Source organism: Dipodomys merriami, unplaced genomic scaffold (genome assembly GCF_024711535.1).
Source record: "Dipodomys merriami isolate MVZ:Mamm:240054 unplaced genomic scaffold, mDipMer1.0.p SCAF_27, whole genome shotgun sequence".
Taxonomy (NCBI): Eukaryota; Metazoa; Chordata; class Mammalia; order Rodentia; family Heteromyidae; genus Dipodomys; species Dipodomys merriami.
This window is the reverse complement of record NW_027204159.1, coordinates 15,215,722-15,287,810: the sequence shown is the minus strand read 5'-3', so window position 1 is coordinate 15,287,810 and position 72,089 is coordinate 15,215,722. Positions and strand designations below refer to the sequence as shown.

At 37.7% G+C, this 72,089-nt stretch overlaps 2 protein-coding genes across 2 annotated transcripts; both read right to left on the bottom strand.

Annotated features, from left to right (window-relative positions):
• Window positions 1–9,940: 9,940 nt before the first annotated feature.
• On the bottom strand, window positions 9,941–14,143 carry Marcol (MARCO like). The gene is made up of 3 exons (XM_070035983.1): window positions 14,083–14,143; window positions 13,091–13,935; window positions 9,941–9,973 (listed from the first exon to the last, which is right to left on the bottom strand). Exons 1-3 carry the CDS (start codon window positions 14,141–14,143, stop codon window positions 9,941–9,943), a joined length of 939 nt encoding a protein of 312 aa, XP_069892084.1.
• A 36,216-nt stretch (window positions 14,144–50,359) lies between these two features.
• On the bottom strand, window positions 50,360–64,358 carry LOC138837318 (serine protease inhibitor Kazal-type 6-like). The gene is made up of 5 exons (XM_070036003.1): window positions 64,301–64,358; window positions 61,305–61,327; window positions 54,709–54,783; window positions 52,330–52,445; window positions 50,360–50,405 (listed from the first exon to the last, which is right to left on the bottom strand). The coding sequence occupies exons 1-5, from the start codon at window positions 64,356–64,358 to the stop codon at window positions 50,360–50,362; spliced, it is 318 nt and encodes a 105-aa protein (XP_069892104.1).
• Between the last annotated feature and the right edge of the window lie 7,731 nt (window positions 64,359–72,089).

The following is a 72,089-nucleotide window of genomic DNA, read 5'->3' as shown; positions in this document are numbered from 1 at the left end:
GAAGAAGAAAGAAGGATGGCCAATAGACACATGAAGAAATGTTCAACATCCCTAGCCATAAAAGAAATGCAAATCAAAACAACATTGAGATACCACCTCACTCCAGTTAGAACAGCAAAAATCAAGAACTCTAACAACAACAGATGCTGGAGGGGATGTGGACAGAAAGGAACCTTACTTCATTGTTGGTGGGAATGTAAACTTGTTCAACCACTTTGGAAAGCAGTATGGAGGTTCCTCAAAAGACTTCACATAGATCTCCCCTATGATCCAGCAATCCCACTTTTGGGCATTTACCCAAATGTTTACAAACAAGACCACACTAAAGCTACCAGCACAGCTATGTTTATTGCAGCATTATTTACCATAGCTAAGATATGGTACCAACCCAGATGCACCTCAGTAGATGAATGGATCAAGAAAATGTGGTATATATACACAATGGAATTCTATGCCTCCATCAGAAAGAATGACATTCCCCCATTTGTTAGGAAATGGAAAGGTTTGGAAAAAATTATATTAAGTGAAGTAAGCCAGGCCCAAAGAAGCATAGGTCCCATGGTTTCCCTTATTTGCAATATCTAGTATAGGTATGAGTCAAGCGGAAAAGGTCAGATAATGTGATGTTAGGAAAATGAACCCTTAAATATGTATTTTAATGTTTTTGTTTCTTTCATGCATGTGTTTCTAACGCATTTATAAGATTATTTCTTTGTTGCTTTGTATGTCCCTCCCCCACAGTGTAACCCCCGCTTTCACTATATTTGATGTCAGTATAACATGTGGAGGAGATGGGGACAAACAAGTCGTTTAAGGATTCAGGTGGACCTGTTGCAACAATGAGAAGTACAAAATGTCATGTCAAAACCAACTTTACAATGTCGGTGTGGGGGGGGAGGGGGGTATAATTGGGTGGGGGGAGGCGGGGAGGCTGGGAAGGGAGGTGAAGAGTAAACAAAGGAGGAGGCTGCAATGCTTGGTAAGAAATGTATGCATTATCCTGCCCATGTAATTGTAGCCCCTCTGTACAGTATGTTCTCAAATAAAATAAAATAAAATTAAAAAAAAAAAAAAAGAATCCCCTTGCCCAATCTTTGTGGCAAGGTAAGTTTCCCCTCACCAGTTTTCCACCAGTCTTTGTTTCCTTCTCTGCCCGGGGGTTTATAGGCCATGGGAATTTTCTTTATTCACTCCAAGTCTTTGCTCTACTGACTCTATTAGACCCAGGGCCATGAGCTTTGCCTCCTGAGCCTCAGTACTCCCAAGAGATGAACTTTGTCCTGAAGAGTTTCAATGCCAGGCACTAGTGCCTCATGCCTCTAATCCTAGCTACTCAGAAGGCTGAGATCTGAGATCTAGCCTGGGCATGAAGGTCCATGAGACCATTACTTCCAATTAACTACACAAAAGTTTGAATTGGAGTTATCGTTCAAGTGGTCTAGTGCCCGGTTTGAATGGAAAAAAAAAAAAAAAAAAAGCTAAAGGCAGTGCCAAGACCCTGAGTTCAGGCCTCAGTACTGGCACATATACAAAATGTATTTTTAAAAACCAAGAAATCAGAAAGATCAAAAGACTGATATACAGAGAATAGGGAGCTTTGCAAAGTATATTAAAGATGGAGATTATGAACAATTTATGTATGTGATTTGATTGTAAACATTAACCAAAGATTTTAAAGGTGAAGATTGAATGCATTGATGTTATAAACTAAGTTTTGTCTTTATTTTGCTCTAGTATTTGCATACAGATGACTTAAAGGAGAGATTTTTGTTTTCAAGGTCACACTTGTATTCTGTCACTGTTATCAGGCCTCAGTCTTCTTAGAAAATGGAAGTTGAAGAGGATGAATAATTTTGTACTATATGACAAGTACACATCAGGGCAGCATAGAGAAACTCAATGACTATTTGTATCTTGATGGACTCCAGTCTAGAAAAACAAGCAGGTGGAGAATACAGGGGCCAAATCTCAGCAGAATTAATACACTAGCTAGGGTCCTAGGTTCTCAAGACAACCAGACCAGGTGTCCATGAAAAAGGAGCCTCATGTAAACTGACCTCTGGAATCTTACCATGGTCTGATGGGACAGGGCACAAAGCATGTCCTGTCTGCCTAAAAAAACCCTTCCTGGAGGATGCCAAACTGCCATGACCCCTGACTTTGCTCCCTCTCAGCGGGAAGTAGCTTGGAGTGGTCAGCACCAGGTCCCCCAGTCAATGGCAGTTTAGGTTTCCATGGGGGTGGGGGAGAAGGGATAAAGGGGACCATTGGGTCCAGCACTGTTTTTCATGCCAGTCCTGGGCCTCGAGCCCAGGGCCTGGGCGCTGCCCTGAACCTCTGTGTGCATGGGGCTAGTGCTCGACCACTTGGGCCACGGCGCCACTCCAGCTTTTTCCCAGCAGTTTGTTGGAGATGAGAGTCTCACAGACTTTGCACCGCTTTTTATCCCTATCTACCTAACGTGACACAACACCTAAGTCCCCTCAAGGAGCTTCCTGTTCCCATGATGCCTCGGGCTCTTGCTCAATTCTCCTTCCCATAATGCCTTGGGAGGAAGGCCTCTCATACAAGCCCAGCCCATGGAAAGAGCCAGGGAGCATGCGCAAGCCATCAAACGCTGCTCCTGGAGCCTTGGGGAGGAGATGAGGGAAGAGGACCAGACTATGAAATGGCCCTGGGAGAAGACACCATTGGGCTCTAGCTTGAGGCCCCTCTCAGGAGGGATGGAGCATCCTGCTACTTTCTTTCATGGCTTTTCTGTCACTTACAAATAAACTTAAAACCGTGGAAGCTGTTGATCAGGAGAAAGGAATGGACTCTGGGTGTGTGTGTGCAGGAGGGATCTGGGAGGCAGAGGACGAAGGAAGGTGGATTCTGGGAAGTAGCTTGCTGGCACGGGTGAAAATGTCACAGTAGGTTGCATGTTTCCCTCCTGTGGAAACTGGAGTTAGCTTGTCAACAGGTGAATGCGGTAGGTGAGATGCAGGGGTACACACAAGTAGATGCTGAAACATGGTCGGCTCCAAGCAGGACTCAATAATGAAGTTAATATTTCTACATTAGTTGCGGAATGGGATTGCTTGATTAGTTCTATATTGGGATTTCAAGTTGTACTTGGAATAAACGAAGCAGAAATCTTTTATAGTTGTCAGTTTTCCTTGGTTTGAACTGATCTTACCTTGTGAGTTTTTCCATACAGCCACATGAACCATTGTCTTTAGTTTTCCAGTTCAACTGTAGAGAATTTGTTTGGTGGTTTGCATCCTTTGGCCATGTCTGCTGCTAGTTGGGAAGACTATAATTAAATGTCAGAAGGTGATCACAACATTGCTTGACTTGCACATTTTATCTGCTAGAGGGAAAAGAATGGTAGTTTTTAAAAAAAGAAAATCTCTAATATATATGTCTCCCTAAACACAGTTGTCAACATGAATTAAAGTTGGCACAAGCTACAGTATCTTGGCATGCATACTGGAAATGCCCAGTGCAGGGGGTTTCTCTAGGCCTGGATAGCTGTACTTTGTGTTAATTTGGTGACAAAGAGCCTGCTGTTTTGTTTGGTTCTCTTATGGTTACAGTGAGTGCGGTGTAACATGTTTTAGCATGATTGTCCTTAGAATGGTTAAATACAATGTGGCCCAGGGAAACTGCAAAACCCAATTAATATACTTTGGTTATATTGAGCAATATGGCAGGAAATTAATTCACTGAATATTGTTGGGGCGGGAGTGAAAGCCTTTCTATGTAAATCAAGCCGTTCTGAACTCCCTTTACTAATAAGGCTATGCATAGTGTAGTAAGATTGACATCCCTATTCACTTGTTCAGTAGTGGCCTGTTAAAATTCCATTTGCATTTCTTGATTGTATCATCTGGTGCTTGAATAGGGTCAGGACTATAGATGAAGGGATTTTCTTTTTCTTGTACTGTGGGGTTTGGAAGTCAGGGCCTTTGGCTGGCTCTCATTTGGCTTTTTCACTCAAAATGGAGCCCGCAATCTACTACTTGTGCCACACCCCCATTTCTGGCCTTTTCCTGGTTCTTTAGAGATACAAGGCTCTTAGATTTGTCTGTGCAGGTTGGCTTCGAATTGAGATTCTCTCAGCTTCGTAAGTTTCTAGGATCTGACCTATTTGCTAACAATACTCAACTAGCAAGAATAACTGGTTTTCTGCAGTTGCAAGAATTTGACCAGCAGAGGGCGGTGCTAATGATGATAGAAAGGCTGGCAAAGCGTTCTAAGGCCCAGAGCAGAGCAAAAACAGCTGGGTTGGGGGCATGGCTCAGGTGGTAACTTGCTTATCTAGTAAGTGTGATTCCTGCAGTTCAAACCCCAGTATTCTCCAAAAAGAAGCAAAACTCCAACTTGTCATGAAACTCATGTCCACCCTGCTGCTCGCCCTGCTTCAGTTCTGTGCTCTTGCATTACACTATATGGAAATGCTTCATATTCCATTGCTCCATAGGAAATGTGGCTGCTACAATTGAATGACTGAATATTTTATTTTCCAGTTCTGGGGCTTGAACTCAGGGCCTTGGTGTTGTCTCTGAATTTTTTTTTTTTAAATCAAGGCTAGCCCTCTACCACTTGAGCCACAGCTCTACATCCAGCTTTTTGGTATTTAACTAGAGGTAGGAATCTCATGGATTTTCCTGCCTGGCCTGACTTTGAACCATGTTCCTCAGATCTCAGCCTCATGAGTAGCTAGGATTACAGGCAGAGCCACTGTGAGTCTTCATTAAAATAGCCATGTGTGACAGTTGGCTGCACTATTGGACAGTGACGGCATAGATTAGCTACCTAATAAAGTACCTGAAAGCATTTCCTCCTTTGGACCTTATTTTCATAATTAGCAGTGCAAGGGTGATGGTAAGAGATTGCTTTCAAAGCAGCCTGTGTGATCAGAAGGGCTGTCCAATGCTTCTCCTGTTTCTTGGAATATTTTTCTTCTTCCAGTGAACCACACCTCATCCTTCAGAGCTCTATTCAAGCACTGCTTCCTCTCACAAACCTCCCCTGATATTTCTCACAATACAAGACTGCTTCATACGAGCCCTGTGTTCAGAGAGAGGGAGAGGGAGGCAGGAGAGAGGAAGAATGGAAGAAGAGAGAGCTGGAGTAAGAACACAAGGATGAACAACTGATCATAGCTGCAACAAGGCAAAACCCCTGAGCAATGGCCAGGGCTTTGGGCAGGAAAGAGGCCATATGTGGGGGTCTGGCCTTAAGCAGCGAAGGTAGGTCTTGGCTGTGGTCTTATGCAGACACAGCCCTGGGAGGTGCAGACTCTGGGAATGTTTTGTTTTTTGAGGTGCTTAGATGTAGGAGTTGATAATTTGTTTTATGTTTTCTTGATGGGGGGGCGGGATCATCAAATAAAAGGAGGGCTGGTGATGGAAGGTTGAGGGCCTGATTGCTCTGAAATAGCAGAGTTGCACTTCAGGCTGGAAAGGCTGCGCTGGGACAATAGCCACTTCGTGTGTGGCAGGTGTGGCTTGATGAATGTTGTAGAGAAGGGGATGTTGGGATATTCACGGCTGTGTTTTTCCAAATAGGAAAATAAATGAAGATGGCTTGACCGTCATTAAGAAAGATCCCTCTCCTTCCATTTCTGCCCCATTGGGCACATCTGAGGCTTCTTGCTCCTGTGAAGATGGTGCATGTGAGTTGAATGTGGACTTGATGCTAGTGAGGTGAACTCCTCATCCTTCGATACCCGCCAGCAGCCCCTGTTGCCATTATTTAGGTGACTCTGTCCGTCTTTCTGTCCATCTGTTTCTCTGTCTGTCTGTCTGTCCTTCTGTCCGTCCGACTGTCTGTCTGTCTGTCCGTCTGTCCTTCTGTCTGTCTTTCTGTCCATCTGTCTGTCTGTCTGTCCATCCGTATGTCTGTCTGTGTTTGTCCATCTGTCCAACTGTCTGTCCGTCTGTCCATCTGTCCATCTGTCTGTCTGTCTGTCCTTCAGTCCGTCCGTCTGTCTATCCATCTGTCTGTCTGTCCATCCACTTAGGATCCTATTGCCTTAGGCTCCTGAATACTGACATTACGGGCAGGTGCTAACATTCTTGACTCTTCATTCTCCTATGCATTAATTAAGCAATTACAATCATTCTTGTGTGAGACTATCTTCCAAACAACAGCCATTTCATAAATTCTGAATTAAATTCCTTAGTTCAGTCAAACACAAGTTCTGTATTCTAAAGATACCTGATTATAAGGTTTATATAATGAACTGCTTCTTTCTGTTTTCTTTACTTTTCTATTTACATTGGCCAACTTTTATGAAGAAATTACAATAGAGCTGTTCTGATGGCTCATTTGTGTCCTTTCCTCACACTTTGAAATTTCTCCCAAAAAGTAAGATATTGATTTAGCAACGATAGAAACAATATGTTGTAAATGGTTTCTCCTTAAGTTCCAGAAGAGAAATTGAGTCAAATAATTTTCAACCAACTTTTTAAGATATGATCTAGATATATAATAATTCCTCAGATTATAACTTGGCTTTCTACCCAATAAATCATGTTTTCTTCTCACTTTCAATAGCAATGTGTGGCTGTCTTTTTAAGGACTAAAAAGGGTAACTTTGAAGTATTACCTCAGGAGAGAATAAGAGATAATGGACCTCCATTTGGATTCTTTCTTAAATGAGCTTTGTGATGAAGCTTGTCACAATGTGATCATAAATGATTTGTCACAATGACTCTAACAAAGCAAATTCCTCAACAGGCAGCAGCAGAGGAAAGAAAGAGAGAACAGAATCTCAGGAAGTCTGTTATGGTCAGGTCAGATGGGGAAGCTTTTCTAAGAGAACAGAGGACAAACAGAATTCTGAATTTGGAAAACTTTGGAAGAACTTTAAAGAAGCTTTAGGATGTTCAGTTTTGGGAGATTTCTATTCTCATACTCCCATTTCTTACCAACATAGCATTGAAGCTATCTATGTGTCTTTGAAGTTGAAGATACTAGGAAGGTGTGTAAAAACCCCAAACTACTACTGGTGCATATTTTGAATCAGTAAAAACATCTATTTTTTCACAGATGGCATGTTAATGTTGTCAGATGAGAAAAAAATAAGATCACCACAATATAATGGGTCATTTGCTGTTAATCTAGAGCATAACTCTCCCTAAGATAGTTCTGGGACAAGAATCATTAATGAGCTCAATACATTATGATTCTTTATCAGCCAAATAAAGTGATCATTCCATCATCTACAATTTCCTTAACAAAGGAGAGGGAAGATGACACTATATCAATATACTGAAATATGAATTCCTATCAGAAAACTTTTTTTTTTACAATGAGTCACTTTGCAGTGGGGAAAAATATCATGTTTGATTTGTAAATCAAAATTCCCACAACATGGTTCCATATATAATAGAAAGACTGCAATAAAGTCAATTATGTATTTTGTTTTCCATTTGAAATCTGTAAAGCAAATTGGAATCCATCATACTTCTACCCTGAGTTCTCAGTGTTGGGAAGAAAATATGTCTCATGTGATTATTTTTTCATTGCTAAACTGCACAATATGCTCTACTTGTTAAAATTGTTTTATAACTTGGAACTTCTGCAAATATATCTTGAAGAGTGATCAATTGCATGCACGTGTGTGTGTGTGTGTGTGTGTGTGTGTGTGTGTGTGTGTGTTTGTGTATGCACACACACACATCTGTTTTTGTTTCCTGGGTCTTAAAATCAGGGCCTGGAGCTCTAGCATGACTTTTTTGCTCAACGTTGGTGCTCCATTACTTGAACTGAAATTCAATTTAAGGCTTGTTGCTATTTATATGGAGATAAGAATCTCTTGGATTTGGCTGACTGGCCTGGCTTCAAATCTCACTCCTTCAGATTTCAGGCTCCAAAACAGCTAGGATTACAGGGTGTGCCACAAGTACCTGGCAAGTAATAAATTTTAAATTAGCAAATGACCATTTAAATATGCCAACTGAGCTTACTGTGCCTACTTTTTCCTTTACTAAATTCTTTAAACTTTCTTAGACAGGTGCAAGTCTAAGAAGAAAAATTTGGAAGTGATAGAGTGGCTAAAGTGGTAGAGTGCTACCCTTGATCAAATGATCTCAGGAACAGTGCCCAGGCCCTGAGTTCCAATCCCATGACTGACAAAAAAGGGGGAGGGAAGGGATAGTGGAAAAACAACAAGGGTAAGAGTAACAATGTTTGGCAAGAAATGTACTCATTGCCTTACTCATGTAACTATAACCTCTTTGTACAGCATCTTTATAATAAAATAAAATTTAAAAAAGAAAATAATTTTGCCTACTAATTTATTCTTTCTATAATACCATACATGCATAGTGAGATTTGAGACACAAACTAACATGTTTGACTGATGTGTGTTTATAAAATTGTGCAACCACCATCCACACAGACCACATCTTTATTCCTGGTGAGGATGTTAAAAGGGGTGACATGGATCAAGATGTACCATGTTTATAAACTGATTTGTTAAATGGCAACTCTTTTGTGCAACTTCTTAAAGAAAATACTAAAAAGAACAAAAAAGTAGAAAATTTTACCAGAGGAAAAATTATATGAAAAAGTTCTAAAACAGATAACATGTTATAGATCAAAATCTCATCAAGTTATAAATTTGTAAGTATATATATCTAGATTATATATATTTGAATATATATTCACTCTTAATAGTTAATCTCTCTGATCACAACTACAAAGTCAAGAAGACAAACTTCTAGCTGCATTTAACACACAGCAAACAATAATGCAAGATCACGGGATATAAACCCTGATCTTACAAAGTAAAAGGAAAGAAATATCAAGGTCAAACGAATTATTATTATCCATATATTAACATTATTCATCATATACCTTGCCATAACATTTAGAGAAACCAATGTCCTTTCAAATAATATATCCAACACATCATTCAAATATCATCAAGGTAAAGGAAATCTTATCTAGTCACAGGATTATGTTTTCTATTTGTTCCATCTTATTGGTAATTATTCTTTTCTGAACTTAAGTGCTGGTCTCTACTGGCTTTGGAAACAGAAAATTAGAGTGTGACACCTGAATTAGAGTGTGAGCCTGAAATCACTTGGAAACTCTGGTTAAGTCTTAACTAGAATAGACTATAAGTCTTTATAAGTATTTATAAGGGACATTGGTCTATAGTTTTCTTTTCCTTTAGTTTGGTTGTCTCATTTGCAAAAGAACAATTCAGATTTCAGAAAATGAATTGACAAGCATTTTCTCTCTTCCTCAATATTTTTTAGGATGAGTCTGAGAAAGATTATTTTCCCTTTAATTTTTGGTGTAATATTCCAATGAAGCCCATCAGTCCAACACATTTTTTTGTTTAAAGTCTTTGGTTAGTGATTCAATCCTACTACACAAAATCTGCCTATATATTGTTATTTCTTCATGATTTAGCATTAAGTAGCAAACAGTTAAGAATTCAGTTTTTAATTCAAATTGTACATTTTGGCATACATTCAGTCACAATTTTCTCTTTCAAAATACGTTGATACTATATTATAAAACTCTGTAATGAACTTTAACACTGTAGTTACTTTGGCTCTCCCATCTATCCTCAAAGTAGGAGATTTAATCTATTAGCATTTATAAATTGCTGTTATAGCCCTTAAAACATTAGCACTGAGGGAGAGGCCAGAATTTATAACTCTCTGGACACTTTGGGAAAGGAAAGATCCTAAACAGAGATCCTAAACACTCATAAGAAAATATGGACAAAAAATACCAGAAATCAGAAATTACTCTGGAACTGTTTTTATTTGTGTCAGATAAACAGGAGGATATGTAGAATATGTGGTATCTATAAGATTGTGGTGACTTTGCTGTTGAACTCCAAAGGAAATCCATTATGAAAGCAGAGTTTCAGGAGTAGTTTAAGGTTCCAGGTATTTTGGTTCACATCAATGCCTAGCAATTCCCCTCATGCTTCAAGCTCAGTTTTCCATTGCTCAACCTGAAGAACACAGAAAGAAATCAAGGGTTAGCTGATTTGGTATCATCACACAGAGAAAATATGATTACTGAAAACTGCCTGAGAAAAGCAAGACTAGACACTGGCTCGCTTGGTTCTTGCTGAGTGCCTGGAGCATCTTTTCTGTTTTCTTCAATCCCTGCTCAAATCTTTTCCACAATATGAGGTAATTGTTGTCTGTTGTCTTTTCTACTTCAAACTGAATAGAGGAGAACTTTAACCTTAATACATATTTTAGAATAGGATTTATAAAGAAATTAGTAAATTCTGGAACTCTGAAACCAAAAGAGATATATTATTCTGACCTCTCCCCCTCATTTCACACAAAAATTCTAAATGCTTAAGTGTCTAACTCTTTAACAACATTTTACCTATTGAAATGCCCTTAACTCATTTTAGTTTTTTTGAGATAGTAATTTTTGAAGGGTTAGATTGTTTACCAAGTAGTATCTTTCATATAATTAGCATTAGAATAGAATTTAGCAGCCAACAATTAGTAATCCAGGACTCATAGTGGTTTTTTTTTGTCTTATGGTATCATTTGTTTCTTCTTTGCTGTAAAATTAAAACTGAGGCAAATAGTTATTTTTGTATGTTTTGTCTACTATTTACTTCTAATTTTAAGGTAGATGTTCAATAAATATTTGGTAAATAACTCAAAGGTAAATTTAATATATTAATAAATTCCTACTTTAACATATGAATAAATGCCATTCATTCCCTCAGGAAGTAGCTGAATTTACAACTCAAGAATTAGGTATGTTTTTTGGAAGCCAAGTCACACAATGATAAAGTCACACGACACAATTCTTTCTTCCCTATGAGTCAGAATAGTGATCTTGCTAAAAAAAGGAAAACAAAGCTCTCTTACCTCTTTGCTTCCTTAAATAGACAATTATTTCCATAGGTTTTGCCATTAGAACCACAGACTGGTTTGTAGATAGATTCACACATTGTATTTATAGTTGGGTTCTTTGTGGGGATGCTTCTAATCTATTGTAATATGAAAGACCATGAGGTAAAGATTGATCAGTTTAACTCAGACACTATTATGAAAAACATTAGATTCTCATTTATTAGTAAGGAATATTAAACATTTTAAAATAATCTTCCTGATTCCTTGTACTTAATCCATCTAAGCCTCCAAAATCCCTTGCTCTTATGACATCAGACACCCTTCTCTTAAATTCTTTGGAGAGATGTCTTCCCTTATACAGATAAAACAATAGTCAGGAAAGTCCTACTGAAAAAGATCAAGCACATATAGTCAAAATTTATTGATTCTCGGGGGGAGGCTGGGAAGGGATGTGAAGGGTAAACAAAAGAGGAGGTTACAATGCTTGATAGGAAATGTACTAATTTTCTTGCCCATGTAATTGTAACCCCTCTGTACAATATGTTCACAAAAAAATTATTTCCCCCCACTTTTTTGTATCAGTGAAAGAAAAGTACTCAGGAAGCAAAAAAATCATCTATGGAATTAGAAAAACCCATGATGATGAAGCTTTGGCAAGTCAATGGGAATAAGATAGTAGTAACAATGATGAGATGTTGTAAATAAGAGTGTTTTTAGTACCCTCAAAATATTTCAATATTTTCCATTGATGTAAACTTTCAATCTCTTCATGACAATTTATTTTGTTATCTATGAAGTGTACAGTGATATTTTCCCCATTTTAGAATTGTTATAAACTTACGGAAGTTATATGATATCCCAAAGAGCCACTGATGGTGGCATTAAAATACAGTAGATAGAAGTTTGGGGAGAGTAATATTTCATGCCACCCAAGAGACAATCACCAAGAAGAAGAAATAATATAAGGATGGACAATTCATAAGATGAAAAAAAGCTTTTCCTTTAACATGATGAGATGGAGAGAGAATTCTAGAAAACTGTTTCAGGTATGAGTATAAAATAGAATATTCAGCCATTGTCAATTGAAACTAGGAGTTTGATTGTCCGAGAGGAAGAATGGGATGGGAATCAGGTACTCCTGGCTCATATATGTAATCCTAGCTATTTAGAAGCTTGAAATCTAAGAATTGAATCATGCTTTGAGCTAGCTCAGGAAGAAGTTTGTGAGACTCTTATCTTCACCTAACCAGTAAAATGCTGAGGTACGCCTCAAGTGGTAGAGCCTTGAGTGAAAAAGCCAAGAAAGAGCATTAGCCTTCTGAGTTCAAGCCCTGGTAATATCACAAATATAAAGCAAAACAAAACAAAAAAACAGGGATTGGAAGTGGAGACCTGAGGATCAGACGGATTCCTCTCTTTGTGGAAAGATGGTTCCAAAGGAAGAATCAAATGTAACATGAAAATGAGGAGAACCTCTTATGTGAATTTCAGTTATCACGAGCTCAGGTGATATGTGTTTAAAAAGAAATGGTTCTTTCTCCTTAGGTGTTCATAGTTTGCCCAACACAACCAAGTATACAATACAATGTAATACAATCAAGTATACAATATAATCCAATCCAATCAAGTATACAAGAAAACAAATTCTATGGTGGAAAAAATCATTAGTATCACTAGTATATTAGTGGAAAAAGCCAAAGGTCTCTGTATGAAATAGATGTCATGTGAGCAACAGTGACGTGAGATGAAGTTGTATGACTTACATAGGACTAATCATTAAAAAAAACCTTAAATGCTATGATTAAGAGTTTAAGTTTTATCTTATAGGTAACTACACCACTGAAGAAATTTGAGATGGTGAAAACAATAAATCAGAATTTTCTATTTCAAAATGCCAAAACATGGATACATTATGGATGGCACAGGATTGGGCATGAAAGTTCATCCTGATATGGGCAAGGGAATGGATGATGGAAAGCCAAGTTTATTCAGTTTAGGAAGAATGGTTTGAATGGAGAACACTAAAGGAGGGAAATGAAGGATGGGATAAAGATGAAGGACTCTCAACAATCATCAGGACTGTGTGTGAAGATCATCAGCTCCAATGTTCCTCTCATCTCATTTAATCCATTTCATGACACATTGCCATTGATACAAAAAGGCTCAGTTAACCTTTTCTAGTCTTTGAAAATAAGAGTGACTGAAGCAAATTGACTTAGAAAAGAAAAGCTAGTACCACTAACCTGAGTATCCATTTTATTACTGTTCAAAGGGTTGGCTGCATGTTTTCTTTCTCCTTGCTTGTAAAGAGATCTTGATTTTCGTGGTTGGCTAGATGACCCAGGCTTTCCCTGTTGGCTAGATGACCCTGGTTTGCCCCATTGGCTAGATGACCCTGGTTTGCCCTTTTGGCTAGATGACCCTGGTTTGCCCTGTTGGCTAGATGACCCTGGTTTGCCCTGTTGGCTAGATGACCCTGGTTTGCCCTGTTGGCTAGATGACCCTGGATTTCCCTGTTGGCTAGGTGACCCTGGATTTCCCTGTTGGCTAGGTGACCCTGGCTTACCCTGTTGGCTAGATGACCCTGGCTTACCCTGTTGGCTAGATGACCCTGGCTTTCCCTGTTGGCTAGAAGACCCTGTCATCCCTTGCTGGCTAAATGACCCTGAAATTCCTTGCTGGCTAGGTGACCCTGACATCCCTTGTTGGCTACCAGACCCCGGTTTACCCTGTTGGCTAGACGACCCTGCGATCCCTTGCTGGCTAGGCAACCCTGCCAACCCTTGTTGGCTAGAAGATCCTGGCTTCCCTTGTAAATCCCAAGCTCCAGATACCGCAGGCTGGTTCGAAATATCTGGCTTTCCTTGTGGATTGAATTTCCCTGGTATCATTGGCTGGTTAGGATATTCTGGCCTTCCTTGCAGAGTAACCATGGCTGGTTCTCCTAAGATGTGAATACTTCCTTGTCCATTAGATCCTTGTGGTCCTCCTGGATGACTAGCTTCATAGTTTCTCTTGAGAATAAGTGCAGGGTCTTGATTATCTTCTACACTGAAAACGCTTGGTTTTGAAATTTGGGTTGAAGACACTGGAACAACATCATAAACACAAAAATAAGAGTGGAGTAATTTGACTTAAAGAATATAAAATGAACAGCATTCACTCTAACATCTAGACTGTCTCCTTGATTCTTATTAACACGCTATAAATTAGTCCTTCTATTTTTCTCTCATACCTTGAGTAATTTGGTTTCTCCATTGTTTTCTTGACTGTAATACGTGGTTTTCAAAAATCATAGTATCTAAAAAGTTCACTACATTTTTAAACCATAAGGACTGAATTGTTATTGTGAGCTTTCAATCTTCCTCCAATTTCTTTTTAATGGTTTCTTTCTTTCTTTCTTTCTTTCTTTCTTTCTTTCTTTCTTTCTTTCTTTCTTTCTTTCTTTCTTTCTTTCTTTCTTTTTTTATTGTGAAAATACTGTACAGAGGAGTTACAATTACATGGGCAAGATAATGAGTACATTTCTTATCAAGCATTATAGCCTCCTCCTTTGTTTCCCCTTCCCATCCCTTCCCATCCTCCCCCTGCCTCCCATCCTACCTACATCCCCCCCCCCCCCGCCCCCGGCACTAAAGTTGTAAAGTTTGTTTTCGACATAATGACTTGTACATCTCATTGTTGCAATGGGTCCACCTGTATCCCTATTTAAATGATTTGTTTTTCACCTTCCCCTCCACAAATTATACCAACATCAAATACAGTGAAAGCAGGGGTTATACTGTGGGGGAGGGACATACAAAGCAACAAAGAAATGATCTTATAAATGCGTTAGAAACAAATGCACGAAATAAAAAAAAACATTTAAATACATATCTTAGGGTTTTAATGGTTTCTTGATCAAACAGATTTTGTTTAATGCTATTCAAACGTTTTCCATGTCATGAATCCATTTCTAATTTATCAATCTAATTTTGCAGATTTGCCCCTCTCCAGTGTTACAAACATAAAGGCTGGAGACATGAGCTCTGCTTCTGCTTTCTCTTCATCTCCACCTATCCTTTCTGTAGCCATGAGCCTTCTTTTCCCTAATATAGACAAAAGCATCCCTTTTCTTTCATGACATTCTTTCTTCTTCAACCATACTTATTTATATAATTTCCAATAAAAAGCTCTGTCATCATGTGCTCTCTTTGGTGATTATGTTTCTTTTTAATATTTTTTGTAAAAATTAAAGAGGATAATGAATATCATGTGATTATGTTTTGCAACCTATGTTTCATCATTTGTGTAATCTATCTGGTATTCCAATTTGTTTTAGAATACTACACATAGTTCAATGTGTGTGTGTGTGTGTGTGTGTGTGTGTGTGCAATTCTTTTTAGATTTTATTCCAAATTAACTGGGATCTGAAAAATAATGAATGATAATGGCTTTCATCTCTAAGAAAAATGCTTGCCTTTGGATCTTGTGCTTCTAGCTCTCTCTTAATACAATTGTTGTTTTCTTTGCCTTCTTTCTATATTTACTTGATATAGTTTCTTTCTCTCTTTCTTTTCCTTTGTCTTCTTTTTTTCTTTCCCTAGCAGTTGGGTGCTTGAACTGAGGGCCTCATGCTCTTCCTTTTTTGTTTTTCTTTTTTTTTTCCCTCATGTTCTTTCTTGACTTGTTTGCTCAGCTATCCACTTACAGCTTTTGCAAGTTACTTAGAAATAAGAGTCATGAACTTTTCTATTAGATCTGGTTCTGAACCCTGATCTCAGATCTAAACTTCTTGCTTAGCTAGGATAGAGGTATGAGCTGTTGATACATGACTTCTCTCTTGAGCGTAATGTGGTATTTTCTCAAAGACTTTTTCAGGCTTACTAGATTTTTGCTTGGCATAAACCTCCTTGATATTTTTTCACTTTATACAACTTTAAATCATTTTAATGTTGAGATTGCAAATTATACTTAAGCTCCCCTTTGAACAGTCAGTTGTTCTGCTTTGTATCCTAGGAGTTATTTAACTCTTTACCTTCAAGTCAATTTAAATAAAATGCAACAAACCATTGCTTGTTATCTGCTAGTGGTTAACCACTGCTCTGCTAGTGGTTAAGGCCATTGTCAGGGGTGGGAGGTAGCAACTTGCTTACCCAACTCTTAAATAGTCTGTGAGTATAATCTAGTCATTCATCTTACTTAACAATAATAAATATTTAAAGAGTCCATTACTATGCTAGAACTATAGTAAGAACCAGAATGAATATGAAGAAGACATGCAAAGTCCCTCATGATGCTAGGAAGTTTTGTGCTGAGTACAAACAGGTAAATAGTAAGGTACAGTGGTAGAGATCAGTTGTACAGTGGTAGAGATCAGTTGTACAATGTGAGAAATGAACTAGACAGTCCATTCTTAGTCAAGGTAGGAGAAGAGTTGGCAAACTTTGCTTTTCCCAGACGTGGTGATAGAAAAAAATTACACATGTTACAGGCAGAAAGACAAACAAGGAAGGATTATTTCAGTAAATATGCCACTGTTTGTACAAGTTGTTTGAGTTTCAGAAATTAAACATTGTTCATTAACAGTCACTTTCATGAAGCAAAAATGAATTAGACATGATATGAAATGGAAAAAATGGCTTGCTGGATTTTGTTAATTATTTTTGTTTTCTGGATTGATGACCTAGAAGACAGAACCTATTGCTAAAGATGCAAAAACTGTAAACACTTGAAATTAAGTTTCCCTTCTTCCTCTTTCTTGCTGCTTTACCCAAAATATTTCTCCCCAGGACACAATGTCATTTACTAAATCTTTAAAAAAATTATCCAATTATTCCAAAGGTAGCCTATTTATTTCTAGCATGTAAGAATGTATTTCCCACACAACTAACATATATTGTTCTGCTCTTGGTTTTCTCCCTAGAAAATGGAGGAAAGTTTCCACCACACCAATTCTTACAAAACACCTGTATTATTTTCCCTTAATGGATGCATATGACCCCATTTGTATGGACTCATCAGAATTTATTTAATCAGTTTTCTAGCAATATGTAGCTTTTTTCCTTCTGCACTTATAAATGATTACTTAGTAAAAATCTAATAATATTTCATTGCTTACATTAAAAATTTATAAGGTGGGAGCTACAGGTATAATAATTTTAATGGTTATAAAAGGTAACTAGTAGATTATGATTTCATTATTTTAAGTTAAAAATTGGAAAATAATGATCATCAGCTTTGATTTTTTTTGTGGGTCATGGGTCTTGAACTCTGGGCCTAGACATGGTCCCTCAGCTCTATCAGCTCAAGGCGAGCACTCTACCACTTGAGCCACAGCACCACTTCTGGTTTCCTGGTGTTTTAATGGAGATCAGAGTCTCACTGCCATTCCTCCCCCAGGCTGGCTTTGAACCGCCATCCTCAGATCCCAGCCTCCTGAATAGCTAGGATTACAGCATGAGAAACCAGCACCTGGCCTCAACTTTGATTTCATTTTTGTTTTGCATTTCTTCTTTGTCAATTGTTTATAAACTGCAAGAAGTCCTTGGTATTGCTTTCCTTGAATCTATCTTCCTCACCTTTCAAATCTCTATAACCAGTACATTTGGTTTCCAAACTTTATTCTAACAAACACCTGCTAAGTGCATCCTGTGCACTAGCAAGGTATTCAAAGTGCACAATACAGTACTTGCCCTTGTATACTACTTGGTCTAGGGAAGAATTTTAACTGCCCAGCTTTCTTTCCCCACTCTCAAACTGGTATACTCTTGTTTCTGTCTTCTCCCCCCCCCGTTATTATTTAACTCTGTCTTCTTTGTCCTTTCCCCACAGTGACTTCACATAACTATCCTCACACCTTGTCTATTTTCAACGTAACTGTAACATCAAGATTTCTCAACAGAGTGCCTATGATGACTTCTACAATTAGTGATATGAAACAAACTCCTCACATCACCCATAAGAAGAAATTTGCTACCACTTCTTTATAAGTGTGAGACGTTCAGGTATTGTGCATGTAATTTTTCACTAGATGCATGGTCAAATCAGAAGCCATAATTTCAAGATAACTTGAAGGCTTGCTTTTGGTGCTGGGGATTGAACTCAAGGGTGATTCATGTTAAGGATATACTGTACAATTGAGTCCCTGAAAACATGTCATTTATTATTGTGAGAGATTTGTTTCTGGGGGAGAATTTAATTCTTTGAAACCTACTATACTGATTTATAGAATGGAGAAAAGCAGATTGAGTTTCAAAAATCTGAGAACCCCAGTAATGGTGTCAAGTGTTATCCCCTATGTAATCCTATAGAAAATGTAGTTATTTCTATTTTTTAGGTCATATAGGAAAAGAGATTCAGCTGGGCATCAGTGGTTCATGTCTGTAATTCTAGCTACTCAGGAAGCTGAGATCTGAAAATTGCAGTTCCTGGGAAAGAAACTGAAACACTTATGTCCAATAAACTACTAAAATAAAAGCCAAAAGTGGAGTTGTGGTTCAAGTAGAAGAGTGCCAGTCTTGAGCAAAAAAAGCTCAAGGATAAGGACCAGGTCCTAATTCAAGCCCTGGGACTGGCACAAAAACAAGAGGGAGGAAGAGGAGGAGGAGGAGGAGGAGGAGGAGGAGGAGGAGGGGGAGGAGGAGGAGGAGGAGGAGGAGGAGGAGAAGGAGGAGGAGGAGGAACAAGAAAGTCAGGTTTTAAATATGTTTTTAATTTGTCCTCACAGTCTAGCACCACAGCATACAAATATTCTCTTCTGAAACAAAAGCCCGAATATGCCCATGTGCTCTTAATGATTTTTAGCCTGAACACATCTTTGTAGTCAAATGCCTCGCCTTTCTCCTCCATTTTCATTTCCTTCTCTTTGACAGCATCAAGTCATATACTCTTGTTGCATCAGGTCCCCATTTATTTTCCTATAATTACTATCTCTGTCTGGTGGAGAGTTCTTATTTTTAGCTCTTAGTGCTTCAACCACTCAACCTTTTTCATTCTTTACTTAGAAATATGAAAACAAAGTCATCATCTGTGATGCTCTTACCTGAAAATATGGCCAGACACAAGAAGGGAAGGAAAAGGAGCAGGTCCATGGTTCGTCCAGTCGGTTTGTACTTCACCGGGGGTGAATTTCGGTGTAACTCTTCAGTCACTTCCTTCTGAATAAACTGACTGGAGCACTCTCATGTTATATATTTCAAATTTTCTCCACCCCGATTGCTAAAGATTGTCACTGTCTTAAAAAATTACAGAGTAACTTTTACAAACCGAAAGGTGTTGCTTCTGGAATGAATTGTCATTTTGCAAATTAGCTTCACGCCCAACTCCCATAAATACCCAATATTTCATATGCATATATCAGGTACCTTCTCCCAGAAAAAAAAGGAAAAGATGAAGCCCGTCAAGAAAATTCATAAATTTGGGCCTTATTTTTTATTGAAAGTGGACAGTTTATTTTCAATCAGTATTGGTATTGACATTCTAAGTGTAGACGTCCATAATAGAGGACCTCAAGGCATTTTCCTTCAAATGAGTTATATGTCAATTATGTACCTCAAATTATATAGTAAAAGCAAGTTAAATTGCACTGAGCATTGGTCTTTAGTAGGTAATAAATGCATTCAATGGAGAACGGTGACAGGTCATGTGTTTTTATGAGGTAGCGAGAGACAATAGAACTCATGTTTGGAGAATAACATTACAATATTGGCCTCCTTTTCCACTTAGGAACTCAAGTGAAAATCATCTGGATATACATACTTATCCAATATTATAAAATGCTGGAGTAAAATAATATTCAAGGTTGGCAGTACTATATTAGGAAAACTTGAATTATTTTGAGCATATCCAAAAGATGACTTGGGCACTGAGAATTCTAGAGGTCACATAACATAATGCAGGTTGGTGGCAGCTGGAAATTTGTGACTAAAAATGGACAGTTTTGGAAATAGAATGGTCATTTACTACATTCACACACATTGTATATAAGGAATACATTATTGCATTTGTGTCCCTCTAAATGATATAATAAGCATAAGGACTAAATTTCAGCATAGAAGAAAAGTTTTATATTTCTAAAGAAAACTTTTACTTTGGGTAGGAGGTGATAGAGATCATTTTTACACTTCCTGGCAAGGCAACACATTTTCCTCAAAGAATAGACCTCTAGACCAAGTGAAATTTGTACAAATGTCATTAGGAAATTGAAAGGCCATGAAAAATAAGCATCAAGTATTTCCCCAAATCCTTCTTTGTAAAATTTCAATAGTTTGAGAAAATGGAAGAGCCGGTCACTGAAGACCTGTACTCAGAGCTATCAGATTTATTAAGTAGTACTGTGCTCTACTAGGCCTCTATCAAAAAGGACCAAATATATGAAAGCTATTTTCTTTTTTTTTAAATTATTTTTATTTTTTTTTTGAGGGGAGGTCTGGTCATGGGGCCTGAACTCTGGGCCTGGGCGCTGTCCCTCAGCTCTTCAGCTCAAGCCTAGCACTCTACCACTTGAGCCACAGTGCCACTTCCGGCTTTTTACATTTTTGCTTATGTGGTGCTAAGGAATTGAACCCAGGGCCTCATGCATGCAAGGCAAGCGCTCTACCACTGAGCCACCTTCCCAGCCCCGAAAGCTGTTTTCTTATCTAGAGTCTAAGTGTCTAAGGAATGAATGAGACACTAGCTGCACTCGCATTTGCTGCTTATAGAATTCCTGCTTTTATCTGTATTGCTCATATGTTTCCCTATCCCTAGAGCTACTGCCCCTTTAAACAGCATCTATCATTAATAGGCAGTTACATGCATTGAACATGAGGACAATGGAGGGTGTGACAGTCGCTTGAAACTCAACTCTGAGGTCTCAAATGTTGCTTCAGTGGATTGTTCTGGAAATTGAACTACAGGCTGAATTCTTGAATTCTTGAGGCTAGTGCCCTACCATTTGAGCCACATGTCCGGCCCTTTTGCTTTCAGCTTTTTTTTGCAGAGAGGAACTTGAACTAATTTTGTCCATACTGGTCTCCATCTGAGATCCTCTACCTCCTGCCTCCCAAATAGCTGGGACTATGGACCAAGATGATTTCACCCAGCCCTTGGAAAGTCTTTTTATTGGGGGGGGTCCAGTCATGAGGCCTGAACTCTGGGCCTGGGCGCTGTCCCTCAGCTCTTCAGCTCAAGGCTAGCACTCTACCACTTGAGCCACAGTGTCACTTCCGACTTTTTTTCTGCTTATGTGGTGTTGAGGAATCGAACCCAGAGCCTCATGCATGTAAGGCGAGCGCTCTACCACTGAGCCACCTTCCCAGCCCCCCTTGGAAAGTCTTTAACTGAAATATTTATCTCTCTTGGAATAATAGTATTTTTCTCACCTCTGCAGTTTCCATCCATTTTCCATCCAATTTCCACCCTTCTATTCACATTTAGGAGTAAGGTCAAAATTTTGGATAGAAGCAAGTTCAGAAAATTATGTTTTGCAGGCATTGGTGTAAGGTGTTAGATTGTCTCAGTAGTCGTTATACTATAGTGGAAATAATAACCAAAAAAGAGTCAAATTGCTCAAATGCTGTTTACTCTATGTGTGTGTGTGTGTGTGTGTGTGTGTGTGTGTGTGTGTGTGTGTGTGTGTGTGTGTGCGTGCGCGCATGCACCCATGTGTGCATGGGTACATCTTGGGGCTTGAATTCAGGGCCTGGGTGCTGTACCTGAGGTTTTTTGCTCAAGGCTAGAACTCTACCACTTTAGCCATAGCTTCACTTCTGGGTTTTTGGTGGTCAGTTACAGAAAACAGTCTCACAGACTCGCCTGCTCCAGCTGGCTTCAAATCATGATCTTCACAACTCAGCCTGCTGATTAGCTAGGATTATAGATGTGAGCCCCCAGCACCCAGACCTACCTTCTTTTTATGTTTGTGTTTTTAGCTTTTTCTTTTTCATCTTTCTTCCTTTATCTTTATAAAAATCATAAAGATATTATCCAATTTAAAGAATCAAACTTTTCCATGTATGCTTAAGGTCTGGAAGGCAAATAGGAAATCTGAAGTGTGGGGACCTGTTTCTAACTATGATATAACTTGTCATCCTTTCTCAGGTTATCTGATGTAACCTCAAGAAGACATTTGCCACCTACCTAAAGAACTGAGAACAAAGAAGTCCCTAAGAGCTTTTTCCTTTTGGATACTTTAATCACTGTATAGTATTTCTATTCTTCACCAGGGAAAGAAAAACATAATTAAAGCATTTTTTTAGCCCCAAGAAGGGTCTAAAGTTTGAAACAGTAAAAGACAGTAAGCACAACTACATAGCACTCATAAGGTTATTCAACATAAAAACAAGTGTCCAGTCAAACAGACTCAATACCCTGTCAGATCTTTGAAATATACTTTTATTTCATAGGAGACATGATACCTCTTAAACATAGCGTCATGTTGCTAAAACTTTCAGTGGGAAGGCTGCCAGTTGGTTAGCAAATCTTATTAAATGCTTTACAACATTAAGACCAAAGGCCACCTTCTACATAACCCCTACTTAACACAAAGTCCTTTGTTATTCTTCATTGACTCACTGGTTGTCAGTTTCAGAGAAATTTCCCACTATTTCCACATAAAGATAATAGTTTCAGAACACTGTGTCTTGGAAGGAGGCAGATGATTGGGAAAGGTTTTGAATCACATGCCTACTTTCTGCTTCCTTTTCTTCATTCAAAGCACAGTATAAACTGAGATGCAAACTGAAATTCAAATGTATCCAATTTTTTTGTGAAGCATACATCTGACATACACACATTCTATTAATGTGAGGGACATTAGAGGGAAAAAGTAACAGAATAATACTATTTTATTTACATCAGCATGTAAAGAAAATAGAAATATAACACCTGTCTCTTTCATTTTAGTTGAAGCCACATGGAGTGACCAGAGAACAACAAAACATACTAAATCATAATTGAAATATGTTGGTTATCTCTGGCATTTATTGACTTAGCCTCAAGATTTGTATCACGTGGATATCCTTTTGGTGTCTATGTTTGTAAATTCTGGGGATAAACTCTGAGATATAAAATCTTTCTCACCCCCAAAATGAATTCCCCATTACAATCTAATTGTTAGGAGTGACCTATGGTTTAACCTTGTCTTCACTTAAGTGGATACAACACTCATCACCATATCTATGATTTTTACAAGTCAATACTAGATTTTTCTGTAAGTTGTTTCTCAAGCTCTGCTTGCAATCAAATTTCATGTACTATTCACTTATAATTGGACTAATAATGTTATTTTGATGGACAAATGTGTTGACGTCTGTGAATACTAGCGACTCAGGAGGCTGAGATCTGAGGATCACAGTTCAAACTCAGCCTAGGCAGAAAAAGTCCATGAGACTCTTTTTTTTTTTTTTTTTTGGGGGGTTTGGTTGTGGGGCCTGAACTCTGGGCCTGGGCGCTGTCCCTCAGGCTCTTCAGCTCAAGGCTAGTGCTCTACCACTTGAGCCACAGCGCCACTTCCGGCTTTTATCTTTTTTTGCTTATGTGGTGCTGGGGAATCGAACCCAGGGCCTCATGCATGCAAGGCAAGCACTCTACCACTGAGCCACCTCCCCAGCCCTCCATGAGACTCTTATCTTCAATAAATTACTCAGAAAAAGCTGGAAGTGGCACTGTAATTCAAGTTGTAGAGCTCTAGCCTTGAACAAAAGAAGCTCAGGGACAGCACCCAGATCCTGAGTTCAAGCCTCAGGAAGGGTAAAAAAAAAAAAACACCAAAAATCCCAAACCAACCAACCAAACAAACAAAAACCCCCACAAAGATCAGCACCAACCAATGCTTACATCTCTCTTCATGTCAATTTTTGTTCTACAGAAGAGTCTAGTCCCTTTCCTGAAAGTTGAGCCAGTATAATTTGCTTCCTCTATGAAGAAATTCTTCTCTATTATTTTTTATTGTGAAAATACCATACAGAGGGGTTACAATTACATGGGCAAGATAATGAGTACATTTCTTATCAAGCATTGTAGCCTCCTCCTTTGTTTCCCCTTCCCATCCCTTCTCACCCACCCACCCCCGCCCCTCAGCCAAATTTGTAAAGTTTGTTTTTCGACATAATGTCTTGTACATCTCATTGTTGCAAAGGGTCCACGTATATCCCTATTTAAACGATTTGTTTTTTCCCTTCCCCTCCACAAATTATACCAACATCAAATACAGTGAAAGCAGGGGTTATAATGTGGGGGAGGGACATACAAGCAACAAAGAAATCATCTTATAACATCTTATAAATATGTTAGAAACAATCGCATGAAAGAAAAAAAACATATGAGTACTTATCTTGGGGTTCATTTCACTTAACATCAATTTATCTGACCTTTTCTGCTTGTCTCAGACATATACTAGTTATTACAAATAAGGGAAACCATGGGACCTATGTTTCTTTGGGCCTGACTTACTTCACTTAATAGAATTTTGTCCAAGTCTTTCCATTTCCTAACAAATGGGGCAATGTCATTCTTTCTGATGGAGGCATAGAATTCCATTGTATATATATACCACATTTTCTTGATCCATTCATCTACTGAGTGGCATCTGAGTTGGTTCCAGATCTTAGCTATGGTAAATAATGCTGCAATAAACATAGTTGTGCTGGTAGCTTTAGTATGGTCTTGTTTGTGATCCTTTGGGTAAATGCCCAGAAGTGGGATTGCTGGGTCATAGGGGAGCTCTATGTGGAGTCTTTTGAGGAACCTCCATACTACTTTCCAAAGTGGTTGAAGAAGTTTAAGATCCCACCAACAATGCAGTAGGGTTCCCTTCTGTCCACATCCCCTCCAACATCTGTTGTTATTAGAGTTCTTGATTATAGCCATTGTAACTGGGGTGAGGTGATATCTCAATGTTTTGATTTGCATTTCTTTTATGGCTAGGGAGTTTGAACATTTTTGCGTGTGTCTATTGGCCATCCTTCTTTCCTCTTCAGAGAAGTTTCTCTTTAAGTCTTTAGCCCACTTATTTATTGGGCAGTTGTTTCTTTGAGGATTTGTTGTTGGGGAATTTAATTTTTTGAGTTCCAAGTATATTTTAGATATGAGACCCTTGTCTGTTGTATGGCTAGTGAAGATCTTCTCCCAATCTGTGGGCTTTCTATTGATCTTGCTAGCTATGTCCTTTGCCATGCAGAAGCCCTGCAATTTCATGCAATCCTATTTGTCCAAATTTTCTTTGATTTATTGTGTTTCTGGGTCTCTATTAAGAAAATTTTGGCCTGTGCCAAGGAGACCTAGGGTTTCTCCTATTCTATCCTGTAATGTTTTCAGAGTGTCTGCTTTGACTCTGAGGTCATTGATCCATTTGGAGTTGATTCTGGTGCAGGGTGATATATAAGGATCTAGCTTTAGTTTTCTACAAGTGATTAACCAATTTTTCCAGCACCATTTACTGAAGAGGCTGTCTTTCTTGCATTCAATTTTTTTTAGCTCCCTTATGGAAGATTAGATGGCTATAGGTCTGTAGGTTCATTTCTGGGTTTTCAATTCTATTCCATTGGTCTTGAGGTCTGTTCTTGTGCCAGTACCAAGCTGTTTTGATTACTATGGCTTTGTAATAGAGTTTGAAATTTGGTATTGATATTCCTGCAGCTCTGTTCTTTCTGTTAAGGATCGTTTTTGCTATTGGGGGTCTCTTATTGTTCCATATGAATTTTTGGATTGCCTATTCTATTTGTTGAAGAATTAGGTTAAAATATTGATAATTATTGCATTGAATTTGTAGGTAGCCTTGGGCAGTATTGCCATTTTCATGAGGTTGATCCTCCAATCCAGGAGCATGGGAGGTTTTCCACTTTTTAAGTTCTGTTTTAATTTCCCTTTTCAGGTTTTTTTTTTTTTTACTTATCTCTTATTTCCACAATCACTTTAATTAATCAATTCTTTTTTTAATTTTAATTTTAATTTTTGGTGAACATACTGTACAGAGGGGTTACAATTACATGGGCAAGATAATGCATACATTTCTTATCAAGCATTGCAGCCTCCTCCTTTGTTTACCCTTCACATCCCTTCCCAGCCTTCCCCCCCCGAATCCTTCCCCCCCCCCAGCACCAACGTTTGTAAAGTTTGTTTTCGACATGACAACTTGTACTTCTCATTGTTGCAACAGGTCCACCTGTATCCTTAAACGGCTTGTTTTTCTTTTTCAGGTTTTTTAAAATTTTCATCATAGAGGTCCTTCACTTCTTTGGTTAATTCCTAGGTATTTATTTTGTGGGGCTATTACGAATGGAGTTGCTTTTCTGATTTCAGCCACACTTTTCTCGTTGTTGGCATACATAAAAGCCATTGATTTTTGAAGGTTAATTTTATATCCTGCTACATTGCCAAAGTTTTGAATCAGCTTGAGTAATTTGGGAGTAGAGTCTGTGGGATTCTTTAAATACAAGATCATGTCATCTGTAAAGAGGGAGAGTTTTTCTTCATCTTTCCCTATTTGGAACCCTTTTATGTTTGCATTTTGAAATTCTTCTCTATTGATGGGAGTGTGACTGCTCACTTAAATTGTGATTTTCCAAAATCAAAAGTACTCAATGCAATGCTTATAACATGTGTTTTAAAGAGATAAAACTCCACTCACTATCAAGAGTCAGGAGCTAATGTGAAAGATTTAGGCAGATCTGACCACTGCATCAATTGTCTATCAAAATAGTCCTAGAGAAACAAGTTGTTCTTTCTGATGGAGGCATAGGATTCACACACACACACACACACACACACACACACACACACACATATGTACCACATTTTCTTGATCCATTCATCTACTGTGAGGCATCATCTGGGTTGGTTCCATATGTTATCTATGGTGAATAATGCTACAATAAACATAGTGTGCTGGTAGCTTTGTTTTTCTTTTACTTTTTAATAAACATGAAATCCTGAATTCAAAGCCCACTAACACATACATGGGTGCACACACACATACACACACATCTTACACTATACTATGAAAGAAATAATATTCTAAATATAATTAATTACTAATAAATTTGTAAAGGAAATACAATAGGTATGATGCAAAAAAATAGGACATAGAAACATTGTTTGAAATTTGCTCTTTGAACTCTGTTCCAAAGGATTAAAAGGATTTGGACATATGTAAATATGGGAGGAAGGGCATTTCAAGCAGAGAGAATAATAAATGTACAATGAATAAAAAAATTAAATGAAGATTGACAGGACCAAGTGAATGAGAGAAATTAGTACAGAATTTTGTGTAGTGGAAACTAAATCAAGTCTAAAGAGTTAACCTAAATTTAGGGAACTAATGAAATATTTCAGAGAATAATTGATGGTATAGAAATCCTCTGGCATACAAGATGACTTTATTGAAACATTTTGTGTGTGTGTGTGTGTGTGTGTGTATGTGTGTGTGTGTGTGTGTGTTTGTGTGTATGCATGATGGTTGGTGGGAATCCACCTCAATGGACACTTAGTAATTAGGAGTACTTTTTCTAAAACAAAATCTAACCACAGGCAGTTGTAGAATTACAACATCAGTGGAATCAACATTTTCCTTCATGTGTGAAACCAAGTTTTCCATTCATTTTTTTACCCTGGAAGGAAAGAAATGAGATACTGAGATGAAATGAAAAATAAATGGAATCATCCCAGGTTAGTTGAAGAAGGAAAGGGCACTTAGAATTCCTGGATCTTAATTTAAGAATAATAATCTTACCTAATTTTATATAAAAAATATTTGTAAAAATAGAGAAAGTAGTAAATTCTTTTTTTTTTTTTTTTGGTCTGTTATGGATCTTGAACTCTGGGCTTGGGCTTGGGTGCTGTTCCTCAGCTCTTCAGCTCAAGGCAAGTGCTCTACCGCTTGAGCCACAGCGCCACTTGCAGTTTTATAGTGGTTTATTGGAGATAAGAGTCTCACAGACTTTCCTGCCTGGGCTGGCTTTGAACCGCAACCCTCAGATCTCAGCCTCCTGAGTAGCTAGGATTACAGGCATGAGCCACCAGTTCCCAGCTAGTAGTAAATTCTTAATAAACATTTCCTCTGCCTCCCAACCCACTGGTTGAAACCAAGGATGCTATGGAGAGAAGGCCTCCATGTGCTTACATGGGTGCTCTGCAGAATTCACAAGGGTTTTCCTAAGTCTGCCCATGTGTGTCATACACCGCTTTGCAGATCTTGGGGCATGGTGGTCCATCTGTAGCTGGTTTCTGCGTGTAGTTGCTGCAAAAGGCCTGTCATTTAAATGAAGACTTTTTATTTCATGAATAATAACATTAAAGTGTTAATTCCATTTTTGAGGCAGTGACCATTTGTTGCTTGTTTAGCTCAGCTAGCAGAGCAACACGTGGTGGTAATGCAAACACCTGGTTATGTGCCTTTATAAGCCCTGCAAATCCTTAGCTCTGGGCTCTCCTCCTAGGCTCTGCTGTGTCGGAGTGTAGGACGAGGGTTGAGCTGTACCCCGTCTAAATAAAACCTTAAAACAGCTGTAAAGTCTGACTCTCGGTGGTCTTCTTGGTGATGTCCTGTGACTTAGGCTCAACATATTAGTGGGGCCTCATCCGGGATACCCCAAAGACTCCCGAGACCTCAGATTCCGAAGGTAAAACAGTGCTGTCAATTCGTCTTTGTTAATTTGTCTTGCCCTGTCATTCGTCTGTTTGTCTGTTTTGCTTTCATTTTCCTTTGTGAGGCCAGCCGCTCTGATTCATATTGTATAAAGGGTTGTTGAAGTGGATGCCCGTGCATGACAACCCTGGAGGAACTGGGAGATGTCCCAGATCCTCTTGTGAAGGGGGGGTCCTCGGAACCCTGCCATGAGAATTGTGGGGCAGGGGTTGGTTCAGGGTTGGGTTGGAACTGACCAAGAAGGCCTCCTAACTGAGGCCCAACTTGCCCATTGTGGGTCCGCTCCTTCTGCTTCCCCATTACAGGAGTCAGCGGACCAATTAGGGAGATCTCCACTTTGTAAGTTTTTTTTTTTTTTTTAACTGTCAGTCCTGCATGTGTTTTGTTTGTCTAATACCATTTATTGTTGTCTGGACTGTATGACTGATGGGTCTGGGAACCATGGGCAACATTCCATCTAGCCCCCTAGACTTACAAAAAGAAACTAAGAAAGAGGAAAAGAAATTGTACCCCCAGTTTTTCAGGGAGATAACTTGGAAGAAGAAATGTTTCTTCCCCCATACTCCCCTTCCCAGGTTCCTTCTGCAGAGCCTGAGAATGATCAAGAGGAGGAGGGAGCTATAGAACCAGCAGCTGAACCCTTAGCACCTGTCCTTAAAGTTTCTGAGGAGCCAGTCACTCGATGATGCAGTGGGATCAACCCCCCCTTCTAATGCAGCTGTTTTTCCCTTATGTGCCATAGGTCCTGTGGATGTGGATGGTCAACAGCATCTCCAATATTGGCCATTTTCTACCAGTGATCTATACAATTGGCACACCCAAAATGCCCCCTTTTCTAAGAAACCCCAGAATTTAATTCATTTGCTTGAAACTATTCTCTTCACACATCAGCCCACTTGAGATGTTTGTAGTCAGCTTTTATAGGCCCTTTTTACCACCAAAGAGAGAGAACATATCCGAGACGTGGCACGGAAACATATCCCTGGCCCACAGGAGTGCCCATCACGGATCCTGCCCTGATCACTGCCTATTTTCCTGCCTATTTTTCAGACTAACATGGGACTACAATATGGTTGAAGGTAGGGAGCGACTCCTTGTCTATCGCCAGGCTCTGTTGGCAGGTCTCAAGGTGGCCACTTGCTGACCTACTAATATGACCAAAGTTTATGATGTTAGACAGGAAGTCAAAGTCTGGCAGCATATCTTGAGTGGCTCATGGAAGCTTTTAGTCAATATATCCTGTATGATCTTGAGACCCAGCAGTTGGCTCAGATGATTATGTTTGCCTATATAAATCAAGATGCACCAGACATAAAGTGAATTTTGCTGGCTCTAGACAGACTTGGTGAAAAGTCTATTAGGGATCTAATAGCCGCATCAGAAAAGGTTTACAATAAGAGAGAGTCAGAGGAGCAAAGACAGAAAAGGAAGAACAGAGAATGTGAAATTGAGTGTGAAAAGAGAGACCTGGCCAAAGAAAAGAGGCCAGACTTATTGGACTCACCACTATGGCATGCCGAGCATACTTGGTTCACAGACAGAAAGTTTCATTCAAGATGGAAAAAGGTATGCGGGCACAGCAGTCACCATGGACACTGAGATAGTGTGGGCAGAAGCACTCCCCCAGGGAACATCTGCACAAAGAGCAGAACTAGTGGCACTAACAAAAGCCCTACAGATGGGAAAAGGGAAGAGACTAAACATTTACAAGGACAGTCAGTATGCTTTTGCCACCGTGCATGATAATGGAGTCATTTACCAAGAGAGGGTGCTGCTGACAGCTGAGGGAAAGAATATTAAAAACAAACAAGAAATTTTAAGCCTCATCCGGGCCATATGGGAACCAGCAAATATTGCCATTATGCACTGCCCTGGCCATCTAAAGGTAATTGATTATATAACCAAAGGAAATAACTTGACCAATCAGGCAGCTTAGCAGGCGGCCCTCCAGCCCAGAGCGGAAGTACTGACTCTAGTAGACCAAGGGCCACGAACTTTGCCTCCTGAGCCTCAGTACTCCCAAGAAGACTTGGAGTGGATAAAGAAAATTCCCATGGCCTATAAATCCCTGGGCAGAGAAGAAAATAAAGACTGGTGGAAAACTTGTGAGGGGAAACTTATCTTGCCACAAAGATTGGGCAAGGGGATTTTTAAGAGAATCCATCAGGCCTCTCACATGGGAACCTGAAGAATGCAGGACTTGCTCTGACACTCAGAAGTAAAAATTAGGCAAGGAAATCAAATCATTGAGGACATTGTTAAAAATTGTAAAGCCTGTCAGCTCACCAATGCCCCCAATCAACCGGTTACAAAAGGAGCCTTCATGGAGATAGGCCAGATGTGTATTGGGAAGTAGACTTCACAGAAATTAAAACTGGAAAATTTGGATATAAATATTTGCTAGTTTTTGTAGACACCTTTTCAGGATGGGTTGAGCAAAGCATGAGATTGCAAACGTGGCTAAGAAGATCCTGGAAGAAATCCTACCCAGGTATGGCTTCCCATCCACCATTGGGTCAGACAAGGGACCGGCCCTCATCTCAAAAGTAAGTCAGGGAATAGCTGCAGCACTGGGGATGGATTGGAAACTGCACTGTGCTTATAGACCCCAGAGTTCAGGGCAGATAGAAAGAATGAATCGGACTCTAAAAGAGACCTTAACTAAATTGGCTTTGGAGACTGGGACAGACTGGGTATTGCTCCTTCCTTTTGCCCTGCTTAGAGTAAGAAATTCACCCTTGGCTTTACTCCTTTTGAAATAATGTATGGACATCCTCCACCCATTATTCCTAGCCTTCACACTGAATTGCTTGCTGATTTGAGTGATACTGAATTTCTATGTAAACTTGACTATCTATAACTTGTCCACAAAAGTTGTGTGGCACCAGCCTAGAGCATTATATGATTCTGCTTCTACTCCTACCCCCCATTCATTTAAACCAGGGGACTGGGTGTTTGTTTGAAGGCACAACTTGAGATCTCTGGAACCATGGTGGAAGGGACCTTACATGGTGCTACTGGCTACACCCACTGCCCTCAAGGTGGACAGCATTGCTGCTTGGATCCCACTGCTCCAACACCAGACCGGCAGAACCTTTTGCCCTGGACGACCGTGGGGAAACACGGGAAGTCTCCAAGCATCCTACCCAACCACTCTGGGTAAGCCTCAAGAAAAGAAAAATGGACTGATTGTTATTGGTATTGTTGTTTAATAGTATGGCTAAGGTCAGAGTGGGAGTATACCCATTCAAGATTGAGAGCTGTTGGAGTTTAGTTTTGGGTTGGAGCCACAAGATTGTGTCTTAGGGCCATAAGTAAAGGGGGGAATGAAGGGTTAATTTATTTTTATTGTGAAAATACTGTACAGAGGGGTTACAATTACATGGGCAAGATAGTGAGTACATTTCTTATCCAGCATTGTAGCCTCCTCCTTTGTTTACCCTTCCCATCCCTTCCCATCCTCCATCCCCCCATCAATCCTCCCCCCGCCCCAAGTTGTAAAAGTTCATTTTCGACATGACAACTTATACTTCTCATTGTTGCAACAAGTCCACCTGTATCCTTATTTAAACGACTTGTTTTTCCCCTTCCCCTCCACAAATTATACTGACATCAAATACAGTGAAAGCATGGGTTATACTGTGGAGGAGGGACATACAAAGCAAAAAAGAAATCATATTATAATTGCGTTAGAAACAAATGCATGAAAGAAAAAAACATTTAAAATACATATCTTAGGGTTCATTTTCCTAATATCACCTTATCTGACCTTTTCTGCTTGACTCATACATATACTAGATATTGCAAATAAGGGAAATCATGGGACCTATGTTTCTTTGGGCTTAGCTTACTTCACTTAATATAATTTTTTCCAAGTCTTTCCATTTCCTAACAAATGGGGCAATGTCATTCTTTCTGATGGAGGCATAGAATTCCATTGTGTATATATACCATATGTTCTTGATCCATTCATCTACTGAGGGGCATCTGGGTTGGTTCCATATCTTAGCTATGGTAAATAATGCTGCAATAAACATTATATAAATAATGCTGGTAGCTTTAGTGTGGTCTTGTTTGTAAACATTTGGGTAAATGCCCAAAAGTGGGACTGCTGGGTCATAGGGGAGCTCTATGTGGAGTCTTTTGAGGAACCTCCATACTACTTTCCAAAGTGGCCAAACAAGTTTACACTCCCACCAACAATGCAGTAAGGTTCCCTTCTGTCCACATCCCCTCAAGCATCTGTTGTTATTAGAGTTCTTGATTTTTGCCATTCTAACTGGGGTGAGGTGGTATCTCAATGCTGTTTTGATTTGCATTTCTTTTATGGCTAAGGAGGTTGAGCATTTCTTCATGTGTCTATTGGCCATCCTTCTTTCTTCTTCAGAGAAGTTTCTCTTTGTCATTAGCCCACTTATTTATTGGACAGTTGTTTCTTTGAGGATTTGTCGTTGGGGGATTTAATTTTTTGAGTTCCAAGTATATTTTAGATATGAGACCCTTGTCCGTTGTATGGCTAGTGAAGATCTTCTCCCAATCTGTGGGCTTTCTATTGATCTTGCTAGCTATGTCCTTGGTCATACAGAAGCTCTGTAACTTCATGCAATCCCATTTGTCCAACCTTTCTTTGATTTGTTGTGTTTCCGGGTCTCTATAAAGAAAATTTCGGCCTGGGCCAAGGAGACCTAGGGTTTCTCCTATTCCATCCTGTAATGTTTTCAGTGTCTGTTTTGACTCTGAGGTCTTTGATCCATTTGGAGTTGATTCTGGTGCAGGGTGATATATAAGGATCTAGCTTTAGTTTTCTACAAGTAGTTAAGCAATTTTGCCAGCACCATTTACTGAAGAGGCTGTCTTTCCTCCATTCTATTTTTTTAGCTCCCTTATCAAAGATTAGATGGCTATAGGTCTGTAGGTTCATTTCTGGGTTTTCAATTCTATTCCATTGGCCTGACGTCTGTTCTTGTGCCAGTACCAAGCTATTTTGATTACTATGGCTTTATAGTAGAGTTTGAAATTTGGTATTGATATTCCTGCAGCACTGTTCTTTCCGTTGAGGAGCATTTTTGCTATTCAGGGTCTTTTATTGTTCCATATGAATTTTTGGATTGCCTCTTCTATTTCCTTGAAGAATGAGGGTGGAATTTTGGTAGGTATCGCGTTGAATTTGTAGATAGCCTTGGGAAGTATTGCCATTTTCACGATGTTAATCTTGCCAATCCAGGAGCATGGGAGTTTTTCCCATTTTCTAAATTCTGTTTTGATTTCCTTTTTCAAGTTTTTAAAGTTTTCATCATAGAGGTCCTTCACTTCTTTGGTTAAGTTAATTCGTAGGTATTTTATTTTTTGTGGGGCTATTACAAATGGAGTTGCTTTTCTAATTTCAGCCCCACTTTTCCGGTTGTTGGCATACAGAAAAGCCATTGCTTTTGGGGGGGTTAATTTTATACCCTGCTACTTTGCCAAAGTTTTGAATCAGCTTGAGTAATTTGGGAGTGGAGTCTATGGGATTCTTCAAATACAAGATCATGTCATCTGCAAAGAGGGAGAGTTTTATTTCTTCTTTCCCTATTTGGATCCCCTTTATGTCTGCATCTTGTCTTATTGCTGTAGCTAGGTATTCTAATACGAGGTTGAAGAGAAGTGGAGAGAGTGGACATCCTTGTCTTGTTCCTGAGTTAAGAGGAAATGGCTTTAGTTTTTCACCATTAAGTATAATGCTGGCTGTAGGTTTGTCATATACAGCCTTTATTGTATTGAGGAATGTTCCATGGATTCCTAATTTTTCCAAAACCTTCATCATAAAGGGGTGTTAGATCTTGTCGAATGCTTTTTCTGCATCTATTGAGATAACCATGTGGTTCTTGTCCTTGCTCCTGTTGATGTGATGAATAATATTAATTGATTTGCATATATTGAACCAGCTTTGCATCCCTGAAATGAATCCTGTTTGATCGTGGTGTATGATTTTTTGGATGAATTGTTGAAGTCGATTGGCCAAAATTTTGTTGAGAAGTTTTGCATCAATGTTCATCAAAGAAATGGGCCTATAGTTCTCTTTCTTTGATTAGTCCCTGCCTGGTTTTGGGATGAGGGTTATGATGGCTTCATAGAATGTGTTTGGTAGTGAACTTTCTCTTTCAATTTCATTGAAGAGTTGGAGGAGTATTGGTGTGAGCTCTGCTTTGAAGACCTTGTAGAATTCCACTTTAGAACCATCTGATCCTGGACTTTTCTTAGCTGGGAGGTCTCTTATTGCTGTTTTTATTTCAATGCTTGATATGGGCCTGTTAAGATGGTTTAACTCATCTTGGTTTAGTTTTGGCATGTCAATATTTATGAAGGGTTAATTCTATTTTTGAGGCAGTGATCATTTGTTGCTTATTGATCTCAGCTAGCAAAGCAACACGTGGTGGTAATCCAAACACCTGGTTATGTGCCTTTATAAGCCCTGCAAATTGTTAGCTTGGGGCTCTCCTCTAGGCTCCACTGTGTTGGAGTGTAGGATGAGGCCCGAGCTGTAGCCCATTTAAATAAAACTTTAAAGCAGCTCTAAAGTCTGACTCTCGGTGATCTTCTTGGTGGGGTCCTGCCACTTGGGCACAACAACATTGAGATCATTTTCTTTCAAAGCACCTATTTTATTATAGCAATTATTGCCATTTTACTTTTATTATACATTTAAGACAAAGGAAAACAAAAATATCATATAAGCTTAGCACCCAGAGATTGTTCAGTATTTTAGTATTTTATTCCTGTCCCCTCTTATTCATTGTATTTATGTATACCTAGTATTAAAAATAGAACCATAATGTGTATACATTTCATTTATTATTTATCAGCCCTTCTACAGGATGCATGCATTCTAAAAATTCATTACTCTTTATTATTCCTTCATTAAGATGTGCCATGATTTCCTTCTCTAATAAATTTTTTCTGTATATTTCCTCACTACCTGAGCTTGTGATTACTTCACATGGCCTTTGATGTAAAATGTTTTATTTGCTAAGATGGAGATTTATTTTACTAAAAGTGAATATATAAAAATAAAATTTCTCTTCTTTCAAATGTCAATTTCTAAACATTTCTCTTTTGTTTACACTCCTTTTTGGTTTCTTTATGATTTCGCAAAGAATTTCTTCAATCTACTCACTAACTACTGCATCTCAGTGCTTTGGGTTTCAAAGAACGTGTGCTCAGCATTCCACTTAAAATCTTACAAATACAAATATCTAACTTTTTCTTAACGGAAGCAGTTGTTTTATTAAGAGATTTGAGGATAAGCAAAATAAACATAATCTTAGATTACACCTGTGTCAGAAAAATTGTATTTATGAAACAACATGCAAAAATTGAAACAAGATGTGCGCAAAGACTGAAATACCAAAGAAAAGAATTAGAGCATTATCTTCATAGGAGGTGAAAAGTATCAGTGATTTTTTAAGTAAAACAATACTGTAAAAGAGTACGATATAAAAATAATTTTCAGTAGCAGTTTGGAAGATATTTATTGGATAAATTTATCTTTTGTAAGGACTGCTATTAAATCTTTTGATGCCTTCTCTATATACATTATATATAAGTATTGTATGTTCTCTATGATTACTAATTTCCCACTTAAGTCTGTAGATGCTACTATCAATAATTGCAAATCCAGTCAGGGATTTCAAGATCTTTTTCAACTTTAAATTGTTTTCATTATCTTGAGTTGCCATTTAACAAAGCAGTTTATGAATAAAATGAGTATTGATCAATGTCATCCCTTCCATCATTCTCCCTCATCCCTTCCAACATATTCTTTCCCTCATTTGTTGTAGGATATACTTTGAATTCTTGACTGCATTCTCCTCTCCTGCTCTTCTTCATTTGTCTGTCCCTAATCTCAAATCTGCTTGGTGAACTTTAGAAATGTCATTGTCAGGTCTGTAGATGCATCAAAATATCAGGGAGATTCCAAAACTCAGATTCTTAGGCCTCCATTTAGGACTTAGGACTGCTATTAAATCTTTTGATGCCTTCTCTATATACATTATATTACTATTGTATGTTCTCTATGATTACTAATTTCCCTCTTAAGTCTATAGATGTTACTATCACTAATTGCAAATCCAGCCCCTTTTAACTGGACAGGCGAGGAGCAGGAATGTGTGCATGCTGGCATGCATTTGTCAGGACTTTCGTGCACAAGGTTCTTAGACCGAGAGTGAGGAGTTCCCAAGAATCTTGACTCGTCCTAGCTCATAACCATTTTCTTATTATAACTATTGTAAACTCTCACTTCCTCAACCTTATTCTGACTTGAGAAAGAAACTCTACTCACCACCCCACTTTTATAGACCCCATACTATAACTTAGCCATTGAGTGAATGTAAAATTCTTCTATGAAAATGTGATGTTTGGCAAGTAGGAGAGAGCAGGAAGTAACTTGAAGTCATATTCTGTTGTGTTGTATAATCCTCACAATCCTCAACCTTCTCAGCCAGGCAGCTTCGGGAACACCAAGCACCTCCCTGGAACAGCCACAGTGCTTCCCCTTCTAACCTCTCCATTGCTATAAGAAACAACACATAGAAGAAGCCAGAGGGAGATGGGAAATGGGTGAGGAAAGAGGAGTGAAGGGAGGTGAAGGGGGAGAAAGTGGGGGAGAGAGGACACTTATTTGAAAACCTCCTTGGCGCACAGCCTCTGCAATGAGAGAACAGTTTCTGAACAACAGTTGTACAGTTAAAAGTAACCTAAGATCCTCTATTGATTGTATCTGTCTTTATGGATGAGAAACCGAGGCCCAGGAATAGAGGAAAACATCACCAACAAATACACACTTGTTAACTGTGTGACTGCAAGGGGCAGCATGACAATGAACATTTCACCAGTTCTCATCGCCTTTTCTATTTGTGTGGATTTTATGCATTTAAAAAAGTTTAAAGGAGAGGCTGCAGTTACATGATTCAGGTAATGAATACATTTCCTTTTGAATGGTTGTCATCCAACTAGGTGATCTCTTTATGTATTTTATGTGAAAAAGAAATCGATTTTCCGGGAAGAGAGTGAAGCTTATAAAACTCAAGGCCATTTGATTAAAGTATAGCTAGGACAATTCATCAAGGAGGTATTACTGTAACAATAAAAATGCAAAATCATTCTGAAATCACTGAAAAGCAATATGTAATTCATCACCATTCCCACTAAAGCGATCTACCACCTACCGGGAAGTCTTTTACATTGTAAGTACTGAATTCATCTTCTTACATTTATTTAGTCAGGCTAACAACCTCATTTTGAAAGGTAAGGAACTTGAGCCCTGGGAAAAATGGTAGTCTCAATATATTAACCTTATAATTGACAGGAATAAAATCTAGATCTTTTAGAATCAAGCCAATGTACTGAAACATAATTACCATTATCATTATTATTATTAAGGTGATGTACAATCAGATAATGTGCTATATTGTCTTTATAATTATTTTTATATCTAAAACTAACATTTTAAGGTGTTCTTATTCTAGGGTTTGAACTCGGCTTCAAGATCTAACTTAGATTTTTGTTCAAGGCTACTACTCTACCACTTACACCTCACCTCTACTGTTTTTTGGTAGTTAGAGACAAGAGTCTCATGACTCATCTGCCTGGGCTGGAATCAAACTGTAGTCCTCAGATCTCACCCTCCTGAGTAGCTAGGATTTTGGTTGTGATGCTTCAGCAACCAGCTGATTAGTTGTTTTCTATATTCTTCCTATTTTCTATCTGGCATGCTTCCTTTACCTTCTTACACATTAGGATTACTGAGTTAAAAACCCTATTTCTCAATTAAACTCATTGTGTATTTCTAGTTTATTAGGAGGCTGATGTTTCCCAGACTAATGAATAATATTTTCCTGATTCTTTGGATGCCAGACATTAGAAATTTTCCAATTAGGACACTGGACATTTTGTGAAAACATTTTTCTTTCTGTCTTCCAGTGTAGTCACATTACCTTTAAATTTTTGATGTATATTATTATTGTAATTATAAAGATGAAGTACAGAGAGGTTATAGTTTCACAAATCAGCTAGTCAGTATTTCTTTTTGGAAAATGTCACTCCTCATTATCTCCCAGTGTTTTCCGTCCCATCTCTGCCCACAAGTTGTTTAGTTCATTTTCAACATAGTTTCTACTGAGTACCACTGCTGCTTTTGTTCACCCTTTGTCCTTCCATTTCTGTTCTCTCTCCTACCCTCTCAAAGACAGATAAATGAACAAAGAAGATGAAAAGGAAAGAACAAAGAAAAAAGCCTCTTGTTTCCATTTCCTGAAGTTTATTTCAATAAATATTGTTTTATATGATCAGAGGCACATCAACATTGTGTCTATGTGTTCCTCTTCTAAGACATTACTCAGTTTTTTGAGACTTGCTTTGAAGCTTTTATATATATGGGACCAAAGTAGCCTTTGATCTAGAGCCAGTGTTACTGTACCTCAGAGATAATGTGCTTAAATACTCTACTAGATGGTATGTATTAGGACGCTTTCTCACTGGCTGATGGAAGCATAAAATATTATTATGTAAGGCTCCATTTGGGTTCTTTTCTTGGCCTCACATAGTATCTTATTACATGTGCAGTGATCAGCATTTAGCAGGAGACTGTGCCCTTATGCAGATTTGGTGATCTCTTGTAATCTGTCCTGCAAACCCAACTTTGTTCTTATCTCATGGAGATAATATAGCCTCTGCTCATGATTCTTCTTCTCCTATGTTATCCAGGAAGGAAACTGATGTCATCTTAGCATTCATTTCTTCCTGAGGACGTACATCCAAGGCTTGATGTTCAATGCATGACATAGCTTCATACATCTTGTCTAGTTTGTTAGTTATTTCAGGCTGAGGAAAATAAACCCTTTCTTTACTACATCTTGCTCATAATTAGAAGTCTATGCTAACAATTTTGATTTATCTTATTGTCATCCTAAATGTGGTTAGATTTCTATACAGGAGTAATACTAGTAAAGCTAATTACAAAGGTCATTGCTTTTACTTTGTGTAAAATAGTTAAAAGAAGCTGAGTTTTAGAACATGGCAGTCTATTTAGAAAACTGTTCCCTAAGATAGGTAGAGAAATGGCTCAATTATACACACAAGTAAATCTGTCATTAAGCAGAAGGAAAAATGACAATTTTAACATGATTGATCTGAGTTCTGATATTAGCTACTTAGAGGATTTCTGAATATCTTTGAAATACAAACACCATGTCATCATAGTCATATTTATTTATAAATAATCTTATTATAAATTAATATATTATGAATAAAAGCTTACAATTTGTATAAACTTATTTTAAATATACTTATCCTTTATTTTTAAATATTCATTAATAAACATATCTATAAATATGATATATAATATAAACATGATATATAAATATGATATATAAATATGATATATAAATATCATGAGAAGCAATATATGAGAAGCATGTTGACTTATATTTGATGATCTATACTTCAAAGTTATGTACAGAAACTTATATAGCTTACATTATTGACTTTTCCTGAAACAATCCACTTTGAAATCTAATCATTGCATGTAAGACCCATCAAAGTTTATGAGTTAACTTTCATTTCTGATAAGACTTAGAGACATCTGTGTTACTCAAAACCCATTTCCTTTGAAGGATTCACAACTCAGAAGAAATAGTCTGACACCCTATGTAGCATACAAATCTGTACATTGGGCAGGGGGAGGGGGTGGAGTGAAGACAAAAGGTCTCCAATGCTACCTCAATTAGAGGAGACATGTTTTAGCTGGAAAAGAAAATAAGTAAATCTATGACAAGGAATAAGTATTGTGTGTGTGTGTGTGTGTGTGTGTGTGTGTGTGTGTGTGTGTGTGTGTGTGTGTCCCTTAGACTATGCATTTTTATCCCACTCAGTATGGGATAGAACACGCACAATGAGAAATCATCTCTCTTCTAAACAGCGTACTGCAAGAGCAGATGTGTACATTACTTGTTAGCAAGTAGATGAAGCAAACTTCTTTCCAGACGGTAGGATTTAGGAACAAAAAGCTAGTGTTCTGAGAAGGGTGTGCAGGAATTCCTACCTGATGATGTGTTCATGAGTTATTGCAGTTTCACACATATAAACCCGTGTGAAGAGTTTCCAGCAATTATGCTGGAATAATTGCATATGATGCCTGTAGGAGGGGCCGATCCTTCTTTTACCTCAGTACTAAAGGATTTAATGATGTCTGATTAAGTCTATAAATTTGTTCAAGGCATTGCCTACCCAAAGACTATATTTATAGTAAGATGAACTAGAATTTATTGTGTGAACAAATGATTTTCTTTGTAATGAGAACTTCAAGGAATACATTGTTTTATTAAGCTGCATTATCACAGGAAAAAAAAACAAACCTGGGTAAATGCTATTGCTGCTTTGACCTGAATTTTTTTCTGCTCCTTGACTCTACTGCTAGGCTTTTCTGCATTCATTCTTTTACCATCACTCTATTTCTGAATTTTTGTGAATTTGTGAACTTTATATTCTGATCTTATCTTTTTCTCATATTACAGATAAAAATTCCACCCTAGTCTTACTTTTACTGGTTTATTTGCCCAATTCGTTTTCCCTGTTATTTAGTCATTCTTTCAGTTTTTGAGAACACACATTTTTTTTAGGGAAGGCTGATTTTCTGAATGAGTGAGGAGATACTTCACTTGGGTAGCTCCCTTGTCTTTGCCAATGTAGTTTTTGTTTGGATGGCGTATTGAAATATCAGGTAACAAAGTTTCTCATGATTTCCGTCATCCTACAACCAGATGCTAAATATCAAGATTCTCATCAATCTATACAAATCTACACACATTGGATTTATTAAATTTCACTCTACATCACTCAAAGTTTAACAATTATCCAATAAATCCCTCATATACATTTGGTAATAATATAAGCTTAAGATATCTATCCAATTGTATTTATTAGCACCATATATATTTCAGTTACTGCTTTATGCATTGAGGATATATCAGTAAATAAAGCATTGACACACATATGTCATATGTTTATGTGTATGTAAATGTACTTCAGTCTGCTTTACTCCTCAGTACTTTTGCTTTTACTCTCCCACTTCCCACTAATTGCCCCCCTAAACAGCCCCTGTTTTACATTCATGCCCCATTATTATTGTAATCATAACCAACAAGATTTTAGGTCTAAATTCCACAAAAGAGACCAATCATGCAATATTTGTCTTTTTGACCTTGGCTTATGTTGTTCAACATCATGATATCCAGTTTAATCCATTTTTCTATAAATGACATAATTCATTTTTCTTTATTCATCAGTTTTGGGGAACCTAATTTGATTCCTTTAATTTAGCTCTGGTGAGTTGCACTGCAACAAACATGGGTCTATACATATTTCTCTGAATGTTGATTTACTTTTTTCAGATTCATCTCCTACAGTGGTATTGCAAGGTTGTAATGTATATCTGCTTTATTTTTTAAAAGAAATCTCCTTATTGATTTCCATAATAGTGGTTGCTCTAGTTTATATTCCTACTAACAGTATATGAAGTTTCCTTTCTTCCTCCACCCTAAGAAGCATTTATTGTCATGTGTTTTCTTTATGATTTCCATTTGAAGTGAGATAAAGTGGAGCATTAGTGTAGTTTTGATTTACATTTCCTTTATGACAAAAGATGTTGAATATTTTTTCCATTATACTAGCTATTTGAACTTTTGAGAACTGTCCAATTAATTTTCCCATTTGCTAATTGAATTATTATATTTTTGGAACTTTTGTATATTCTGGATATCTTTTGTCTATTCAGTAGCTGGTGAAGTTTTTCTCACATCCTGTGTGTGGTCTCTTGACTCTGACAAATGTTTCCTTTGATGTCCAGAAACATTTTAACTAGATACAGTCATATTTGTCAATTCTTAAAGAATTTTAAGTGTATAGCAATATTGAAACAATTTAGAGTGAGCCCCTATAAGTCTAGATTGACCAATAATTTATATTTATTTTTATTGCTAACATTTAATATATGTGATGTTGTACCCATACATAGTGAACTAATTACTGGTCAATCTGTAATTAAGTATTCATTACTTGTGAATATGAAACTATAGGCCTTATAGTAAACACTAGGACTTTCCCATCTGCCATGTCTTCTTGATTTACCTCTCCATTTCCTGCTTTTTTCCACACAGGTAAACTAGCATTCTTTGTTTTTATTTATTTAACTTCTACTTAACGTTTATTTAACTCTTTACTGAAAAAAAGAAAACTGTATATGCAAGATGCAGTGCACGGGAATCAAATATAGTGAAAATAGGGTTTATACCATAGGGGAATAACATACAAACAAAACAAAAAAGTCACATAGTACATTAAAAACAGCAGTGTATACAACAATATGTTGAAAATGCACTTTACAACTTCGGGGGCTGGGAAGGAGGAATTTAGGAGGTGGGAGGGAAGGGATAGTAGAGGAAAAACAAAGGAGGAGTAATAATGCTCTATAGGAAATGTACTCATTGCCTTACTCATGTCACTGTAACCCCTCTGTACACTATCTTTTAAAAAATTCCACTTATTGCCACATCAATTTACATTTAATGTGAGTTAGAGTGGATTGTAGACCTTGGTACTCTTCTCTCTAAAACTTCTATAGGAATGTCACAGCTGAGAGTTGACCCAATGTAGTCTTCTTGTCTTGGTGGTAGTGATGTTGGTATTGAATGCCAAGTCTTCCACTTGATAGAGAAGCACTCTACCACTTGAGTGCCACTCTGCCACTCTCAGCCATTTTGCTTTTTAGTATAATTTTCCAGTTAGGATCCTGCCTCGACTGTCCTCGGTTTGTGGTTCTCCTACTCCACCTCCATGACATTTGACTTCTTTCTCAGATAGGTCTTGTTAACTTTTGCCTAGCCTGGCCTCCAGCCATGAGTCACCTGGATAGCTAGAATTACAGGCATGAGGATTACAAACTATGCCATGTTTATAGTTTTCACATAAAAATTACCAATGTTTACAAATGTGTGTCAATTTTAAATGTGAATTGTCTCTTCTTTCTATGGAATTGAACATTTTTAATCTTCTGTGATTTATTTTCTTTTTTTAAAATTTAATTTAATTTTATTTGTGAACATACTATACAGAGGAGTTACAATTACATGGGCAGGATAATGCGTACATTTCTTACCAAGCATTGCAGCCTCCTCCTTTGTTTACCCTTCACATCCCTTCCCAGCCTCCCCCTCCCCCCCAATTCCAATCCTTCTCCTTCCCCCCCTCCCCCACCCCCCCCGCACGGACGTTGTAAAGCTCGTTTTGGACATGACAACTTGTACTTCTCATTGTTGCAACAGGTCCACCTGTATCCTTAAACAACTGGTTTTTCCCCATCTCCTCCACAAGTTATACTGACATCAAATATAGTGAAAGCAGGGGTTATACTGTGGGGGAGGGACATACAAAGCAACAAAGAGATAATCTTATAAATGTGTTAAAAACACATGCATGAAAGAAAAAAACATTAAGATACATATCTAAGGATTCATTTTCCTGACATCACATTATCTGACCTTTTCCGCTTGACTCATACATATACTAGATATTACAAATAAGGGAAACCATGGGACCTATGTTTCTTTGGGCCTGGCTTACTTCACTTAATATAATTTTTTTCCACGTTTTTCCATTTCCTAACAAATGGGGCAATGTCATTCTTTCTGATGGAGGCATAGAATTCCATTGTGTATATATACCACATTTTCTTGATCCATTCATCTACTGAGGGGCATCTGGGTTGGTTCCATATCTTAGCTATGGTAAATAATGCTGCAATAAACATAGTTGTGCTGGTAGCTTTAGGCCTATTCAGATACAAGAAGCTTTTAGAACTCCAAATAGACCAGACCAGAATAGGACATCCCACCGTCACATTATAATCCACACAGGATCAACTCAGACCAAGGAAAAGATCCTTAAAGCTGTCAAGGAGAAAAGGTTAATCACCTACAAAGGGAAACCAATTAGAATCACCTCAGATTTCTCAGCAGAGACAATCAAAGCAAGAAGAGCCTGGAATGATGTATGCCATGCCCTAAAAACAAACAACTATCAACCAAGAATACTGTACCCAGCTAAACTCTCCTTCATAACTGAAGGCCAAATAAAAACCTTCCATAGCAAAGCAAAATTGAAACAATACATCTCCACCAAACCAGCTCTACAAAAGATTCTTAAAGATGTGATTTATTTTCACATGCTTTCCTTTCATCTTTCAAGATAGCTCAGACAAGAGATATATTTGACAATTTTAAGATACAGCCCTTGAAACATGCTTTGAAAATGAATAGTAGAATGGCGGTGCAGAGGAAAGCAAAACAGAGCAGCAGCAGAGGGTATCAGAGGTATCCAGGCAGAAAAATTTGGTGAGGAAAATGAACCTACGCATAAGCAGCACTGAATCTATCTGTGCTGAGAAGCAGGACTTTCATAGGCACACACATGTTTACATCAGAAATAGCTATTAATTTAATGAGTGAAAGCTGAAGAAGAGAAGATGCCTGAAGTATATATAGTCAACATACTTGAAAATATCAGGAAAAATTGGGATGAGGAATTCCAAAACAAATATGTGTCTAGTGAAGATCTTCTCTAAATCCTGGGCTTTCTATTGATCTTGCTAGCTATGTCCTTTGCCATGCAGAAGCTCTGCATTTTGATGCAGTCTCATTTGTCCAACCTTTCTTTGATTTGTTGTGTTTCTGGGTCTTTATTAAGAAAATTTCAGCCTGTGCCAAGGAGATCTAGGGTTTCTCCTATTCCTTCCATAATGTTTTCAGGGTGTCTGCTTTGACTTTGAGGTATTTGATCCATTTGGAGTTGATTCTGGTGCAGGGTGATATATAAGGATATAACTTTAGTTTTCTACAGGTATATTTTGCCAGCACCATTTACTGAAGAGGATGTCTTTCTTCCATTCTATTTTTTTTGGCTCCCTTATCGAAGATTAGGTGGCTATACATCTGTGGGTTCATTTCTGTGCCTGCAGTTCTATTCCATTGGTCCTCATATCTGTTCTTGTGCCAGTACCAAGCTATTTTGATCATTATGGCCTTGTAATAGAGCTTGAAGTTTGGTATTGGTATTCTTCTAGCACTCTTCTTTCTGCTAAGGATTGTTTTTTGCTATTCAGTGTCTTTTACTGTTCCATATGAGCTTTTGGATTGCTTTTTCTATTTCATTGAAGAATGAAGTTGGGATATTGATGAGTATTGTAATGAAGTTGTAGATAGCCTTTGGCAGTATTACCATTTTCATGATGTTAATCCTTCCAATCCAGAAGCACTGAAGGTTTTTCTACTTTCTAAGTTCTGCTTTAATTTCCTTTTTCAGTTTTTTAAAGTTTTCATCATAAAGGTCCTTCACTTCTTTGGTTAATTCCTAGACATTTTTTTTGGGGGGGGGGGCTATTACAAAGGGAGTTGTTTTCCTGATTTCAGCTGTATACTTCTCACTATTAGCATACATGAGGGTTAATTTTATACCCTGCTACTTTGCCAAAGTTTCGGATTGGCTTGAGTACCTTGGGAGTGGAATCCATGGGATTCTTTAAATACAAGTTCATGTCATCTGCAAAGAGGAGAGTTTTACTTAATCTTTCCCTATTTGGATCCCCTTTATGTTTGCATCTTGCCTTATTGGTCTAGCTAGGCATTCTAATACTAAATTAAAGAGGAGGGCCTCATATCTAACATAGATGTAGAACTCAAAAAATTAAATCCCCAACAACAAACCCAAAAAGAAACAACTGCCCCATTAATAAGTGGGCTAAAGACTTAAAGAGAGACTCCTCTGAAGAAGAAATAAGAACGGCCTGTAGACACATGAAGAAATGCTCAACTTCTCTGGCCATAAAAGAAATGGAAAGCAAAAAATATTGAGATTCTACCTCACCCCAATTAGAATGGCTATAATAAAAAAATCTAATAACGAGAGATGCTGGAGGGGTTGTGATCAAAAGGGAACCTTACTGCATTGTTGGTGGGAGTGTAAACTTTTTCAGCCACTTTGGAAAGCAGTATGGAGGTTCCTCAAAAGACTCCACAAAGGTCGGGCGCCGGTGGCTCACATCTGTAATCTAGCTACTCAGGAAGCTGAGATCTGAGGACCATGGTTCAAAGCCAGCCCACGCAGGAAAGTCTGTGAGATTCTTATCTCCAATAAAACCACTAGAAAACTGGAAATGGCACTGTGGCTCAAGTGATAGAGCGCTAGCCTTGAGCTGAAGAGCTGAGGGACAGCGCCCAAGCCCAGAGTTCAAGCCCCATGGCTGACAAAAAAAAGACTACACATAGATATTCCCTATGACCCAGCAGTCCCACTTCTGGGCATTTACACAAGTGATCACAAACAAACAAGGCCATACTAAAGCTACCAACACAACTATGTTTATCATAGCATTATTCTCCATAGGTAAGCTATGGAACCAACCCAGATGCCTTTCAGTAGATGAATGGATCAAGAAAATGTGGCATATATATATATATATATATATATATATATGAACTCTATGATTACATCAGAAAGAATGATACCTCCTATTGGAAGGAAATGAAAAGACATAAAAAAATTCATATTAGGTGAAGTAAGCTAGACCCAAATAAATATCTGTCCCACAGTTTCCCTTATTTGCAATAATTGATATATGTCTAGGATAATCTTAGCAGATGGGCAGAATAGCTCAATAGCTATTCTTATATGACCATATAAGATGGTCCTAAGGAAAATGAACTTCAAGACATGGACAAAAAAGGATTTTCTTTGTTTGTCGTTGGTGTTTTTAATATACTATATGATTATTTTTCTTTGTATGTTCTTCACCCTATGGTATAACCTCTGTTGTTACTATATTTGACTTTGGTACCTGTATTGTAAATAGATTTATTTGAATTATGGAAGGGAAGAAAAACAACAGAAATGAGAAACAAAGGACAAGTAGGAACCAATGCAACAACAATATACACAAGATGATGTTGAAGACGATCTATACAACTTGTCGGGGCTAGGGTGAGGGAAAGTAGGAGAAAACTGAGGGCTGGGGTAACAAGGTTGACCAGAATTGTACTCATTACCTTACTCATGTAACTGAAACTCCTCTGTACATCACCTTGACAATATTAAAAAAAGACCACAAAAACCACAAACATGTATGTATGGCTAGACGTTGCATTCTCACATCTGTAATCCCAACTACTCAGGAGGCTGAGTTCTGAGGTTTGTGCTTCAAAACCAGACTGGGCAAGAAAGTTCTTATGTCCAACTAACTAACAAAAAGTTCCCTCCAAACCCAGAAGTCCTTCTGTGTTTACTTTGCTGTTTAAGGTCTCGCACTTAAGTCTGGACTATCATCAGACTAGGATCTTCTAGAAGAATCTATAGGCATGCACTACCATACCAGCTCTCCATTTTCTTCTTAATTTTTTTCCTTTTTGTATATATTTTTATTGTAAAAATACTGTACAGAGGGGTTACAGTTACACAAGTAAGGTAATGAGTACATTTCCTATTGATCATTATTACCTCCTTTGTTTTTCCCCTACCATCCTTTCCCTCCCCAGCCCAACTACTCCCTCCCCCCCTCAAGTTGTAAAGTTCGTTTTCAACATAGTGTCTTGTATATCTCATTGTTACAGTGGGTCAATCTGTATGCTTATTTCAGCATTTTGTTAATATTTTTCTTATAGCCGTTAGTTCCTTCTAAGTCTTCTATTTACTTCTTATCATATTTGTTTTTCAATGTATTTCTCCCTACTGAAGTGTGGTCTTTTATCATCCTGTCTATAGTTGTATCATAAGCACATAGATCAGCCTGAACCTCAGAGCAGGCAGTCAGCATAAATGTGTTTATTCACTGAGAGAGTAATTACATTAAAAACTCCTTTAGAGATGTGTCCTGTGAAATGGATATTATTAACCCCTGTTTTCACTGAATTTGATGTTGATATAATTTGTGGAGGGGAAGGGAAAAACAAATTGTTTAAATAGAGATACAGGTGGATTCATTGCAACAATGAGATGTACAAGACGTTATGTCGAAAAATGAACTTTACAACTTTGGCGTGTGGGGGGCAGGGAAGATGGGAAGGGATGGGAAGGGGAAACAAAGGGGGAGGTAACAATGCTCCATAGGCAATGTACTCAATACCTTACCCATGTAATGGTAATCCCTCTGTGCAGTATTTTCACAATAAAAAAAAGAAAAGCTGTGGTCTACCACATGACCATATTCAAAGAAGGAATTCTCAAAACGTGTACTTGGCCCACTCAGAGTGAGATAACTTGTAAAGGCAGCTTATGCGTGTTCCTAGGTAAGGGCAGCTTTTAGGCAGCTCTCTGTTTTCATTTTCAGAACTGTTTTATTTAGCAAGTAATTAAACTTTTTCTGTGCCTTAGGATTTCTAGTGTTTTATGCATATATAATATTGACCTTTGAAACTCAATCCTAAACACTTCCTTTAAATGTACTTTATTTTTGTTGATTTTGTACCCATATATTATTTCTTGAATATTTATCATTTATCCAATATTCTTTCTGCCTGAAAGGTTTTTTGGTGTTGCTGGAAAGGCAAATACTACTAGTATTTATATATAATACAATACAAAATCTTTTATTTCAGATAATGAAGAACTATTATCCACAGAAAAATGATTTACTTCTTTTATTTTTCTTTCTTTGTTTTGATCCTGGGGCTCGAACACATGACCTAGGTGCTGTCCTGAGCATTTTGCCCAAGGCTAGCACTCTACACTTGAGCCACAGCTCCACTTCCAGTTTTCTGGTGGCTCATTGGAAGTAAGAGTCTCATGGACTTTCCTTCCCAGGCTGGCTTTGAATTGTTTGTATTTCTACCTACTGAAATGTTACCTGCTGAAGTGAACTGATTCTCGTGTCTTAGCCCTACTAGTAGCTAGGATTACAGGCATGAGCCACTGGCACCCGGATAAATGTTTTGCATTTATCTGAAATACTTTCCAAGGAATCAGGAAAGACCAGTATTAAGTAATCTAACTTTTAAATGATAGATATTTTAAAACAATTATTAGACCAACCTATGGCCACTTTACCAAAATCCTTCATTATCTTCACAGAGGTGAAAAGAATGAATTTCCCCATGATTCCACAGTGTGTCTTTGGTTGATTTAGATCAGTAACTTAGATCTTTTGATCAAGTTTACAGCATGTCAATTATTCTGTATTGTATCTGCATTTCCTTATGAGTTCTCTCTTAGTGTACTTTAGTTTGACAAAGGGGATTTCATTATGACATTTCTATGCATGCATGCAATGTGTCCTGAGCAAAGTTCTCTTCTAGTATTCTTCCTTACCCCACCCTCTTCTATGAAAACAATTTCAACAGGTTCCAATTGTTCTACTGTCATATATGTAAATATACTACTTTGATCATATCCAGATCATTCAGTCACTCTGTCTGCCCTCCCCACTGCTCTACCCCCACCCCAATACAGCCTGTTTTACTTTCATGTTATTTTGAGTTAGTGTGTGTTACTTGCACAAAGTGTGTTTGCCACAATATTTCAAACTTAAATATATCATTTTAAAATCAGAATAATCCTCTCTATTGCTCTCTCTTCCCCTGTCTCCTACCTCCTTCAGGCCAACAGCTGTATGTTGTCTTTAACTCAAAGTAAAAACATAATCAATGCTCTGCAGAATTTACTTTATTGACAAGTAACTCAAGCAATATGTATATATATATACCCACGGCCCAGACACAGAAGAAGGTCTGCCTCTTTAAGTGCTAAGGGCTTTGTCAGAGAAAAGTAAAATCAGAAGTGAGAAAAAAAAAAAGGAGAAATTGTTGAGCCAGTGCAGAACCCTGGATCCACTTCAGCATGCTCCATGATGCTTCAGGTTAATCTTCCCATTACTTTTCCTTAAAAAAAGATAGATGTAAATATGGTCAGTGCATTGTCATAGGTCTTTTGCTACAGAAGTTGGACATGGTTTTAAATATGCCATGAGCCAAGACCCATCCTCATTTGAGTCAAGAGATTTCCATACTACTTTTCACTAGAGGTTGATTACATGCATTCAGATATGACACCTATTCTAACTCTGGAAACATCAAATTAAATAAATCCCAGAGTTTTGATATACAGCCATTTCAGTACCAATTAATCTTTTTCTAATATATATATATATACATATACAGATGTTTATAAATATGTATCTCCATCTATATGTGTACCTATACACACAAGTACGAAAGGAAGCAAGGAAAAATAATAGCAAAAAGATTAAAACACCATAGCTCTGTCCTGAAGGAAACTATAATCAAATATCAAGGCATTTGATGTTTAATATGTGTATGCCCACACATTTCTTCTCTCAGTAATTTGTATCCACTAATTAAAATCTTGCACAAGCCTATCTATCTTTGGCTGAGCAATGTTTGATATTAACTACTGAGTTATGTGTAAACACATCAATGTGTTCATTTATAGTGATATTGATGTGTGTGTGTGTGTGTGTGTGTGTGTGTGTGTGTGTGTGTGTGTGTGTGTTTTGTAGCACTGGAGTTTGAATTCAAGCCTTAGAAATGCTATGTAGACTGTCTAACACATAACTCATTCTACCAATCCTTTTTTTCTCTGTTTATAACGAGATAGAGACCTCACATTTTGCTTAGAAACTCTGGATGGCAATCTTTCTACTATAATTCCACTCAAGCTTAGATGATAAGTCTGCACCACTACACTCAGCTTTTTCTTTTGTCTTATAGACATTTTGCTCAGAATGGGCTGGAATCATGAATCTCCAGACCTCAGCATCCCAAGTCCCTGGGAAGACAGGAGGGTACCAGAGTGGCCCCCTCTTTGTTGAGATGGGATTTCACAAGCTTTCTCTCTAGGCTAGCCTCAATTGCAATCCTTCTGATCTTCACCCCCAAAGTAGCTAGGATTGTAGGTGTAATCACCAACCTGTCCTTAATGTTGATATATTGAATTAAAAAATAAATTAAACAGTACTTGGAAGGCTAAGGTATGAGAATTTTGCGTCTGAGGATAGGCTGCCGTACATAGTGAGACTCTGTCTAAAACAAGTTGTCAAATTAGTTAATAAAAACCTAGACATACCTGGGTGGCAGTGGCTCATACCTGTTATCCTAGCTACTCAGAAGGCTGAAATCTGAGTATCATGGTTTGAAGCCAGCCCAGACAGAAAAATCTGTGACACTCTTATTTCCAATTAATCACAGAAGAAGAGGGGAGTGGTCCTGTGGCTCAAGGGGGTAGAGTGCTAGACTTGAGCAAAAGGTGCTTAGAGACAGAGTCAAGGCCCAAGGTTCAAGCTCCAGGACAGGCAAAAGAATAAACAACAACAATAACAAAACCCTAAGACATGATTGTAAAATGAATTGATAGAGCAGAGTGGTGAGACTAATAGGTAGGTGAGAATGAAGGAAGAGAGTAACAGGGTGAATGCTACAGAAGTACATTAATATGTATATGAAAATGGTAAAGAAATAAAACTCCCCCAAAAGAAATGTACTCTTTATCTTTTTATTATGTAACTGTAACTCCTCTGTACATTAACCTTTATAATAACAATAAAAAACTTTTAATAAAGAAAGCTATCAAGACTATTAAATGTAATAGTTATAAAATACACGTTTAAAAATGTACCCAAACTGAATTAAAACTAGTTACAAAGTAATGAATTTTCTGTATTTAAGAACTTGTAATGTTGGTTTGTTTTGCTTTAGAGTCATTTTCCTGATAGCCTCTGTGGGAGGTATGGGTAGAATATTTTCGAATACATCAAGGAAAATAAGATTTGGTGAATGTAACACTTACGCCATCGCCTTACAGAAGGAACATTTATTGCCATATGTCTGACCATCAGAACCACAATGGGGGTTTGATTCCCGAGTGCAGAAGATCTTAGGATCACGGAACTCATCACAGTTGATCTACAAAGTAGACAATGACATTGGAGAATGCTAGGTAAATTATCATTCCTTGCAACAGAAGTTCTGGACAGCAAACTTTTGTGTTCTCTCTCTCTCTCTCTCTCTCTCTCTCTCTCTCTCTCTCTCTCTCTCTCTCTCTCTCTCTCTCTCTCTGTGTGTGTGTGTGTCTGTCTCTGTCTCTGTCTGCCTCTCTGTCTCTCTCTCTCTCTCACCCACACACACACAAACACCAAAGTGTTCTGAAATAAAAACTAGCTCTCTTTGTTTAAATTAGATACTTAAATATAAAGCAGACATTTTCACTGTGTCACAGGAAACACATGATAATGCCAACTGCTATAAGTAAGACTTTTTGCTATAACACAAATTGGTCCAGTTGATAGTAGTTTGGGGATCATTAGATGACATGTTTTAACTGTATGAATGCAATAGATTTCTTATGCATTCTTTTAAAAGCACATGTGGTCATTGCAAAGAAGCATTCAGGTTTTATCTTATGGCGCCAACAGGTCTCCATGGGTGCAATGGCCCATTTATTATTTCTTGGAATCACAGTCTGAATATCTTCATGCTAACTTATTCTGTTTCAAATTCTGATGTAATTTGAACTTTTGTGCCCACTTCATTGATTTAGTGACAGCTGCAAAAGCTTCTGTGTTCAGGACTCTGGAGTTGCACTCAGTTTAGTTGAGACCATTTGTTATGATTGATCAATAAGTGCTATCACAGGAAGGGATAATAGCCTTTGTGTTGGTGATATGTTCTCTCAGCTGTAGTGGTTTCTTAAAAATAATCTGGATAGTAGTATTCTTTTGGGACCATTCCTCTCAAGGTAGTCAATCTTTGGTATGCAAATAGCATTATACATGGTACAATATTGTACAATATTGTACAATTGTACATGGTACAATATTCCAGGATGCTAGCAAAATGGACTATGTAAACTGAAACCCTCCAAATAGCATCTGTGTGCAATGAATTGACATTTGCATATCAATAAAGGAACCTTGTTTCATTCCTCTACAAGTTCTATGAAAATAGTACTATTTATTTTTATCAATTGAGCCTATTGAAATCCCTAAGAAGTATATTGAGTTACATTAAGAGATAGCTCCCAGATGGTTTTCTATAACATTTAACTAGCCTGTCAATGTGTGACATTTCCTTCTCATTACCGGGTCAGACTTTTTGACAGTTTAACATAGTTGATTTCTAATAGATCGTCACTGAGAGAGCAACCACCTATCTCTCACTTGGTACTTAAAGTCAAGCCTTAGACTTCCTTAAAATAGCTCTATAGTTCTCCACAGCTTAAGAATAGTATGTATTTCAGACACCTAATATAGATACAATGCACAAGTCCCTATTATTGTACATATTACAATTGTATTTTGTTTATGATTTGTGTGGAATGAGTATATTTTAGCTGCTTTTACTACAAAAGAAACAAAACCAAAAAGTGGGTAACTAAGTAGTGGACATGTTAACTGGCTTTCCTATAGAAGAAATTTGCTGTTTATGTTTATTTATAAAATCATACTTTATACACACAATATTTACTTTTTAAGTGTTTTAAAGAAATGCATGAACACAAGTGAAATCATTTGTTTAAGATGCTAGTAAAATAGTATTACTGACAGAGATCTAAAGGTTTAGCCTGGGAAAATTCCCCATGAAAAAGTCATATAATTAAGTCACGGAATTGCCACATCTATTTTTTTTGATACCCGAGTGTATAAAACCACACATTGAGACAGCATTTCATACTATTGAAGATGGATAACATGGTCACGTATCACCTATGATCCTTATTTCCCTTGAAAGAAAATTCCATCTTCTCATGCTACTGCCTGAACAGTAATCTCTCCTTTAAGTCTTCAAGTGGAGTGAAGACAAAAAAAAAATCTCAACAGAATAAGCCACAAAGAAAAGTTGTTGTGTTTACATTTAAGTGTCTATATCTAAGTCATTAGTGTATGCATTCACAGGTACCCTTCATTTATAACCACAGTGTTATTACTATTTCACCAGTTCCCATAGTGTTGCCTGCTGGTGAGCTGGAGGACAATTGGTAAGAAATGCCTTCTCAATACACACATCATGTCATCTGCATTAGACAGGCAGAGAAGAGCTGCTGTCACCACAGTACAGTGTGTAGCCATTACCACAGTGGGAAAAACACAGGTTATGTGGGAGTGAAGCCAAGGCCAGCTCCACCTACAGTCTCACCACAGCTAGGAAAATAAACAAGAAAGTCCCTTACTTGAAAGAGACGACTCCTTAAGCCACCTCTCCCTGGCATTCGGCCCTCTGATCTTGTGATCCAGCCTCTTTTGTCCTTTGGAAAGCAGATACAGGGACGGGCACTTGGTGGGGAGCATTCACTTTGAGAGTTTTCCACCCCCTCCCCAAAGCCACTTCTCCATTTCTTCAGTACCCCAGGAAGAGGCTAGGAAAAGAAGACGTTTTCACTAAATAAAACCAAACCAATTAGCTGGCATGTGAACAAACGGCCTGTGTCCTATCTTAGATGAAGCACGCAATAAGGATGCTTCAGTTTCTTTACACACACACACACACACACACACACACACACACACACACACACACACACACACACACACACACACACACACACACACACACAGAGGAGATATGTCTTGTTCCTTGATTTCCAGGGATCGAATGTGGTCATAGGGCAGCTGAAGAGGGATAGTGTGGAATTGAAATTGTCCGAAATCATGTGCATAGAAAGCAACTTCACTTCCTCTCTTAACTAAAGCTTTGAAAGGCATCTGTAACATAAACAGAATGGTATAGCCTTCCACACTCAGTGGTCTCTAGTGGTTTTTCTAGCTTTGGTGGTCCCAGACTTTTCAGTGATTACTGTCTGTGAAATGGATTCCACACAGATCTTGTGTTCTTAGTTCTTCAATGCTTGGGAGAAAGGTAACTATTGCCTTTTACTTTACATCTAGAATCTTCTGTGGTCTCTCTGAGAGAAATTTAAGCCTGCAGAATGCAATCAGAAGAGGCTGTCCCAGTGTGTGTGTGTGTGTGGGGGGGTGACAATGGATTTGCATAATTATTGGGAAATCTCAGCAAAGTGGAGGAAAGAGGCCCCAGCTCTCACAACCTGAGGGAAGTGGGAGATTAAAAATTCTTCATGTCATGACTTTTTTTTTGGCCTAAATTCCCTTTCCTCTTCTATGTTTTTGTTGTGGATTCTTGAATAAAATCCAAGCAATTTGCTTAACGGTCTACGGAAGTGAAAGCAGAATTAGACTGAGAATGAAGTGAGATTACATCTTCTCCTTTAGCATATCATATGGAGAGCATTTAGGACACCATTAGAGACAAATTTAATTAATCTATTGGAAAATTCTGCAATGATGCTGTAATGCGAACAAATATCCTGCCAATGGAATTAGTCTAATCTGGGTTTAAATTTTACTTCTCTTGATCGCTTATTTATTACCTTGTGCCAACACTTCATTACTCTGAGTTTATATTTCTACATATTCCCAAGTGGAGGAGTACTGGGTATCTTGTCAGATTGTGGTAATGAACGAGCTTTATATCAAGTATCATGTGGAAGTTTGATACTATAAACACCAACAATGTATGGTGTATTTGTTACATGGTAAAGCTTTGGAGCTCATTGCTTGCCCTATTTTAGTGAGATTTTTTATGCTGTTTTAGATGGTGATGTACTTGACAGAAAATTTCCATTTTGTTACTCTAGCTTTACACCACTCGGTACAAAGCATATACTATGTCCAGTGCAAAGTATTGCTCTGATCACTTTTGATTGTTCAGAGAACTACATCTCTTAAAATGTGAAATAGCATGACTTACATAGGAACACTAGTCGTTTTGCTAGTAGACTCAACAAAATCATGACTGGAAATGGTTGTAAACTAAAAATCAGAATAATTAACATTTTAGTCTAAAATTTGATATTTCTAGATAAAGCCAATGGGAATTTGTAGCTCACGGCTTTGGGTAGTAGAATCATGGTCCTTTATTTTTTGTCCCCGTTTTCAGACAAATAGAAACCATGTTATCACATCAGTTCTAACCTGTAGTACAGGTTTTCTTAAGAGCTCTCTTACCTGTTTTTGGACTCTTGCTTTCACACCACATCTATTTTGTCATAATTGCTTTAAAAATTATTCCTTTCAAACTACTGTTGACAATTTATTAAATGGTCACGATTTCCTTATGGTACATACTACTTTGGATCACTACAAACAGTTTGAAATGCCTAGAATGTTTTTAAATTATGTCAGTTCTATGGTTCTCCATGGGTTATTTTTCTATTGTTGTCTTCCCCTCTTTAGCATTAATTATAACGATCATTTTCAAAATGGTTTATTCACATGATTTTTCCGAAAGATGCATATTTCCCCAAGCAATACTAACAAATCTCACTTTTTCTTGAGTTTTTATTAATAACTCAAATTCAAATTCTTGGTTGTAGCATAAAATACCTATAGCAACAATTTAATATATACTTAAGAATTATTTATATCTAAAACATAATTCTTTTTTTCCCCAGTACTGAGGTTTGAACTCAGGACCTCACTTTCTCACTGAGGGTTTTCTCTCTCTAGGTTTTTCTTTTTTTAAAATTGTGGCAGCTGGCACTCTATCACTTGAGACACACTTCCACTTATGTTTAGTCTTTTTTTCTGTTCTCTTGGAAGAGAAGGTCCCAATGAATGGCCCGGCTTGGCACTAAGTCTTGATTTTCAAATTTTAATCTCCTTAGTCACTATGATTATAGGTGTGAGCTGACGCTTGTCTATAATTCTTTGTTTCCCTCTCAATTACTTTTGAATAACAACATTTCCATTTTTCATGACAGCATAGTTCTTCAGATTTCCTAGCTGATCTTCAGACTAAAACATTGCTATTTCTTTTCCTTTATTAACATTTTTATGTCTGTGCCTCAAGTCTTTTTCTTTACTAATTCCAAATTTACTTGCACCAGTCCTCAGCTTCCTTCCTTTTCTCTTTTCTCCTTCTTTTCCTTCCTTCCTTCCTTCCTTCCTTCCTTTCTTCCTTCCTTCCTTCCTTCCTTCCTTCTTTCCTTCCTTCCTTCCTTCTTTCCTCCCTTCCTTTCTTCCCTTTCTTTATCAGTTCTGTGATTTGAACATAGGGTCTTACGCTTGCTAAGCTGGCATTCTACTGCCTGAGCCAAGCCTTCAGACCCGTTTTTGTTATTTTTTTTCTTTTTTTTATTGTGAAAATACCATACAGAGGGGTTACAATTACATGAGCAAGGTAATCAGTACATTTCTTATCAAGCATTGTTGCCTCCTCCTTTGTTTCCCTTTCCCATCTCTGCTCTCCCATCTCCCCCACTCGTTCATTTATCAACATAATCTTGCTTCTGCAAGACCCTGGCAGAGCTATGATTTGCCTACTTTAGGCTTTCTGTGATTTCTGGGATTGCAGGTATAAGTGAGAAAGTCCAGTACCACTCCATGCAGGTGGAGTTGTGTAGGCTTTTCTGCTTGGGATGATCTGGAACTCCAATCCTTCAAGGGTCAGCCTCCAATTTGGCTTGGGATGCCAAACACATGTCACTGTGTCCAACTATAACTTCAGAAGGTTTCTTAAAAGCCTCTGCCTGTGCTGGTTTGAGATATCATGTAGCTAAGATTCCAGGCATGTGCCACGAGCTCAACAATTTTCTTCCAATTCAATATAACAGGTTCTGTTCTTTCTGCCTCCTTTCCTCCTGGTGTCCAATCCTTACATGGATTTTATTCCAAACTATGGTTTTCTTTTTTTTTCTGTGATGGTAATGAGGATAATACTGCTACTTCATATTTGTTTAGAAAATTACATTATTGAAAGGTTGGCAGATATTGTGTTGTGAATGTTTATGATGACTAGTGCTCACTCAGCAGCCCTAGCTGTGGATTCACAGCAGTGCGAGTTTCCCTTCTGTGGTTAAGTTGGGGATGGTGTGTAAGAACACTAAGCTGCACTTGGTCTGCCAGGACATTGATTCTAAGAAAAAAATGAAGTGAATAGAGAAGATTTGAAAACCCAAGCTCATCCTAACCATGGAGAATTGTTTTACAATTCAAATAAACCCCTTATATCACAAAACAGAAGAATAAATTCAGTGATCCCAAAGCACAACAATACAGGAAATTGGATCCTAATCCACCTTTGAAAGGTCTGATCTATTCTCTAGTCCTGACTGCTCCTTTCTACACTTCTTTAGGGATATGGTCCCTAAACACTGAGCAGAGTCTGAGAAAAATAGAAGACGTGAATGGCAATGCAGTGAGTAACTCAAAAAGCATTATTTATTCAGAACAAAGGACTAGCTGTTTCTAGACTGTCTTTCACACATTTGTTATTGTTATGAAACAATTTAATGAAGTGCTTGAGATAGTATGTAGTAGTTTTATGTTCCTATTGTCATCATGTTATTGAATGTACCTATTTGGCATATTCACAACTTGACAACCGATTAGTCATTTATCCTTAAAAAGAAATTTTTACTTAGCACCTGAGTTCCAAATGTCTGGGAACATGCTTATTGTTCAGCTTGAATAACATTTTGAATGTGAAAAATTTTAAAGAACTATAATTTGGACATATGACTATAATCTTTCATGAGGTGTTTCATTGTGCAGAGATTTTGTAACCTGGAAAGAATGACTTGCGCATTAGGGAAACCTAATAATAATGACTTCCTTTTGCCTTAGCTGGATCCGCCGTTAGTCACCACATTCCTAAAGCGAGCTCCGGCTTCTGTCCCTCACTGGGCAGAAGAGGAAGCTTAGTTAGACTCCACGTGAATCAGAAGGAGTCCTTCCTGATTCTTTATGTTTGAGTGGGGACCACAGTTTGGGCAGGACCAGACTTGGTTTATAATGGCTCAAATATTTAGTGCAGGAAGATGCTTAAAGGTTGGTAAACCCAACCTTTTTTTCTTTTTTAATAATTTTTATTGAGATTAAGCGATTACATAAATTTCACCAATTTCAGGGTATTGTGGGCTAGTGATACTTAAAGTCACAAACAGATTTTAACCTTCATGAGGCACATTGTCATTATCATGTTCTATGAAGCTTATGGACTCTACAAACTTTGACGCTACAGCCATTTCTTCCAAATGAGGTGATATGTACATTTCTTTCCCTTTGCTAAGTATAAGAACCAAACCCTTTATAGTAACCATTTCTGAACAACCAGGCCACACAGATGGCTGAGATCTGAGGATCTCAGGTCAAAGCCAGCCTGGGCTGGCTCAAGTAATAGAGTACCAGTCTTGAACAAAAAACCAAGCAAATACTATAGGCCCGAGATCAAGCCCCAATACAAGCACACACAGGAAAAAAAAAAATAAACGATTTAGGAGCAAAAGCAATGAGAAGGAAAGAGTTATTGCCCAAAATCACACACAGAGTAAACATTTGCATTAGGATTCGTTGTCTGACTCCAAAGCCAGTGTTTCCTAATACTGCTTTCTTCAGGCTACCAAGAATGAAAGTTCTCAGAATTTGCTCTATCTGAACAACACCTGGATAACTACTTTGAAAACAAATTCCAAGTTCCTTACCCTTGAAATTATTATTCAAGATCAATATTCTGGGCCTTGTTTAGGGGTTTGCCTATCTACACAGACTCTCAGGTGACCCAGAAATAAGCCAACTGTAAGACACGGAGGATTGTGTGTCCAAGGAAAGAGCTTTGATGTAAATGACAAAACCTAGTTTAAATTTCACAGCTGTGACATTTCTGTGTAATGGTCATATATTACTGTGTGATGGATATGAAGCATGTTGATGGAGTCTTACATAATTTCCATTGTGAGCTTTTATGTGGAGAAGTCAATTTTAAGTTTTAAAGCAATAACAAATGCATGTATTAAACACACTCATATCCACAGAGGCAGGTAACTGGAAGACATAGCCAATTATAAGATATACCTTAATTTTGAATATGCTAATTTTATTTTCAAAGCTGATGTACTATAATGGGAGTATTTCAAGGTTGGAAAATATTTCTCAACATGCTTACCAACTTAAATCAGTTGCCAGCACTGTTTGGAAAGTTTGACAACTAGCAAGCATTTTGGATCCATCAAGACAAAACATTTAAACTAACAAAGAAGTACTAGGATTAATTTGAAATGTTCAATATGGACATAGAAGCCAAATTGGCAGAGTAACTAGTATTTATTTTTTAGTTTTTTATAATTAAATCAAGAAAGGTAAGAAAAGTTATCAAATGAAATTGGTAATAATGAAGCCTAACAATGAAGAAAAGGCATGCCGGCTCGAAGTTTTACTCCAAATTACATTTAAATTAGTGATCAATCTATTCTCAACACAGAACATTAAAGAAGTTTTCTAAGTTGTTATTTATAAATATGTAATATGAGCTTCTCTAACTCCTGGAGAAGCTGTTAATCAGTAATGAATAGAAATTCACTAGTAACTGTTACAGTTTCTCAAATGTTTCCATAATTTCATTCATGAAATAAATATTTGTTATGCAAGTTGGGTATCATTTAAATTTTATAAAGTGAATAATAGGATGCCTTTATGAAATCAGCTCTTCTTTTGATAAAAGTAATGCATTTTGTTTGCTTTTTATTAATGTGCATGAATAGTAATTATGGTTTTTCACTGTAATAATTCCATCACATTAAGGCTCTTTTGAATTGAAAATGGTATACTCATAGAGAAATTCTAGTTTAAAAATGACTGTTTCAGTGAACATTTGTATTGGCCTTACCTGCTCATGGTTTTTGCTCTTTTATTGCATAGACAAACCAGCTAAGCACACATTGTGCTCAGAAGAAATGGATAAGAATATACTGACCTGTCTTCCTTGACTGAAGACACCTGAAAAAACATAAAATGCAGACACTGTAATTCACAAATGTGAAAAGTGAGATTTATACACTGTACATTTTCATACCTCCTCTTGGATCTGGTTGTGTCAGGAAGTACCCTATTCTGCCTGACATTTTACCTCTGTTTACTGTGGAGGGAGCAGTAGGAACTTGGAAAATTATGGAAGGACATGGACCACAAAATGACAATACTTGTTCTTTTTGTTTTCTCCCACCTTCCAAGGTGGGACAAAATGGCTTAAGGCTCTGGAGATTTATGGTACAGTGCTGGCTTCACCAACAACCTCTGACATTGACAATCAATTCTTGCAGTTCCTCTCAGAAATGTTTCTTTGGGGCAGCTGGTGAAGTTTGCCATTCGTTCACCAAATCAGAATTGCTCTTCAGAATACCATTTCAAAACCATAGCCCAAATGTAGGCTGCCAAGAACCAATCCATTCTCTTCTGTGCTGAATCATGACAAATTAGCTCCGTGGTTTCAAATAATGAAATAACAAAACTCCTAGGTTCCATCTTGGCACAACTGCTGGGTTCTGTGACCCTTTCTGTGGAGTTTATAGGTTAGAAACACCACTCACATGTATGCTCAATAACAAAAAGTAGGGATTCATGATATCCATCTCCAAAGCCAGCCAATAATTGGGGAAAATACTGAAAATGTCTAAAGGTGAAATCATAATAAATGAGGATAAGGAGAGAACAAGGCTTTCAATTTTAAAAGATGTTGTGTCATCATTTCCAGCAGTGTTTACCAAGATCACTGATTCCTAGCCAATAAATGGAATGTTCATGGTAAAAAACAGATTACTTAGCCAAATGCAGTGGCAAATGCCTATAATACAGCTATTCTGTAGCGATACAGAAGATCATGGTTCATGGCAAGCCCAGGAAAATAAGTGATATTAAATCTCAACACAACACTGGAAAGGTGGGTGTGGTGGTTCATGTAGGAAGCAGAAATAGGAGGATGTAGTCCTGGCTGGATGGGCAAAAGAACCCACAAGAATAATAATAAAATAATCAAATCGGGGCTAGGGGTATTGTTCAAATGTCATCCATTGTTAGAATATCTACCTAACAGACATAAAGTCATGAGTTCAAACATCAATACTGCCAAAATAGAAATGCATGAAATAAAAAAGAGATTCTTCAGATGATCTCTTCAACCTTGCATAATATAAAACCTGACAGGTACTGGAATTCCATATTTTTCAAACATGCTCATTGAATTTTATGATCAGGGAAAAGACTACAATTTTCTGTCCAGTCTCCACTGTGAAAAATCTGTGATTAGAAGAGGAGGCCTTTTCCCAAAGTCTTGTAGATTTACAAAACAGCAATAGAGAAGGAAGATTGGTATCTATAATGTCTGGGTCCAATTCTGTTGTCTTTGAGTTAGGGAAAAAATAAAAGATGTCTGTTGAGCACTAGCTCTGTGAAGCTCCTTCTATGCATTCTCTCATTTACTTTTGTATTTTGAATTAGTCCTTTTATAAACTCTTCCTATGGGAAGAAAAGGAGCTTTAGAAAGGTCATGTTGAGACGGAAGTGCTGGGTCTGATCTTCCTTTTGGGGTTCAACATTGGACAGTTTGTCCTCCCAAGTGACATCTATTGTATCTATGAAGTATCAATGATTGATGCATTTGATATGCCAATCAATAAGATCTTGGTAAAGATCAGTTCATCTGCGCAAAGAGAAGCTGAACAGAGTAAGCAATGACAGAGACTATTGTTGCAACAATTTTTAACATGTCTGATTTTTCTGCCAGCTCAGCAACTTATCGGACTACCGTTTGATTTATTTGATGTTAGTCCTCAACCTTACTGTATAATATTAGAGGAAGCTTTTATGTATTTAAAATATTTTGGGTGTTTTTGTTTATACAAAGGTGATCTGGTGACAATAAATGATACTCTCCATAAGGACAAAAAACTTGTTTCTTACATGTTCAACTTTAAAATTTTTGGCAGCAGCAAAATCCACCTGCTGTTAACACAGAAAATGGGCACATCACACATGGAGGCCTAGGACTTATATCAGTTCTAGCATTTTACACAGGAGAGAATATCTCAGAGAGCTGAGATATTTATATAGGTACAAAGATTATTACTGAGTCTTGGGACCACACACTCTTGTGGACACTTTGCCACTAAAATATAATAGTATAAATTAATGTAGAACAATATAATATATATTATATTCATATAAATATTCATATAAATGACCACAATGATGTTTTTCATCTTCAGGTGGAAAACATCATATCAAAGTATAAGTGTTACATGCCTCTTAATTGATAAAATTACTTACTTTTGTTAATGTAACCATATTTTCCTGCTTAAAGAATTAATGTCTCAGTAACATATGGTCTTACATCCAAAGGCTCAAGAACTTCTTTTCAAAAATTTCCTCATTAAGTTTATATTACCCCCTTGTTTCAATTTTTAATTTCTTGAGTTCCTTTGTAAATAAGGAATGACAGAATAGCTTAGTTTTATTTTGCAAAGCCAAGATTAATGCTGAAGTAAATATGTAATTCAATGAACTTGATTTATTGATTAGTTCTTTAGAATAAGCACCAAGTTGAATGTCTACAAGATCTGGATTCAAGTTCCAAATTTCATTTACTTGTGTGAGTCCCTTAGCATTTTTCTTAACTGTGTCTCATGAAGAATGGGAATGTGAATTCCTTCCCAAGAGAATCAGAAATGATACAAGTCATACCATGTCTAGAACAGAGTATATGCTCAATAAAAGACAATTATTTTATCATGGTGACCATCTTTGCCATCATCACTATCATTACAATCATATTGTGATCATCTGCCTTTTATATCATTATCCTGGTCTGTCTCTTATAGCAAAATCATTAGAATTCTGCAACATCCTGGAAAACTACATTTTTATCTTTGGCTTGATATACAAATGAGATGTTAATTTTAAGGAAAAAAAACTCACCTGAGAACATGCAGAAAAGAGCCAGAGAGAGGAGCACCAAGACACCTGCTGCTTTCATGGTGTCAATTAGCTCACTCTGATTGAGGCTGCTTTGCTTGGCTTGGCTTCTCTGTGAAGACACTTCTCAGAAAGCACTAAAGCACATATTCAGACACACATTCACACATACACACATGTATATATAAGAGACAACATAAAGAGAGTTGAGATCTGATCTCCACCTTCTTTTATAAAAAAAATCACCTTCTAAAACCATATACAGTCCTAGACACTTTAGGTATTTATGGGGAGCTGTCACTAGTTAGGGAAATGTTTTATGCTCCCCATCAATCTTAAAAATGAGGACAATTATGTGAGTCGCACCTTAGATCGTAGTAATAGAGGATGTCATTTTCTGCTACTAACCTATATTTGCCTAACAACCAATACATCCTCCCTACTCTTCCCTCTAAGGCTTTGCTTCATTAAAGGGATGATTCACATGTTCCACTTGCTCCCTGTGTCTTTTTCAGGCAGGTCCTATGTGATGTGGACAAGATGAATAACCAGAGGGATGGAACCTCTGGGCGTAACTTGGATTTTCCAAATCCAAGTCATTCTAAGGAATACCAAAAGCAGAGAAGTATTCTAGATCATCTCCAGAATTTCCTCAGAACAAAGATTTCCTAGTTAATTTTTGAACCATGATGCAGTCAAATGCCAGTGATTTGAAATTTTTGAGTTAATAGGTACAAGAGGTTTGATATTTCCTTTTTATTCAATGAACTTTTTTTGGGGGGGGGTCCGGTCATGGGGCCTGAACTCTGGGCCTGGGCGCTGTCCCTCAGCTCTTCAGCTCAAGGCTAGCGCTCTACCACCTGAGCCACAGAGCCACTTCTGGCTTTTTTCTTTTTGCTTATGTGGTGCTGAGGAATTGAACCCAGGGCCTCAGGCATGCAAGGCAAGCACTCTACCACTGAGCCACCTTCCCAGCCCTTTAATGAACGTTTTTATTTCACCTGGGCACCAGTGGCTTATGTCTGTAACACCAACTCCTAGAGAGACTAAGATTGTGAAGATCACAATGTAAGGCCAATTCTGGCATCTGCACAAGATCCTTTCTCAATCAATAGCGTTGTGTTGTGTTACACACTTGTGTGGGAGGGTGAGAGTTGGAGGAACATGATTCTAGGATTTCTCTGAAGAAAAGTTCATTGTGTAATTTGCTTAGAGATTCTGTCTTGTTAGAAAGAAGCTGAGCATGGTGGTTTGCATCTGTCACCCTAGCTGTCACTGAAAACCTAAAATGGATGAATCATGGTCTAGTCATGGGCCCATGCAGGAAGTGAGATACTATTTTAAAAACACAACTCATATTAAAAGAGGCTGCATGGATGACTCCAGTGGTAGAAAGACTGCTTACCAATCACAGGATCTTGAATTAGGACTACCTCTGCCCTGGAATTGCCAAGAAAATAACTGATTTCAAAGTATGGAGGTGTATGCCTACAATCTCAGCACTGAGGAGGCTGAAGCAGGAGTGTATTCATAAGTTAAAGGCCAGCCTGGGATATGTTGTGAACTCTGACTCAAAATAAAATGTTTTAAATATTAGGAGGTAGGATGAGCATAATATAGGAGTGCATATGAACAAACACAGTGTTCGAATGAATGTAATGATGACACTGGAGACCACACATATTGCACAATGAAGGTACACTGATAAAAACGTTAGGGAGAAGTTATGGAATTGAATATTGAAATGAGCAATATTTAATACTTGCTTTAATTCTGAAAGATTACAAATAGTTGTACTAGAGTCCTTTACATTTGAGCCTCTCAGACAAACACTTTTCCTATGTTAGGAATCCCATAACTATCACAGCCAATGTAATTGGATAGATCTAAGCGAAGAATGGCAGGACTCCTTTCTGAAAAGGATAAAATGTCTTAAGGAAGAGAGCAGGGAACTGGTGGCTAATGTCTGGAATCTGAGCTCCTCAAGAGGCTGTGAAGTTTAGATTGATATCTGAAGCCAGTTGGAGCAGAGCAGTCCATGAGATGCTCATCCTCAATTAACTGAAAAAACTGGAAAAGGAGGTATGCTCAAGTGGTAGATAGAAGGCTATGTTGAATGAAAATCCAAATGAGAGCTGAGACTGAGTTCAAGCCCCATGACTGGCACAAAAAATACCAAGAAAGTGTATTGACAATGAGAGTCTGCTTTCAAACATAATACACATACCAAGAAGAAAAGTGTAGTAAGTTTAAATATGAAATGATTTTGTAAAGGATATCCTGCTGAAACAAGAGATGAATGTATATGTAAGACACATATTATAAGATAAAACAATTGACTTTCTTTAATGAAAGTAGTTACTTTGAGAATATGTACACAGCATTCCCATACTGTTTATTTATCTAGGACATATGTTTATTTCACTGAGTAAGGTGGTATTATAACCACCTTACTTTTCAAACCAGATATTTCATTTGGTTTCTTGGGATTATTTAGGTTTGATGATGTCATCACATTAGTGTTATTCCCAGCTTTACATCAACAATCTCTATACATGCCTTTTCAACTGTCATCAGTGTTACCACAGGCTCAAGGATCCTTCAACTGTTACCTACAAGGTTACTCTGTTGAAATCAGTACTTGGGCATTTTCCTGGCCTGGTATCAAACTTCTCATCCTTATAAAATTCAATGAGGAGAATTTGTGCGAGCATGTGCCACATGAGTCAACATGGTACAAGTCTTCTAAATGCTCAAATTAGCACATTTTCTGCTTCTCCTCCTCAGAGAAATCCAAATATGCTCTTCATTTTTTGCAAATTTTTTTTGGTCAGTCGTGGGGCTTGAACTCTGGGCTTGGGCACTGTCCCTGCACTCTTCAGCTCAAGCCGACAGCTCTACCGCTTGAGCCACAGCACCACTTCCAGTTTTCTAGTGGTTTATTGGAGATAACAGTCTCACAGACTTTCCTGCCTGGGCTGGCTTTGAACTGCCATCCTCAGATCTCAGCCTCCTGAGTAGCTAGGATTACCGGCATTTTTTGCAATTTTTAAAAATTTACTTTATTGTTATTGTAGAGGTGATGAACAAAGGGATTATAATTACATGAGTCAGGTAATGAGTACATTTCCTTTGATATAGTGTTTTCTGTTCCCTCACTATCTCCCAGTCCTTCCCTCCCATCTCCTCCCACGAGTTGTATAGTTCACTTTCATCAGTGTCCATTGAGCTCCACTGTTGCAGTTTTTTCACCCTCTTCCCCTCCAATTCTGTACCCTCCCCACAACCCTTCCTAAGATATACATTTAATATCCCATACATAAAGTAAAGAAGACAATCATCAGAAACTGTAAACAGAAAGAAAGAAGGAAAGAAAGAAAGAAGGAAAGAAAGAAAAAGAAAGAAAGAAAGAAAGGAAGGAAGGAAGGAAGGAAGGAAGGAGAAAATAAGGAAGAAAGGAAGGAAGGAAGGAGAAAAAAGAAAGGAAGTAGGAAAGAAAAACAGGTCTCTTGTTTCCGTATCTTGGAGTTTGTTTCAGTATGTATATTATTTTATATAAATATGAAGATGTGCTTAGGCATTGTGCCTTTGTGTTTCTCTCCTAAGAGTTTCCTTTTGAGGTCTCTCTGTGTGTGAGCATCTAGAATCTGTATAATGTATCATATCCCAGCATATTTTAGATCTAAGTTCCGCATATCAGAGAGAACATGTGCCGTTTGTCTTTCTGTACGCTCTTCATTTTTACTTTATTTCCCTCAATTATTATTTACCCACCTTAGTTTGTGCCACTGCCTTTGTCTGGAATATATTTTCTTATTTTCTTTAATGACTAGATGTCTACATTCTCCTTACCAGGCAATCAGAAGCCCACATGATAATACAGACCAATAGGATATTACTTTATCCACTAAGGCAGACAATCTAAGTTGGTTCCATGAAGACCAACACTGATTGGCTTGTTAATATATTCTATTTGGATCGTGAAATGGTTTTCATGTTTCCCCTTAATCCACACCTTTTTTTTTTTTTTTTTTTTGATCGGTTGTGGGGCTTGAACTCTGGGCCTGGGCGCTGTCCCTCAGCTCTTCAGCTCAAGGCGAGCGCTCTACCACTTGAGCTACAGCGCCACTTCCGGTTTTCTGGTGGTTTATTGGAAATAGGAGTCTCATGGTCTCTCCTGCCCGGGCTGGCTTTGAACCGCGATCCTCAGATCTCAGCCTCCTGAGTAGCTAGGATTACAGGCGTGAGCCACCAGCGCCCGGCATTAATCCACAACGTTTAACTATTTAACAAATGATTGGCATAAAGCACAAGAAATCTTGAAACTATTTGAGCCCTTCATTGCTATGACAAAACCCATCAGGTGTTCCATGGTACCTTCCTCAGAGAAGTTTGCTTTGTTCCACTCATTTGCCTAATCTGTCACTGCCCCTAGAAAGCAAGTGAGTTGGAGAATTCTGCCCTTTTTATACCAAAGGTAATTTTTTAATTCTCAAGGTAACTATCATTGCATTTTTTAATGAAAATGGTCATGTTTCAGAGGAGGAGAACATCTGGCCCCAAGGTGATGTATGATCCACAAAACCGCTTACCATCTGATGGGGTAGACACATAAAGGACTGTCTACTGTAGTACCAATACAGTAGTGTGTGTCCCATAATGATGTTATAAATACCCAAATGGCCTTTGGCAGGAAAAAAACATTTCACCAATTCTGCTGCTTGTGATCAGAATCTATGTTTATTATCTTTCATCTTTCAAATTTCCATCTTGTGTTTAGCAATTACCCCATATACTTTTACTTAAAATTTTTTAAATGTAACTATTACCATGTTTCTCAGATTAAATCAGTAACTATTCCAGTTGCCATTGTCTCCACGACATTCATTTTCTCCCTGTTTGAAACATGTAGATATTTGTTTGTCTCTAGTTTTCTACCACCTGGTTTCCAATAACTAAATCTAAATCAGATGGCAATGTATGTTGAAAGTCTTATACCTTTATCAACTTCCTAATGAGATAGAATGTAAGTTCTTATTTCTCATTAAGTCTATGCAAGAGCCATGAATGGCAAAGCTTAGAATTAGAAGTCAAGTTTAGCAATTTGGAAATGGTTGAGGTAGTGATATCTACATGTATGTATGTATGTATGTATGTATGTATCTATCTATCTATCTACATGTATGTATGTATGTATCTATCTGTATGTATGTATATATACACATATACGTATATATATATGCATATATATACGTATATGTGTGTGTGTGTGTGTATATATATATATATATATATTTGCTGGTCCTGGGACTTGAACTCAGGGCTTGGGTACTGTTCTTGACCTCCTTTTGCTCAGGGCTAGCACTCTACCACTTGGGCCACTTTGCCACTTCTAGCTTCTTCTAAGTAGTTTATTAGAGATAAGAGTCTCACAGACTTTTCTGCCCAGGCTGGTTTTGAATTGTGATCCTTAAATCTCAGCTTCCTGAGTAGCTAGGATTACAGGCATGAGCTACCAGAGCTCAGCAGAGGTAGTGAATTTTATGCTGTGCATTTTCCCATTATTCCAAAATCTAAATTGGGTGGTGGGGAAAGAGTTCAAGGAATTTCTTTCCTATGATTATTTACCTACCCTCCCTTTTTAAAAGAGATGTTTTAACTTTGATCCACTGAGATTGGTTCTGAATCACTACAATATTATTTACCGGTTGATTTATGTTTTGTAATCCTTTATAGCATGAGATTATAATGGTTTCAATGGAAAAAAAAAACATGAATCTGTCTTATACTTAAAAATTCTCATTGATTTGATAGACTAAGTCCACAATTATAATTTTAATAAAAACATACAAATTGGGGCTGGGAAGGTGGCTCAGTGGTAGAGTGCTTATCTTGCATGCATGAGGTCCTGGGTACAATTCCTCAGCACCACATAAGCAAAAAGAATAAAGGCCGGAAGTGGCGCTGTGGCTCAAGTGGAAGAACGCTAGCCTTGAGCTGAAGAGCTGAGGGACAGTGCCCAGGCCCAGAGTTCAAGCCCCATGACCGGACCCCCCCCAAAAAAAAAACCCCAAAAAACCCAAACATACAAATTATTTCTACATTTTTTTATCTTTTGGTATCTTACAGATATTACATGCAAATTTTTATTTGAATTTTTATTTTTTCAATGTTTTCTATATATTTGTGTTTATTCTCAGTATTATCAAAGGAAGTTTTGTGTACCTTGCATATTGTACTTCTAACAGTATGCTAACCTATAATAAAGGAACTCACAACTTAAAAAATGAGGTGTATATTTTCTAGTACAATATAATATGATGACATTTTAGAAAATATACTTTTGAGAGTATAATACACAAAATTATATATGATTCTGCTTGTTCTGACAGATGGCCCCATTCAGGAATAAAAGAGACACAGGTTCAAAAAACTGTGAGCTGTTAAGAGCCTTAATCTAAAATAATGTTTGAGGTAGGGTGGCAATGGTGATGTTGGAGTAGAAGTGCATCTAAACTAGAATCCATGAAATATGTGAAGGCTATTAACTAAGTGAACATGAGACATCTCACAAGAATGGAGCATAGAATACCTGGCTAAGATGGAAGATGAACACATCCAATACTATTAGCCAATACATCTGGCTGTGAGGGAGGCTGAGATAGCCAGTACCAAATAGATCCCATAATAGCAGGCTTTCTACAGTATGGACAGTGACCCAGTTGAAATGAGAGCCAGCATTCAGTCAGATAGCACTCCTGCTGTCATTCTGAATTTCTCCATCATGTTAAATGAAAACATTTGTTCACCATTTGGAAAATGTGATGATGACAAGCTTGAATAAATTGCACCCTGCTGGCAATGAAAACAAAAAGTACATCGTTTCCACCCATTTAAATGGCTTTACCTATTTGCTTTGAAGTTTAATTATAACCATCAGAAGAAGCCTCTTAAATATTTACTAACATATTCAATATGAAGAGGGGAAAGTTCCCAAAGATTTTTAAAGTCACAGGGAAGGAGTACTGTTGACGTCAATTACGTCAGTTCCAACAGTTATTACTAAATTCACCTTAAGCAGTGGAAACTAAATGAGTGCAAGAATTTTTATTTCTGCATACAAATTTCTTCTCACATCTACCAACTCTGGGCCACCAAGGCTATCCCAGGGAAACTCAATAGAAGTGTGTCTTCATTGATTAACAAGACTTAGATAATAAACTTGATAAATATAAGCTTGGGATTCAAGACTTCTCTGATGTGGCACACTTTTGGCCCAACTTTATCTTCCAGTTTTGATTCCAGGTACCAGCAGCTCACATTTCCAGGATCCGGTGCAACTTGGATGATTTTATTTTTGTACTTTTGCCCATCAGTGTTACTTTGTCTAAAATATATCTTGTGTTTGCTACTTACTTGAATCTAACTCATGGTTGCTGACTAACCAAAAACAAATTGTATTCTGAAAGGTATCCTTCTGTTAACTAAGAAAAAAATAAAAAATTTAAAATAAGCTCAACATTTTACCTTTTGTAGCATGTAATACATTGTAAATTGTTGTGGAATGTGGTATATATTATACATGATTATATATCAATTATATATGTAGTTTATATATATCATATAATTAACTTGCATAAGATATCTATAGTAACTTACATAAGATTTTACATATATATTATATATATAATCTTTTAAGATTTTATATATATAAAATCTTATGTAAGTTAATAATTACTTCCAGATATCATACTCCTTCAAGGAAAGATAATTATTAAATATACGTCGGCAC

Coding starts and splice junctions, on each gene's coding strand:
- Marcol (XM_070035983.1), bottom strand. CDS start 14,143: ATGATTTTTGAAAACCACGTATTACAGTCAAGAAAACAATGGAGAAAC. Junction 13,936..14,082: donor GAGAAACCAAATTACTCAAG/GTATGAGAGAAA, acceptor ATGTTGTTCCAG/TGTCTTCAACCCAAATTTCA. Junction 9,974..13,090: donor GTAATAAAATGGATACTCAG/GTTAGTGGTACT, acceptor TGTGTTCTTCAG/GTTGAGCAATGGAAAACTGA.
- LOC138837318 (XM_070036003.1), bottom strand. CDS start 64,358: ATGAAAGCAGCAGGTGTCTTGGTGCTCCTCTCTCTGGCTCTTTTCTGC. Junction 52,446..54,708: donor TAAGGAGTCGTCTCTTTCAA/GTAAGGGACTTT, acceptor TCTACTTTGTAG/ATCAACTGTGATGAGTTCCG. Junction 50,406..52,329: donor TCCTTCTGTAAGGCGATGGC/GTAAGTGTTACA, acceptor TCTTTTTTTAAG/GAAAAGTAATGGGAAGATTA.